Consider the following 60,948-nt stretch of genomic DNA (forward strand, 5'->3'; position numbering starts at 1 on the left):
ATTGCAATTTGTAAGGAACTTGTTACTGCGTGGAGAGGGCAACGCAGAACAGTTGCCTGACCTGCATTGGATAGTGACATAAGTGAGAAATAAACCTTTGTTGGGTTAGACCGCTTAGAGTTTGGGGTTTCTTTATTACCACAGTATAGCTTATTGTACTCTAATATAAATTTCTTACTCATAGAGATACTGGTACCTCTAAGTAGGGCACTGCTCTAACAGCTTAATGGTCTGGTGGTATGCTGAGCGGAAAACTAATGTTGGAGACTGGAAATATCTCACTGCTTTATTTATTTATTTTTAATATCTGTCTATCTAGCTATCTGTCTATCTAGCTGTCTATCTATCCTTCTGGCTGCACCAGGTCTTAGTTGTGGCAGGTGGGATCTTTGTTGCCACGTGCAGGACCTTCGTTGCAGCATGTGAGATCTTTAGTTGTGGCATGTGGGATCCTTTTTTTGGTTGCAGCATATGGGATCTTTAGTTGCAGCACGCGGGATCTTTAGTTGCGGCATGTGAACTCTTAGGTGCGGCATGTGGGATCTAGTTCCCTGACTAGGGATCGAATCCTGGCCCCCTGCATTGGGAGCGCGGAGTCTTAGCCACTGGACAACCAGGGAAGTCCCTCTCACTGCTTTAATGCTGAAACATCAATAATTGGTCTAGGGATTTCCCCGACGGTCCAGTGGTTAAGACTCTGCCTTCCAATGAGGGAGGTGCAGCTTCAATCCCTGGTCAAGGAGCTAAGATCCCACGTGCTGTGGGGTGTGGCCAAAAATTAAAATAAATAAATAAATAAAAATTGAAGGAAATCTTAAAAAAAAATTCGCTCTAACTTGGGAGGCAGAATCCATGTTTATTTATATGACATTTCTAGGAGAAGAGATTGAAAAACAGAACATTAGTAATGTGTGTTGACTACTGTTGGCTGCAGTTGTCAAGGTATTACAAGAAAAAAGATGAGCTCAGAATAGAATTGGCCAGAGACTGGCAGAATGAATAAAAATCAAACAAACAGACAAACTAACAAACATCCATGACTCAACTATATGCTGTCTACAAGAGACACATGTTAGATTCAAAGACAGAAATAGATTGAAAGTAAAAGGATGGAAAAAGATATACCATGCAAATAGTAACCAAAAGAAAGCTGGAATGGCTATATTATTATCAAAGTACTCTTTAAGACAAAAATTGTTACTAGAAACAAAGAAGAACATTTTAATTCTTTTATTGTTATAAAAGAATCAATCCAACAAGCAGTTATAAAATGATAAATCTCTGCATCTTACAAAAGAGCCCCAAAATACATGAAGTGAAAAATGAGAATTGAAGAGAGAAATAGAGTTTTACAATAATAGTTGGAGACTTCAGTACCTTACTTTCAATAATGGATAGAACAGACAGATAATAAAGGATAGACAGATAATCAACAAGGAAGTAGAGACTTGAACAACAATATAAACAGACTAGACCTAACAGAGAAATAGAACTCTGCACTCAACAACAGCAGAATATACATTCTTCTCAAGTACACATGGAACATTCTCTAGGATGGACCATATGTCAAGCCATAAAACAAATCTCAATAAATTTTAAAAGTTTGTAATAATGTATGTTCCCCAACCACAGCAGAACGACATTTGAAAGCCATAACAGAAGGAAATTCACAAACATGTTGAAATTAAACATATTTCTTCTGAATAATCAATGGATCAAAGAAGAAATCCCAAGGGAAATTAGAAAATACTCTGAGATGAATGAAAATGAAAAAAATGGGGACTTCCCTGGTGGTCCAGTGGTTAAGACTCTGCGCTTCCACTGCAGGGGCAAGGGTTCGATCCCTGGTTGGGGAACTAAGATCTCACATGCCGTACCGCATAGCCAAAAAAAAAAAAAAAAAAAAGAAAGAAAGAAAATACTGGGCAAAGAATCTGATCAACATTTCTCCACATAAGATATACAAACGGCCAATAAACACATGAAAAGATGTTCAACATCATTAGTCATTAGGGAAATGCAAAGTAAACTATGAGATACAACTGCCCACCCACTAAGCTGGCTATAGTCAAATAGAGACACTGACAAGTGATGGTGAGAATATGGAGAAATTGAAACCCTCATACGTTGCTGGTGAGAACGTCATATGGGATGGCCTTTCTGGAAAAGAGTTTGACAGTTCCTCAAAATCTTGAACGTAGAGTTCTTATATGACCCACAAATTCCACCCCTAGATATCTATCCGAGAGAAATGAAAACATACATCCACGCAAATACTTGTACACAAGTGTTCTTGGCAGCGTTATTCATAATAGCTCCAAAGTAGAAACAGTCCACATGTTCATAAACAGATGAATAAACAAAATACAGTAAGTCCCCTACGTATGAACAAGTTCCATTCTGAGAGCACATTCGTAAGTCCAAGTTGTTTGTAAGTCCAACAAAGTTAGCCTAGGTACCCAACTAACACAATCAACTATATAGTACTGTAATGTAATAGTTTTATAATACTTTTCACACAAATAATACATAAAAAACAAACAAACACAAAAAATAAAGAAAACATTTTTAATCTTACAGTACAGTACCTTGAAAAGTACACTAGTACAGTACAACAGCTGGCATACAGGGGCACATTGAGTGAACAGGCAAGAAGAGTTACTGACTGGAGGAGGGAGATGGTAGAGCTGAAGGATCGTTAGCAATAGGAGATGGAGGGCAAGCTGCAGTTTCACTCATGCCTGACGGTGATGGCACAGGTTCTGGTTCCTTGCTGGAACCAGATGCGTGTTCACATCTTTGAAAGTTTGCAACGTGAAGGTTCATATGTAGGGGACTTACTGTATAGTGTATCTACACAATGGAATATTATTCCGCCATAAAAAGAAATGAAGTACTGATTCATATTACAGTGTGGATGAACCTTGAAAACATTATGCTAAGTGAAAGAAACCAGACACAAAAGACCACATATTCCATTTATCTGAAATACCTAGAATAAGCAGATCTATAGAGTCAGAAAACAGATGAATCTAGGGGATAGAGGGAATGGGAAATGGGGAGTGACTGCTAATGGTTACAAGGTTTCTTTTTGGGTGATGAAAATATTCTGAAATTAGACAGTGGGAATGGTTGCACAGCTTTGTAAGTATAGCAAAAAACACTGGATTGTACATCTTAAAAGGGTGAGTATTATGGTCGCAATTATATCTCAACTTAAAATAAAAAAGCATAGGATTGGCTGTTTTGCCAATTAAATTAAACGGAATAGACAAAGTCCAGAATATTGAGGCCTGCAGAGTTAGAAAAGCCGACTGCTTCTAGTTCCCAGATAGAAAGAGATGGGAATTTAAAAGGCTTTGCGTGGCAAAGGCCCAAGGAAATATCTCAGCTGGTTAAAGTGAATCATGGAAAATACCTGATTAAAGGTGTGTTCCGGGCTTCCCTGGTGGAGCAGTGGTTGAGAATCCGCCTGCCGATGCAGGGGACATGGGTTCGTGCCCCGGTCCAGGAAGATCCCGCATGCCGCGGAGTGGCTAGGCCTGTGAGCCATGGCCGCTGAGCCTGCGCGTCCGGAGCCTGTGCTTCGCAGCGGGAGAGACCACAACAGTGAGAGGCCCGTGTACTGCAAAAAGAAAGAAAAAAAGGTGTGTTCCTTTGTTCCAGCTAGCTTCAACGAAATCACTCTCACATTGAAAGAGAGTATGCGGGGGCAAGAAGGCAAAAGAATAAAGCAAACTTGAAAACTGTATCTTAGAAAAGGAACACTGAGTGTGAGTATCGGCACATGGAATGGTCTGGATGCAAATAGGTTAGAAAGTTATTTTTGAGGAAACTGTATTGTTAAAGAAACCACAAGCCTGTGTAAAAAGTTTGAGTCCTTTAGTTAAGCCTTAAAACTGTGCAGGAAGTTGCACAGCCCCTAAGAAAACATTCTCTCCAGTGCCCTCTTCAGATGTGGCCAAAGAGAGTAAGGGTCCAAGAGGAAGCCTCTCAGATGGTGGTGCCTAGGATCACAAAGAACAGTGAAGGGCTGAATTCCTACCCCTGGCTAGGCAGCCGTTCTAATGTCTGCCCGTTGGTACTTCAGCATTGCAATACCCATGTATTCAGCCGTGTCATACCAGTGTAGCTGTGGAACAGTGACCCCTGTGGGTCTCTCAGTCTTCCCCTTTCCGAATGGGAGTGTTAAGTGAAGTTATCCTCTTCCTGTTCCATCACTGCACGTTTGTATGTTGGCATGGGTATGAGACAGACAACTTGCCCTTTTAGTTCACAGTCTAAAAGAAGTCACATTTGTTCCTGGCAGAGAGGACTGAGAAACGCAATGACAGATTGGATTTTGGATTGCTTTCCATGAAGAGCAGTAGAAGGTGTTCTATTTGTAGGAAGAAGGGAACAAAGGGATATTTAATGACCAGAAGAGGACACTGTGGTGGAGACTGTTATTTGTTTACCACATAGGCTTGCCATGTGCTCCTCTACATTTTTCAGCCTACAATGTTGGGCAGTAATTTTTCTTTCTTGTAAAGTATCTCTGATATCAAGGTATCAAGGTTTTGCAAGACTTACCAAATGAGTTTGAATGTTTCTCCTCTTCTATTCTCTGATGCATCTGTTTAGATCAGTATTATTTATACCTTAAATTTTTGTGACTCCATTTGGGCTTGCAGTTTTCTTTGTGGAAGAGTTTTAATGCCAGATTCAATTTCTTTGATAGCTATAAGACTATTGGCATTTTCTATTTCTTCTTGTGGCAGTTTTGGTAAATTGTACTTTTTTTTTTTAAATAAAGTTATTTATTTTATTTATTTATTTTTGGTTGCGTTGGGTCTTCGTTGCTGCACACGGGCTTTCTCTAGTTGCAGTGAGTGGGGGCTACTCTTTGTTGTGGTGCACGGACTTCTCACTGCAGTGGCTTCTCTTGTTGCAAAGCATGGGCTCTAGGCATGCAGGCTTCAGTAGTGGTAGCTCGCGGGCTCTAGAGCGCACGCAAGCTCAGTAGTTGTGGAGCATGGAGTTAGTTGCTCTGTGGCATGTGGGATCTTCCCGGACCAGGGCTTGAACTCGTGTCCCCTGCATTGGCAGGCGGATTCTTAACCACTGCACCACCAGGGAAGCCCAGTAAATTGTATTTTAACAAACTTGAATATTTCACCTAAAATTTCCAATTTATTGGCATAAATATGCACATATAGAACGCCAACTTATTGGTATCAAGTTGCTTATAATAGCCTCTCATTGTCCTTAAATGTATGCAAAGTCTGTAGTGATATCCCATTTTTTATACCTGATTTTGGTATTTGTATTCTCTCTCTCATTTTTTTTTCTCTCTAGATCTGCCTTGCCAGGCATTTATTAATTGTATTAGTCTATTCAAAGAATACACTTTTGACTGCTGATTTTCTCTATTGCATGTCTTTTTCTCTATTTCATTGATTTTTGCTCTATCTTTATTTTTCCCTTCTATTTGTTGGAGGGGTGTTTAATTTGCTGGGTTTTTTTCTAAAAGTTTTTGATTTGGACACTTAGATAACTGGTGTTAACTTTTCTTATGTTTTAATATATACATTTGAAAAATTAATTAATTAATTATATTTATTTTTGGCTGTGTGAGGTCTTCGTTGCTGCGCATGGGCTTTCTCTAGTTGCGGCGAGCGGGGGCTACTCTTTGTTGCGGTTCGTGGGCTTCTCGTTGCGGTGGCTTCTTTTGTTGTGGAGCACAGGCTCTAGGTGCACAGCCTTCAGTAGCTGTGGCACGCGGGCTTCAGTAGTTGTGGCAAACGGGCTCAGTAGTTGTGGCTTGCGGGCTCTAGAGCACAGGCTCAGTAGTTGTGACACACAGGCCTAGTTGCTCTGCGGCATGTGGGATATTCCCAGATGAGGGCTCGAACCTGTGTCCCCTGCATTGGCAGGCGGATTCTTAACCACTGCGCCACCAGGGAAGTTCCTTAATATATACATTTAATGGTATAGGTTTCTTCTAGCTACAGCTTCAGTAGTGTTATTGACCACACTACCTCCCTTCTCCCACTGATCAAGTAGTGAAAGACTCTTAGATGGTGAAAGTGCAGGATGGAAACTGTGAATTTCTGAGTCACTGTTTGGAGGAAAGCCATGCGGGAGAGCTGCCTGACCTGCGTTGGCTTGTGATATGAGCAAGAAACATAACTTTAATGTGTTGAACTACTGAGTTTTGTTTGTTTGTTTTGAATAGGTTGCCATAACCTAACTTATCGTGGCTAATACAAGAGGCCCTGTCTTACATCAGCTCCTGTATTGGTCCATATTGCAGAAGACCTCTTCTCCTTTATTTACTCAAATATCAATATTATGAGATTGTTGTTATAAGAGGTTTTTACTGAATATGTGGGGGTAATGGAGGGGTATTACAGCACAGCACACAATAGGAAACAACTTTACATTGAATATGCCTTCCTCTTCATCGCACAGGAAATTTTTCTTTATTTCTCTTTTTGGTTTGGCCCTGCCCCATAACCAGGTTTTTGAGTTCTCTTCTCTATTTAAGCTTTTCCCTCACAGTTCGTATTCTCTTCCCATCCTTCCTATTCTAAGGCACCTCAAAACTCTCCAGTTTTTACATATAGCGTTTCCTTACTTAGGATAAAATCAAATTCCTAGTCATGGTGTCTTCTCTACTGACCAAAGCACACCCAGAGGTCTGGGGCAGAAATGGGGCTGTGGGCAGCCTGTTGGAGAATCAGGGTGGGCCTTCCAAGCTAAGAGGTTTTTTCCCAGAACCTAGAGTTGTATTTAAAAAAAATTTCCTGCCACTTTTTTTTGCTATGCTTGGGTTTTTATTTATTTTATTTCACTTCTTTTATTTTTCACATAGTTGAAATCATGCTTTGCGTTGTACTTTTATAACTTAGTGTTCTATCATAAGCATTTACTACATTACTATATGATTTTGGTAAGCATCTTTTTACATTTGCATTTTTTTCCTATTTAAAAACACAATGATCAATCCCACGGTGTAAAGAAGGACAAATTAACTGAAGTTAACTTGTCCCCCCGAAATCCCATCCACTGGACAGAGAGCATTTTACACAGTGGGCTGCATGACTTCAGCTTCTGACAGTTGAACAGAAAGAAAAATATTCGGAAAGTCTGTGAGTGACTGCTTGGACAGAGCTATCCCTCATCAAACTGTAACCGAGCCATGGCCCTGGTGGGACAGCCTGGTGTGCTGGGAATCAGGACTGCCAGCTTAGATGCATCTGTGTGTCTGGAGCAGTTGTGGGGAGGGGGTGGGGCAGCAGTCTGCTCTCAGAAGGATCTAGGAACCTGTTGGGAGAGGGCCAAGCCTGTGCACATTGCTCGTGTTGCCCTGACCATCCTCAGAGGGAGGGGCTATAATGGAAAGTGAATAGAAACAGGGCTGCTTCACTGATTTCTGTGGGAGTTTTGGGCCGCCTTGCTTTGTGTTCTTTGTAATAGTGACCCATGGAGGACAGGGAGGGGATGGTGGGAGGGATCCTTCCTTCTCATGGTAGATAATCCTGGAAATGGATTGGATACAGCTGCCTGAGCCATGAGGGGACCGAACTATGTTGGTCTGGAAAAGGAGGGTTGCAAGACCACCACAACAGGCTGCCACAAAAATTGGCCATGACTTCAATGTTCAGCCTGATTGGGTACCAGTCACCAACTAACATAGAGGCCAGAGGTCAGAGGGCTAATGTGGTGACTCTTAGCACTGTTCTCAGATCCTCAACTGAGGAAGAGAGAGAAGCTACAGGGACAGGTGGACTCAGCCAGGTGCCTGCAGCCACTGGGTTCATAGGGAGGCCTGTGGGCCAGGTTAGAGACAGGAAAACCTTGTGCTGAAGAGTAACCTCTGCATGGGGCTTAGGGAGGGGTCTGGAGATGTAGGCTAGAGCTGCAAGGAGAAAGGCCTACCAGGACCAAAGGGCCAGGTAATATGAGACAAGTAAGATGACTGGGAATCTAGCTTTATTGGAAGCCTGCCATGGAATCAGTGCAGATGCTCTTTCGCCTTCCCTCTTCAGGCCCAGGGAGGGTGACACCCTGATGCTACCAGCCCTTGAGTATCATACAAATCCTCATGGTTCCCTACACCCTTGCCACATCTTTGTAAATAGTCCCTCTATTAAATTATCTATTAAATCAATTATCCTAATATGAAGGTAGCATCTGTTTGCTTCTGGGACCCTACTGATATAGAAGCCATTCTGTTGCTGGCTCTGGGGAGGCCCTCTGGACCAGCTCTGGAGATGGAGTATGGGGACAGGGCTTTAAATAGTAGATGCCTGCGGGAGGGGAAAGGACAAAAGATAAGGACAGAGAGTGTAACTTCATTGACATACTCCAGAGATCCCTGGTAGGAATGGAATTTGGCAATGCATTTATGCCTAACTCATCGGGATGGGTAGACTTCAGACACATCTGATTTGAAGCAGTGGGTGGGGTGGTGGTATTAGGAAGCAGGACCATTAATATCACCCAGATCTTATTCCACTTGCTCTCTGGAGAAGGGCTGAGCAGCAGTCTAGACCGTGGAGGGGGGAATGAGTGATTAAAGCTAGAGCCCACTGAAGCAGGAGTAGGGTGGGAGGGGTGGGACCTGGCCCTGGAGTCCCGGCACAGGGTCGGGCCCCTCTACAGCTTTGGCAGAAGGAACAAAGATGCTCACAAAACAGTATGGGAGGACATTCTTCCCCACTGACTTCCAGGATATACTCACATGGAAGGAATGTTTGAGAGAGACAGAACTGGAAACATCCAGAAAACATGAAGTGTTGGGGAGGGTGGGCATGAGGAATTTAAAAACAGGTTTATTATAAACTTAATAAATGCTGGAAAAGTGACAGAATTTGGAAAAGTTAATTTGAAAACATCACCACCCTGGAGCACTAAATCTGGTTTTATTTACCCAGGCCATGTGATATTTCCTTTAGTAAAATAAGAGATTTATACACATTGGAAATGGAGCTTTTATTGTGTAATCTTTACAGACTTTCCAATCATGAATATGTGACAGAAATAAAATGTGGGAAAATGACTCAGGTATTATTCCCCTAAATTCTCCCAGGGCCTTTGCATATGCTGTTTCCAAGGTGTGGAACCTGGAAGGAGGTCAGTTTTTCTTGTTATGCTCTGTTACAGCTCTTGTACTTTTCTTTCCAGCACTATCACTGTTGAAGTTATGTGTTCAGGCGGTCATTTGATTAATGTCCTGTCTTGCTAAATAGCTGTAACCTCCATGAAGGCAAGAAGTGTTCTGCTGACCATTGTTGCTCTAGGACCTAGAGCCTGACACCTGCTAGATACTCAGTAGATATTTCATGGATGACTGCCCAAAGGACTTTTAGAGCATGTCAAGACTGGCTTCCCAAGTAAGAGCAGGTGAACCAATAAAGACGCAGACGTAGAGAATGGACATGAGGACGCGGGGAGGGGGAGGGGTAAGCTGGGACGAAGTGAGAGAGTAGCATTGACATATATACACTACCAAAAGTAAAACAGATAGCTAGTGGGAAGCAGCTGCATAGCACAGGGAGATCAGCTCGGTGTTTTGTGACCGCCTAGAGGGGTGGGATAGGGAGTGTGGGAGGGAGACGCAAGAGGGAGGAGATATGGGGATATATGTATACGTATAGCTGATTCACTTTGTTATAAAGCAGAAACTAACACACCATTGTAAAGCAATTATACTCCAATAAAGATGTTAAAAAAAAAAGAGCAGGTGAACCACAGTGTATAGTTCTGCTAACCTTGGGCCTATATCCCCTGCATTGCTCTGTGAAAAGACCTTTTTCTGACACCACACTAGCAGGGTGGGAGCATGTAACGCCATATACCAGCATGGTAACTGCTGACGTTAGGACTTCACGTGGAAGGGTAGTCAGATAGAATCCTTCAGTCAGATAGAGTCCTGCCCTCACAGCATGAAAGACAACTCCTTTGATTTCCCTGAAATTGCCAAAAGGTTTATCCTTAACTTAGATCCTTGGATCTTGGAGTGGTTGCTATGATTATGCAAATATCATGGTGCACTGACACCAGCTTGGAGAAGTTCTAAGGTGGCAAGGATATCTAAACTGCATAGTGTTGTATTTTTCCCTGCTTTCTCTGATGTGAGATTTTAGGCCTGGTGTAATCAAGTTAATCACAGAATCTATGGGAGTTATATTTGGATGTTACAGAACTGCTCAGTGTGGCCAATGCAAGATAAGTGGAAATATGATACGGTGGCTTCATTACAAGACATTTGGGACCTACTGTATAGCACAGGGCACTATATTCAATATCTTGTAATAATCTATAATGGAAAAGAATCATATAAGTGGAATCGATGCAGTAATTGGCATATTTCACTTAGCATCATGTCCTAAGATTCATCCATGTTGTCACATATTGCAGGATTTCTTTCTTTCTTAAGGCTGAATATTCTTTATTGTATGGACATACCACATTCTCTTTGTCCATTCATCCATCAATGGACATTTAGGTTGCATTTTCATCTTGGCTATTGTGAATAGTGCTGCAGTGAATGTGGAATGCTAATATCTCTTTGAGATCCTGATTTCAATTCTTTTGGATAACTATGCAGAAGTGGGGTTGCTGGATCATATGGTAATACAACTCAATAGCAGAAAAACTAATAACCCAATTTAAAAATGGGCCAAACACTTGAATCAACATTTCTTTGAAGAAGACAGACAGATGGCCAACAGGTAAATGAAAATATGCTCAACCTCATTAACCATCAGGGAAATGCAAATAAAAACCACAATGAGATAGTACTTCCTACCTGTTAGGATAGCTATTATCAAGAAAACAGAAGACAATGGGTGTTGTAAGGATGTGGAGAAATTAGAACCCTTGCATACACTGTTGGTGGTAATGCAAAATGGTGCATTTGCTGTAAGAATAGTATGGAGGTTCCTCAAAAGATGAAAAATAGAACCACTATATGGTCCTTCCTCCCTCTTGCTTCATGAAACATGGAAGTAATGGCTGAAGATCTATCTGTAGGCTTTTCTTAGCAAAGGAAGGGGGACTGCTAATTCCCACAAGGATGAGACCACACTTGAGGGCAGGTAGAGTGGTGGCTGGAAAGAGTCAGAGGATTTGTGAAGTGCCCATAATTCCCAACTCTGGACTATTTACAGGAAGAAAGAGAAAAAAATATTTCTCTTATTTATCTCATTGTTATTTTAGGTCGCTATTATCCTCAGCTGAATCTAATTCCAAATAATACATTTGAGAATACTCAATTATTGATAAACCACAAGCTTTTGCAATGTTTATTTAGAAAGGATCTGAACTTTGCCATATGTCACTGGAAATTGATCCGGCTCAAGTGGGGATTGTCTGGAATGTGACTGTAGACAGGAACTATGCAGATGGGTCAAGGACTGGGGCTTACCTTTTGGGAACATTTGACAGGTGATAGATATCAGTGACTTCCAACTGCTTCGTTTCTCTTTCTCAGAGACTCACCCTTTAGACAAATCATGAGGCATAGGGACTTTTGCCCACCCCGAACTGTTTGGGGTTCGTCCAGTGTTCTCTCCAAGATTTCTGAGGATTTCTGGGTGGAGCTTCTGCTGCATAGTGACCTTTGGGTTCTCATTCCTTGTTATGTGCAGATCCCCTCTCCCCTGACAGCCACTCTCCTTTCTTTCCTGGGTCTTTCCAGCATGGAACATAACTCTTCCTTCTTTGTTCCCTCAGGGCACCTCTGAAACCACTTTGCCTGAAGGTTTGGGGATAGTCGGATAGTCGATAAAGAGCCATTTGCCCTGGGTCTTTTCACAGTTAATGGTGCAGAGAAACAGTGGAGTTGTGAAATAACAGTTTTTTAAAAAATTCATTATTTTTGGTTCTTTTAACAATGTTTTATTGTAGTAAAACATATAGAACATAACATTTGCTATTGTAACATGAACAATTCTACGTGTACAATTCAGTGGCATCAATTACATTCACAATGTTGTGCAATCATCACAATTTTCTGATTTCCCAAATCAAAATCTTATGCAGAGTCCTCCTCCCTCACCCAGAGGTGTCATTATTCTCAGTGAGATCATAGTTAGGCTCATTCTTAAATAATAGAAATTCAGGAACTGGAAAAATGCCTGTGCTTCTCTTGGATACAATTTAAGCTGCTCCCATTCCTCCAGATGTCCCTGGTAGAATCCACAGAGCTGAGGATGGATTGGGTGTTGATGGTACTGTCACACTGATGGTGGTCAGCCTTCTGGAGTCTGATACTCAACTGGGAAGCAGACAGTGTCTGCAGCCAGGAGGGATCTTAGGAATGAGTATGGCCTAAGGGGAATGTGTGTGTGCCTGTGTGTGTGTGTGTGTGTGTGTGTGTGTGTGTGTGTGTGTGTGTGTGTGTGTGTGTGTGTAGGTGGCAATGGGGGAAGACTGCATCTCCAGGAGACAGAGGTCACTGCCTCATGTGAGGCTGTACTCTACCCACCTCCTTCTCCCCCTTCCCAAGTAATTCTGGAGGGCTATATTCATGCTAGAAATTGACACCTGAATTTCAAAGTATAGAGGGAGAGATGAAGGGAGTTTGGGGCAGGTGATTTGGGGTGTTCAGACAATGAGTTAAACGTGCAAGTTGTTTGAGGCTGTGATTCCCATCTGTAGGAGTCCAACCACAGAGTCTCACCAGATGGTATAATGATTAGGCTGATGGTAGAGTTCAGAGAATATGAAAACCACACAAATTCAAGTTCTGGGAATGAGCTGGGGGTGGAGCTGGAGCTACAGCCAAGCATTATCTTGTGCAGAGTCCTGAAGGGAAGGCAGAGACAACAGGCCATTCTTAGATGGGGAAGGGGGTTGCTAATTCCCAGACTTCAATTTAAATACAGAGACCGTGTGCCCACAAGCAGACAGGTGTGTCCTGGGGAACATCCCCCTGCCTACTGAGAGGGTGTTCTGTGGTCATGTGCTGTGGGCCCCAAGCCTCAAATCCCCACTTATTGACCCTCTTCACTCCAGTCCAGAGAGGAGTGACTGGGGGACTCTAAGCCCAAGATCTCCAGGCACCCCAAGACTCCACACTAGCCCCACTCCGGGCCCGGGCATGGGGACAAGACATCTCCCCACTTCCTGTCACAACAGCTCCATTTCCAATCCTGAGTGCACGTGCTCTGGGTCTAGGGGCTAGCTCACACGCTAACTTTCAAGGTGCTCGGGTTTGTCTCTCTCCTTTCTAGAAACCCATTTCAGAAAGAAGGAACCGGCTGTTAACTGTAAGGGGACATGCTGTCAGACTCCAGCTTGCTTAGGGATGATTGACCACACAGGAGTTCAAAACTGTAGGGGAGGAGGGAGTTCCCTGGTGGCCTAATGGTTAGGATTCCAGGCTTTCACTGCCACGGCCCCGGTTCAATCTCTGGTCAGGGAACTGACATCCGGCGTGCGTTGTGCCAAAAAAAAAAGAATTCCTGGGGGGGTGGTGGTGGAATTGAACCTCCAGCTGGAGTGGGGAGGCAGATGGGGCGAAGGCTGTATGCTACAGCACCAGTGGGGGCCACAATGCCCTTCCATGCCCGGAGCACTCATTTTCCAGCCACTACATACTCCTGATGGACCTATTTCTGCCCCGTTTCCAGACCATATGCTATGATTTCAGTTCACTCAATTAGTAGAAGGCCCGGGGGCACTTTGGTTTGAAAATTGAATGTATTTGCTGAGACTCTGCTAAAGCACTCTCAGAAGCAGAACCCCCTTCTTATCGTCTCCTGGGTGAGATTTTTTGCGTCTGTAGTTCAGGAGACAGTAAAAGGAGACAGATGAATTGGTTATTTGGAGGCTGCCATGCCCATCTTGGACGTGCGTGTGTGCATTGTGGAACAACTACCCAGAGGACGGTGTTAGTAGGGGTTGGGGGGATGAAGCGCAGACCCCTGGGCTTCCAAAAATGCTCAGATAATCCCCATCTGCCAGTGTCAGAGCACCCTTGGAGGTAACCCACAGCTCGGGGCCCAGTGCTCTCCAAAGCGTTCGGGTCTGAATGATTGGAGGGAAGGGCAGATTGGAGGAGAGGAGGAGAAAGGACTCAGGATGTCTGCCCCTGGTGGCAGAAGAATGGAGAAGAGGACTGATGGTGCTGCTGGGGGATGGAGGTGGGGCGGGGGACGGTTGTGTTGGTTGCTACTAGTTGGTGTTCTCACCGACTTGCTCGATGCAAGGTTGCCGCAAACCTTCAACTTGTCAAAAACACAATATTTGCTAAGTGCAATAAAGCGAAGCACAATAAAATGAGGTATGTTTTTTGTATTTATGTTTTAGTGTAAAAATAAATTTAGCAATATTTACTGTATGGATTAAGTCACCCTTACTCGACATTTTTGTCAGGTGTCCATGTCATGTGTCATAGAAGAAGTGTCCTCAGGGAAGAGGGAATTCTACTACATAGGGGAGGGGTGACAGTGGCACCCTCACTGTTCCAGTTACTTTCAAGTGGATCGCAAGGTATTACGAATTACTTGTAGCCCAGGTGGTAGATAGATTATATCATCTAACTAGCATTTAACTAATTCTCACAAAAGGGACAAGTAGCTTGAAACGATTCCTGCAAAGAAATCCATAGATTGAAAATACAGTTGGCCCTCTGTATCCATGGGTTCTGCATCTGCACATTCAACCAACTGAGGATGGAAAATATATATATTTTGAAATTCCAGAACGTTCCAAAAAGCAGAACTTGAATTTGCAGTGTGCCTGGCAACTATTTACATAGTATTTATTTATATATTGTATTAGGTATTATAAGTAATCTAGAGATGATTTAAAGTATACGGGAGGATGTACATAGGTTATATGCAAATACTATGCCATTTTATATAAGGGACTTGAGTATCCATGGATTTTAGTATCTGCAGGGGTCTTGGAAGGGACACTGTCATATGGATAGTGCAAGCAAAAGCAAACTCAGAAAAACGGCAGAGCTAACAATTTCCTGCTATTCATATGAGATCCATTATGATGATATCTCTGATATGGAAGTCTATCAGAAAAAAGTTCAAATGTATAAAAAAAGACCTCTCAAAATACGGATTTACATCACTATAGTTAACAACCAGCCTAGGGGGATATTGCACGTTGAGGTATTAGCTAATAATTATATAAATATGCCATCATGATCAGCAAGATATGTACATTCTATACACCCAGAGCATGAAGACAAATCTCTATGATTTTTTTTCCAAGTCATGCGATACTTAGTCGTGTATTTTTGTGAACTATTATTAAATGTAATAAACATGTTTAGAAATCTCTTTTGAGTAAAATCTCTTTTATTTAATAGTAAAAGGCAAAATGTCAGTCAATATATTGGAAAAAACCCACTGTTCTATTTGCCATGATTAAAGTGACTGAATTGGTACAGAGAGAAGATGGCAACACATAAAAATGCATTCTGTTGAAAGACACACAGAAAACGTCGTCGAAGATTTGGAAAAACGGTTTAGAACATATTATGTGTTGTGGAAGTTGGATTATGGTTGGATGCCAGTTGCTAATATGTTTTACTTTAAGTCTTTTCAGTGATGGCATTCATAAAGAAATACTTCTTGTGATCTACTAAAGAAAAGATGTGTTTATAATGTGAATGATATATCTAGTATAACATGCTGTGGTTTTTATGTGTAAGAGTAAACATCAAAGCAGTGGCTGCCCAGACTGGAATACAAAACTGGGGCTGGGCAGGGAGGGACTCCCTGTGAGTCACACAAGGTATCCCTTCAGGTATAGGTGATATTTTAGCAATGAATGTAACTGTGCTTTAAAATAATCATGTTATGGGGAAAGCACTTTGAAAATTGATGCTGTAACTGTTTCCATTATCATGTGATTTTAATGCCAAAATGAAGTGTGTCAGTTTCAACTATATAGACTGTCATAGCCACTGTCTTCAAAATTAAGAAATACACTTTTTAAACCTATATTACATTCTTCCAAATAAAGAGTTTCTGGAGTTTAAAAAAATCCCATTGTTAAAAATATCTGCAGGAACAACTGATGAAAATGAAACAGCTCATAAAACACTGAGCAGCTTAAACTGGTTTTGCCTCCCTAAATAGGTTGATTAATCAAACCTTGAGTTATTTTACAGAAACAGCAGTGCAAGATGGGAAGCCATCTCTTCAGGATGACCCCCAACTGAGAATCTTCAGTCTACAACACTCAAAGAATCAAAAGGTTGCCACTGGAACTCTTAACAAAGCAAAGGGAGTCCTTCAATAAGGAACATCTTCCAGTAGCACGAGTAGTTTATATGTTCTGATTCAAGACTAGCCAGTCAGCTTCCAAGTTTGAAGTTCCCCTAACCTCTTAAATTTCACCCCAACCCTGGATCAAGGAGACAGATTTGAGAACTTTGCCTCCTGTCTCCTTGCTGGTCAACCTCGCAATAAGGCTTCTTCTCCCTCAAAACCAGTGCCATATTATTGGCTCCTATGCACATCAGGCAGTGAACCTTTGCTTGATAACAAAAACATCATTGGGAATGTGGGCTTCATGGACAAAGAAGAGTTTCCTGGGGGAATTTCACATTTGCAAAATTGGTAGATGGGATTTAAGCAGTGAGAATTGTGATTTAATAAGTGTAGTGAAAGAACTTTTTTTTTTTTTGATGTGGATCATTTTTAAAGTCTTTATTGAATTTGTTACAACATTGCTTCTGTTTTATGTTTTGGTTTTTTGGCCTGGAGGCATGTGGGATCTTAGCTCCCATACCTGGGATGGAACCCACACCCCCCTGCATTGGAAGGCGAAGTCTTCACCACTGGGCCGCCAGGGAAGACCCAGAACTTTTTTATTTGTGTGTATTTATCTTTGTGAGGTTTTTGGCTTTGTTTTGCAATTAACAGCCATTAGGACTAAGTATTGACATTAACTGAACTTAAAAGCATACTTTCTAGTCTCATAAAATATTAAACTAAGATTGATTGAAATCATTTTTAATCATGTTGCTCTCAAACAGATTTTTGCTAATAACTTTAAAGTGAAGGGAAAAAGGTATAATGTACCATTCATTAAAATTGAAATAATTTAAGATTATTGTTTCATCTTTACCAAATCCTGTAATGACTTTTAGCATGCCTTGTAATACATAATGTATTTATATAGTTACATGTGCATATAACTTACAAATAAATTGTAAATATCAGGCTAGGACATAGAAGGAATAAAACTTGGTGCACAAATGAGACAACGTGAAAGCAGTTAGCACCATCAGGACACTAATGAATAGTTTCACTTCCCCCTTGGTGACTAACCGGTGTGAGATATGAAAGGGAGAAAGAGTCGAGGATAGCTCTCAAGAGTGGCTTGGGGGAGCGGGTGGTGGTGCTGTCACCCAGAAGGCTGGAAATGATATCTAATGAAATTTGGGTCCACTTGACAAACTACTGACACTGGGTTGTGGTGAAGGAAACTGCAGCATTTGCTGCAAGGCCAAGCAAGGAGTACTGGCGGGTAAAGCTCAAAAGACTCCTCGATGGATTTCAGGGAAGGGTTTTTAAAGACAGGGAGAGGGCAACAGGGTAGGTGATCAGATCCTGGACATTCTTCTGATGGGTGGTGAGATAATTGGGAGGCAACATCATCAACCTTCTGGTTCTAATTGGGGTCTATGTGCTTGTTGATCAGCATGCAGTTAATGCCTTCCACCTGGTGGAGGTTTCAGTATCTGCAAAACAGCTCAAGCATATGGCTCAGAATATTATCTATAGCCCTCGAAGAGGAACTAAAGGTCCTTGACTTTGTTTTATAGCTAAACTATTATTATTTTTGTCTTACTTGACTGTTTTCCTTTGCTTCTGCATTTTCTCACTTCTCTGATTAAATTTGGAACTCAGGAAAGGCCTAGGATGCTAAAGTTTTTCTACAAACAAGAGGCAGGTGGAGGACAGGGAGGGTGGGAGGAGTCTGTCCCTAGAAGGCCTTATAGGGTCCTGCTTGGTTACAGAAACACAGGAACAGGAGTAGGTTGTGGCACGTTCCTGGAAGGAAATTAGGAGTTTGAGTTTGGACACGTTTCCTCCAGTCTAGGAACCTCTAGTGGAGATGTGTCCAGTTGGTTGGATATGCCATCTGCAGCTCTGGAGCATTCTGGGCTGGAGAGGAGGTTTCCAGAGTCATTAGCAGGCAGGAGGTTTTAACATGGGAGTGGGTGAGATCCCCAGAAGGGGCAGGCAGCCGAGCAGTGGAACCCCAGAGACCACCACCACAATGAAAAGCCAGGCCCTGGAGGCTGAGAAGCTGCAGTCATTAAGGTGTGTAGAAAATCTGGAGAGAGAGAGGGGTGGTGGTTGCAGGCGCCGACTCCGGAAACTGTACTCCAAGGGGGTTGCAGGAAGGAAGGTGTGCTCAGCAGGTTCAAAGGCTGGGGAGAAGCGACTAGGGGAGGCTATAAAGCACCCACTGGCTTTGGCAACTAGAGGTCAATCCGGACTTAGAGGGGCGGGTGTGTAAGCCAGAGCATAGGGTTGGAGGAGAGAGTGTGTCAGTTCAGCTCCAGGGAGTAAGTCACCTGCTTGGGGGCGCTGACCCCAGAATCTCTCCTTGGGACAAGTCCCGGCAGGGGAGGAGGTCTGGGAAGATCCGAACATCGTGAGGAACGCTTTGGGGCCCGGGGGTGACCGCGGAGGCGAGCCGGGTTGGACCTGACCCCGGGCTGCGGCGGGCGCTTTTCCGGCCGAGGGACAGGGCGGAGGCCGCCGCGCCCCGGGCTCTCAAGTTTCCTTTCCTGTTGGCCGCGCGGCCCTGCGCTTCAGGTAGCAGCGGCCCGGCCAGGTGGGCGGGCGGGCGGCGGACAGGGCAGACCTCCGCGGCGGCGGCTCGGCCCGCGCCCCTCTGCCGCCGGCTCCTCGCCTCTCCTCTGCTCCGCGCCCAGGTAGGTCACCGGCTGGGGCGGCGCGAGACCCCCGGGATTCTCCCCTGCGGAAGCGGCCCTTTTCCTCCCGCCCGGCGGCCCGGGAGCTCCGGGCTGGCGCGGCGCAGCACCGCGCCCCGGGACCGCCGGCCCCTGTCCCTGCCGCGGGGCGCACCGCCGGCTCCCGCCCAGCGCCCGCCGTGGGGCGAGGCCCGGCCCGGGCTCCGCGGGTCGGCGGCAGGGCGGGGCAGCCCTTCTGCGGTGCTCGCTGTTCGCCCTGACCCGCGCCGCCACCTGCTCTCCAGACTGCGAGCCGCCCCCTTCGGCCCACTGCATGACCCTGTCCCCGGAAGCCCGTGAGTGCGCGCGACGCTGCGCTACTGACCTTGAACCCACGGCTCGCGGCCCCCGGCGGCCCACAGTGGGAGTCGGAGCGCCCCCGGGTCGGAATCTCGGCCCTGGGCTTCCCTGCCCGCTAAGGCGGCGTCTCCGATCCCGAGCTCATCGCCTGCCTGGGCCCTGGGCTGTGCTCCTGTCCCAGTTCCTATGGTGGCCTGGGCTCCAGAGGCCTCAGGTGAGCCCGCCATACCTCAGCTCCCTGGCGACCGACATTGGATTCGAAAGGTTTAGAGAAATCATGGGACCCGGGACTTGCCGCCACCTAAGAGCCTGGACCACTTTCTAGTGCTTGAGGACTGGCCAGATACCGAGGGCTGAGGATTTCCACCTGGAGGCAGGGGGATGGGCAGGATGGCAGAGTGATGGGGTCATTGGAGGCCTTCATCCTTACCTCTTTGGCTCGTTCCTGGCAAGGGAGGTAGGTGTACTGCATCTGGCAGTCTGCTTTGTGCCCTTGAACTTCCTGGTAGCTGCTATGCCAGTGGAACTGCTTGCCTTGGCTGGCAGAGGCCTCTGGGGTGAGTTTTGAGAGGCCCTGGAGTAGGAGACGCTTGCTAACTAGAGTGTCACTTACACTAACTGTTGGGTCCTTGTAGTGGCTGGAAGCTTGGTCATGACAAATTAGCAAAGGAGCTGAGTGAAGACAGCTGGAAGCACTAGTAGGAATTTCAGCATGGTCCCGAGCCCTTGTTGGCTATCCCCCTGGATGTGGTGACCAACATTTGGCCATCTTTAGGGAGGAGTTGGCTGCAGCTGGAACCCTCATGGGAGAAATTCCTCCCCTGGCTGTGAAGCATCAGTGTTGAGTGGTAGTCAAGCCATAGGGCCAGGCAGACAGAGCCCCTGTCAGCACTCACCTTCTGGAATGTTAACAGGTTTGGAGTAGTTAGCCTGACCTGGCTGCAAGTCTGGTGGCAGCTCTGAGGGACCGGCTTACTCTGAAGATGCCGGTTCGGGGCTGCGCTAAGAATCATGGGACTTACGTGGGTGGTTTGCTGGGAGACTCTGGGACCTCTGAGCCCCACCCTGAGCCCAACCTTGGCTCTTTGGAGAGCCTCAATAAGGCTCTCAGCAAGGTCAGGAAGCTCTTGGAGAGATGAGGCCTGCTTTCCTTGTCCTCACACTAGGTGAATCACTCTTCAAATGGCTTTGAAATCAATCCCTGGTTTTGAAAATATCATGGGCAGATAATATGTAGCCTTAGGGTTAAGCAGGGAGAAGATCTTCTCTCCCCGAAAGCTACTCATTGGCCTCCCTGGTTCTTCCCCCCAAATATTAATCCTTTATTTCTTCTGTGTGCTGCTGCATATCTAGGACAGGAGATCATGGCTTTGGGCTCTGATCTAGGAGGGGCTAGGGCCCAAGAGGATGGGCTCAAGGCTGGGGTGCTGGCCATGCAAAGTCAGCAAGAAGTATCACTCATAGAGGAGAAGGCTCTTTTTCCTGATATGGTTTCACATTTGAACATGGTTGCCTTCTCCTTGCACCCAAATAGGAGTTGAGAGAGTACTTGTCACATAATAGCGTTCAGTAAATAATGTTGAGTGAAAGGATTCGGTGTCTACATGAAAGGTCATGTTCATTTTCCCAGCTGGACTTTCTCGTACCTGGTATCAGGATGATAATGAGTCGAGATAATACTTATAAAGCACATATTATGTGCCAGGTACTATTCTATGCACTTCACACATGCTAACTAATTTAATTGTCATGGCAACCTATGAGGTTGGCACTGTTATTATCCCCATTTTAGAGGGAATAAAACTGAGCCAGAGAAATTAGCAACTTGCCCAAGGTCATGCAACTTAGTGGTGGGACAGGAGTCCAACCTGGGTAGTCTGGCTTGAATCCATCTTCTTAACCACACACCGAGCTGACTCTTGACACTGGCATAGATAGATTCACCACTTAGCTCATTGACTCATTCATTACGTTATGCGTTCATTCATTCAACAAGTATTTCTTGATACCTGCTATATTCCAGGCATGGGGATACAATAGTGAATGAGGTGGGCGAGGTCTGTCATGGAGGTGATATATAGTGGGCAAAGCCCCTTTGCCCAACGCCTCTCTGAGTCATGCACACCTCAGAAATGAGAAGGAAGATGGGCCCCTATAGGCAACCCCACAGCATCCTTTTGGGGAGGGGAGAGTCGTATCTTTTTGGATGAGTCATAATTTGATTCCAGCCTTTCCTGTTTGTTGGGGTTTTGTAAGGGACACTTAAGTGATAACAGTGAATGCAGTCTGATTTGGCACAATAACTTTATGTCCTTGAACCTAATAAATACTGTAGGTCTTTATCTCATGGCAATGAAAAAAAAAAGTGAATGCAGTCTGGTCTCCTGGGAGGGAGGTGCAGGCCTGGGTCTGGTTATCATAGATTGTCTTTTTTTTTTTAAGTCTATTTAAAAAAATTGAGATATAGTTGATGTATAATATTATATAAGTTACAGGTATGCAATATAGTGATTCATAATTTTTAAAGGTTATACTCCATTTATAGTTATTATAAGTTATTGGCTGTATTCCCTGTGTTGTACCATATGTCCTTGTAGCTTATTTATTTTATACATAATAGTTTGTACCTCTAAATCCCCTACCCCTATCTTGCCCCTCCCACTTCCCTCTCCCTACTGGTATCCACTAGTTTGTCCTATATATCTGTGAGTCTGTTCCCTTTTTGTTATATTCATTCGTATTTTTTAGATTCCACATATAAATAATATACAGTATTTGTCTTTTTCTGATTTATTTCACTTAGCATAATGCTCTCCAAGTCCATCCATGTTGTTGCAAATTTCATTTTTTCTTATGGCTGAGTAGTATTCCATTGTATATATGTGCCACATCTTCTCTATCCATTCATCTGTTGACGGACACTTGGGTTGCTTCCATATCTTGGCAATTGTAAATAATGCTGCTGTGAACATCGGGGTGCATGTATCTTTTCAAATTAGTGTTTTCATTTTTTCAGATACATACCCAGGAGTGGAATTGCTGGGTCATATGGTAGTTCTGTGTTTAGCTTTATGAGAAACCTCCATACCGTTTTCCACAGTGGCTGCACAAATTTACATTCCCACCAACAGTGCACGAGGGTTCCCTTTTCTCCACATCCTCGCCAGCATTTGTTATTTGTGGTGGTCTTTTTGATGACAGCTGTTCTGACAGGTGTGAGGTGATATCTCATTGTGATTTTTTTTGTTTGTTTGTTTTTAATTTTTTTATATTTTATTTTTGGCTGCCTTGGGTCTTACTTGCAGCGCGCGGGCTTCTCATTGCGGTGGCTTCTCTGGTTGTGGAGCATGGGCTCTAGGCGCGCGGGCTTCAGTAGTTGTGGCTCGTGGGCTCTAGAGCGCAGGCTCAGTAGTTGTGGCACACGGGCTTAGTTGCTCCGCAGCATGTGGGATCTTCCCGGACCCGGGCTCGAACCCGTGTCCCCTGCATTGGCAAGCGGATTCTTAACCACGGTGCCACCAGGGAAGTCCTGTTTTTTGGTTTTTTTTTGGCGGTACACGGGCCACTCACTGTTGTGGCCTCTCCCGTTGTGGAGCACAGGCTCTGGACATGCAGGCTCAGCAGCCATGGCTTACGGGCCCAGCGGCTCCACGGCATGTGGGATCTTCCTGGACCGGGGCACGAACCCGTGTCCCCTGCATCGTCAGGCTGACTCTCAACCACTGTGCCACCAGGGAAGCCCTCTCATTGTGATTTTAATTTGCATTTCTCTGATTAATGATACTGAGCATCTTTTCATGTGCCTGTTGGCCATCTGTATGTGTTCTTTGTAAAAATGTCTATTCAGGTCTTCTGGCCATTTTTTAATCAGGTGGTTTGTGTTTTTGATGTTGAGTTTATAAGCTGTTTATATTGATATTTTGGATATTAGCCCCTTATCGGTTATATCATTAGCAATATTTTCTTCCATTCGGTAGTATCATAGATTGTCTTAACGTTCCTTCAAAAGGGAAAAGGCTTTGCGTTTGGGACCAGTGTTCCTCCATCCAGGGGGACTTCTGGGCCACGGGGAGCAGAGACAGGTTAGGCTCAAGGTGGAATTGTTAGGTCCTGAGCAAAGGTTGCCCTCCCAAAACAGAGCCACAGTTTCCTCCTAAACTGTTCTGGAGGGTCTTGTATCCCTACAGCGGGGCCCTTGGCCATTGTCCCAACCTGTGTCATCTTAGTGGGTCTGCTGCCCATCTCTGTATGGACATGATGGAGTAGATCTCACACTGGTCACTGGGGCCCAGGAAGGCAGCTTTCTCTAGGTTGGAAAATGAAGGCTCAAAGTGGAAGGCATTTTCCAAAGCCTATGCCCGGGATATTAATGGGTGTTTTTCCCTATGGTGGCAGTGGTGGGAGGGTCAAATAAGTGTGTTGGGTTAAAGAAAGTTAAGCAGCTTTCTTGACTGGAGGACTTCTCAGATGTTTAGGACCTACTAGTAGGAATTGCGTGTGAATCCCCATAAAGACTGTGGTACGCAGTCCTGTCCCAGCCTTCTGACATTTTTATGTTGTACACACTACACTTTGGAAAATGCTTGTTTAGACCAAGGGTATCCACGGTCTGGTTAAAGGTGCAGAATAAGACTCCTTGGATGTGCTGGGTCTAAGTCGGTTCTCAGATGCATGGGCTAGGATGCTCCCATGGCAGCCCCGTCCTACCCGCCCCCAACCTCGCCCCCCAAACACACTAGCAGAAGGAATCGTTTGCCTCTCCTCCCTCTGGCAGGATAGTACTAAGGGCTCGGATTTCTTTTTTCTTTTTTTTTTTTTTTCCGTTTTAAGGTCATTTAATTATTTAATGAATACACATTACCCTCCCTCTAGGTTGCTTGTAGCCTGCTGGTTGCACTGTTTATGAAACAGCTGTGAGGACGGGGGGTTCATAATCTCTTGGTAGCTAGAGCCCAGCAGCGGCCTGAGGATCGTGTGTCAACCCTTTAATCCTGCTCTGTACGCACAGGAGTTATTATGTGGGCTCAGGAAGGCACAACCTCATGATTGGACGTGAGGAGGTGACTCAGGCCCAGGTCAGGGCTGGAGCCAGCCTCCCGGTAAACAACTGGCCCCATCCTTTCTGGGCGCTTCTCCCCAGGATTTCGACAGCACCACAGAAATAGCCCTTTTGCTCATGGTTATTTCCCAGACCCACGCTGTTGGCCTGAGTCACGGGGAAGCTGTGTGTCTGTTGTGAGCTTCCCCACAGAGGACCATCCTTCTCCTAAACGGCAGATGAAGAGTGGAGCTTTGCGACCTGTGATGCTGTTGTGATCCACCCTGACTGCTCTGCGGGTCCCTTGAGGCAGGGAGAGCGGCAGCTGTGGTGGCTGGGTGGCCGCGTCCAGCCGGCGCTCAGGAGGCTCCTCCGAGCTGGAGGCCCACATGGGAGCCGGGAGCGGCAGTAAGAAGGGGAGGCTGGGGCAGGTGGGCTTGGGTGGGTCAGGCGGGAGGCGCCTCTTCCCTGGGTGTGGAGGGGTGGGCAGGCACGTGCGCTCTGGCAGAGCTGGTCAGGCTGCCCCGTCACCTGTGATGTGCAGCTCTTTTCAGGGAAGAAGGGAAGGAATGAGACAGGGCATGCCCGTCTTTCCATCCTTGCAGGCTCCTGCGCTGAGATGTCCCCTCCCCCTGAGTCTCTGTCCTTTCCAGTTCCTGGCCCTTCCCTCTTTTAGAGGGGGTGGGGAGAGGCTCATATTAGCAACTGGCCCGGAGCTCCCCCCACCAGCCCTGGGGTGCCCTCAGGACTGTTTGGGGGCCCTTTGGGGGGCCCTCTGAGGAGACCAGGGCAGGCTCTGTGTGTATAGACGACTTCCCTTGGTAAGATGAACCGGGTCCCAGGCCAAGCCCGAGGCGGGGTTCAAAACGGAAGCAGCACGGGTGATGGTATCGCGGTTAGTGCGCGGCTTTCAGGAGGGATCTGGACGTTGGAGGCTGTGGCTTATCGTCTGCGGTTTGTCAGGAAGGCTGAATGCACTATTGCATTGGACAGCAGTTGCTTTAGTTTCCTGCTCCGAAGGGGGCTGTGAACCGGGCCAGGACGCTGCATTCCGGACACAGCAGCCATGATAACTAGCATTACCTGGGCCCCGTAGGACTCTTGGAAATTTTCCGCTTCCATTTCATGTTCACGGAAGAATTTCCAGCCCAGACTTTTCCTGCTCTTACTGAGGGCTGCTCACAGATATGCAAAGCAGAGACCTCCCACCCCAGCAGCAGACAGAACCGAGCTAGCTGCACTTACACTGACTCAGCTCAGCCTCCCCGGCAGCACGCAGCCCTTGGCCCAAGTGCGTCACCTGGGTGGCATCCTCAGAATCGGCCATGGAGACTCCAGTGCCAGGCTCAGGTCTGTGTCGTGGGTTCTAACTGTGGGAGTCTGGCAAGAGCAAGAAACGGCATCATTTGTATAAGGAGGGGATTTAAGAGGCACTGTGCTCCCTTTCTGGAGGGGTCGTGGTGCTATGAAAACGTTCCTGTTTGTTGAAATTGGTGGATTCTTAAGCACTGCGCCACCAGGGAAGTCCTCACAAGGTATTTTTTATGTGATTGCACTGTCCTCATAGTTATAATTTTGGTTGCTTAATGTTTTTTTTCAAGCGAGTATGCTCTCATTTGGACATTTTAAAGCTATTTATATAAAGAGTGAAGGTAAACATGTTTGTACTTTTTCCTTCCTTCAGATTCTTTTCTTAGAAGCAATTTCTAGAAGTGGGTTTACTCTGTCAGATGCTTGAATGGTTTATGGCATTTGCTGCCTCTTGCCTGGGGCCCTTTGGAGGCCTGCTTCTGAGATAGATGTGAGGTTTTGGAATGCTGCACTTGCCCAGGGCCTTAGAGTGGAGGGCTGGGGCTTTGTTCTCCCCTAACAGCTCCTCCCGGGTCTTAGCTGTTTGTCTTTCTCTCCATTTCTTTCTTCTGTCACCTTCTCTGGCCTCTGCTCTGATAGTTTCCAGCTTCCCCTTCTCTCTGCTATCAGGATGTGGAAATCTCCACAGTCAGCTGTTCATCTCTGCAGGATAGGTGTTTGCAGTCCTGGTCTCTGCTGCCACGGACCAGCAGTTGCGTGCTGGGCTGCCTCTCACCTCCCAGCTCCCTCCCACTCAAGCCCCTGAGGGTGAAGGAGGCCCAGGAAAGGCCTGGCCCTGGGGGCGGGGTGGGGGGGAAGGAGGAAATTGGTTTTACAGTCTAGGGGCCCACAGGGGTACCGTGCCTGTCCGTTACCAGCCTGCTTGCTTCACTCCTGTCTGTGTCATGAATTAGACCCCTGTGCCGCAGAGAAGACCAGAGCAGCAAGGCTCCCCAGGCACCAGAAACCTCCCTGGTACCTAGAACTGAGAGGGCCTTGGAGATCACTTAGTCTAATCCCCTTATCTCACAGGTGAGAACACTGTGAGGTGAGAGAATGACTGCCCCAGGGTTGTTCAGTGAGTCCCTCCTCCCTTGTAATTGCTTCCTCTCCCTGCTAGGCAGCAACTGGGCCCTGTCTCACCTTCGTCCTCCTCTGTCGGGCTGACAAAGCCACGTCTCTCTTCAAAACCCTCCTTAAAGAAACTGGATGGACAGGAAACGCCTCTTCCAGAGCCGCTCCTGGTGAAGGTGGCTTGTGGAGAGGAGGCCGTATTGGTCTGTTCCATAAGTGTGAGGGACAGTGTGGACACTTGCCCTGACCCCCAAATAGGCAGAGAGAAGCAGCACAGCGTAGTGGTTTAGAGGACAGATGCAGGAGCCAGGTGCCCGCATTCAAATCCCTCAGCAGAGGCTTAGCGAGGAAAGGGACAGGCGAGCCAGAGACAGAACAGCTCAGGTCTCTGCCCACTTATGAGAGGTGTGACCCTGGGCAAGTTAGCTCTCTGTGCCTTCCTTCTCTCATCTGTAAAACGGGAATAAACTGAGCTCGTAAATGTATAGGGCTTCGCAGAGTGTACTTACTATGGGCTATGTAAGTGTTGAAAGACAGGCAGAAAGACAGTAAAGAAAGGAGCCAACCAGGTGATTTAGACCAGCTACTGACAGGAGCCCAGTGTGCAGAGGAGGATAAGGGCAAGCTTCTTTGAGGGAGTGAGTTTTCAGTGGGGTTGTGAGAGGTAAAGAGTCTCCCTGTCCCCAAACCTTTATTTTATTTGCTGTCTTGTTAGAAGTTCCAGAGGGTTTGGGAGATGGTGGAATTATGATTTCATTTCAGCAGAAGGCCTCATTTTATGTGGTGAGGAATGTAGCTGTGGATCTCCTGGGACCTTATGCTAATCATTAACCCCTTAGGTCTTTGGTCTTCCCCTATGTGCAGTGGGAAGTAAGTCTGGACGTTGTAGTACGTGGCACGGCCTCCTCATAGCCTGCAGGAAGGGGCTTCTGAACTCTCCTCTTCCTGCTCTGTCATGGAAACCAAGGCGGGAAGGACGGGGCCGCCCACGCGCTAAGGATTCCCTGGGTTCAGGAAAACAGAAGTAGACTTGGTTGGACAGTTCATTCTTTCACTTCTGAACGTTTGCGTTCTCGTGAGATGTAACTGGACCTACACCCTTCACATCCAGTCACTTATGGAGCTAGTTTTAAAAATTGGCCTGCAGGGTTTGGTCTGGGGAGTTCCTAAGTAGACAGCTGACCACAAGCACCGGGGCACCTGGCCCTTTTTCCGGTGTCTTCTCCTGCCACTCACCAGTGACTCAGGTGGTCCAGTAATTCTTATAGGCTCACGCTGGTTCTTTTTCTGCCAGTCGAGATGCCGCGCCAGTTCCCCAAGCTGAACATCTCCGAGGTGGACGAGCAAGTCCGGCTCCTGGCCGAGAAGGTGTTCGCTAAAGTGCTCCGAGAGGAGGACAGCAAAGATGTCCTGTCCCTCTTCACCGTCCCCGAGGACTGCCCCATCGGGCAGAAGGAGGCCAAGGAGAGGGAGCTGCAGAAGGAGCTGGCGGAGCAGAAGTCTGTGGAGACTGCGAAAAGGTTTGTCCCCCTGACTTGTGTGGGGCTGTTCAGACCCAGGCGGGCTGTGGGCGTGTGTCCTGGATGAGACGCGTTGTGTGAACTCGGCTGTCCTGGGAACTGAGGTTATTTCTTAACCAAGACTACTGAACTCACCACTTATTCACTGAAGTGTGTCTTGGTGCCTTTGTTTGGTTGAAAAGATCAAAAACCACTTTCTCTCCTGATGTTTTAATAACAAATCATGTGCACAAGTACACACCATTTCCAAATGACATTTCCATTTTCTTTCTGAAAACTCGAGGATTTCTTGGGAAACATGTTTTACTTCTTTTCATGGCTAATTAACAATGTATATGTACTTTGCACTGTTAATTAACTCAGCTCACTATTTGCCAGGTGCTGTGCTGGGCACTGGGGATGCATTAGTGAACAAGATAGGTATAGTCCCTTCTCTGTAGAGCTTACAGTCAGCCTAGACAGTAATTAAGTGACTGGACCACTTAATTGAAAAATGACAGGTTATGATAAGTGCTGTGTTAGTCAGGGTCTAACCAGAAAAGCAGAAACTACTTGAGTAATGGAAATAGGATTTTCATGCAGGGAATTGGTTACAGGGGGTAGAGAACCGAGGAGGCAAGCAGTGGGGAGAGAGGCAGCCCGGAGATTAGACACAGTAGGAAGCAGCCACTACCCCAGGCAGAGAGACAGTGGAGAGAGGTGGTGTTGCTGGAGCCTGGGGTAGAGAAGTTGGAACTGTGGTGGCCTTGTCAGTGGAAAATGTAGCCTAGGGGGTGAGGCAACAGCTGCAGAGATGCCTCCCAAGGCAGAGATGGAGGCAGGGATACCTGGCTTTAATCCTTCTGGCATGTTCCAGTTTCCCCCACCGGTTGCCACTGGCCAAACCTAGCCAGCAGCCAGCTGACGCATGGAGAGGGAGAGTCCTTTTTCAGACTGGGTTCTTAGGGAAGGTCTTTCCTAGGAGGTGACGTTGTAGCTGATGCAAGGGCATAAAGGAGCCAGCTCTGGGTAGAGCTGGGTGAGAGTCTTACAGGTGGAGCAGCCAGGACAGAGGCCCTCAGGGATCTTCAAGGAGGCCCATGCTGGGCAGAGGTGTGGTTAAGGGGGAAGAGCCATGACCTCCGGCTGGAGGGGTAGGCAGGGCCCAGATCAGAGTGGTCTGTGCTCCCTGGTAAGTATCGGGCTGGCTAAGAAGTTTGTTCAGGTTTGTCTGTGAGATGTTACGGAAAAACCCGAATACACTTTTTATCCAACCCAATAGTTTGGATCTTTGTCCAAGTGCATTGGGAAGCCCTCGCCCTTTTAGCGTATCTCACCTGGGAGAGCAGAATTAGAGAATAAAAAGCTTTGAGAACGTGTCTGGCAGGGCCGTAGCTGGGTGCCTGGCTGGCTGGCGTACTGCAGACCCCAACGGCTAACGTCGTAGAACTTGGGCTTTCTCTGCCACCTAGTCCATCATCAGGTCCTTCCTAAGGTACCGCCTTATTTTAAAAGGCAAGTCCTTTCCTTTCTTGGTAGGACAGAATTTCAGTATTTCCTTAACTTTTTTTGGAAAGTAGTAACATGTCAAGTACTTGTATGAAGGTAAGAACAGAGGTTCATCATCCAAAAAATAAGTGTTTTCCTTCCTCCGAGGGGCTGTGAAGTGAAGGGGTCGTTGGTGCCATTGGCCAGCTCTGAGTGCCAGCCTTGTGCTGAGTGAGGCGGGGACAGGTCATCCCTGGAGGGTAAAGAAGAGGCTGATGGGGGAGACCCTGGTCCACACTACACTGACTGAACAGAGGGCTAACTTCATGAACTGAATGGTCTGCCGGCGTTCTGTGTCTTAAGAATTGAGCATTTTGGACCCTTAATAATGAGAAGGAGTCCTGGCATTTCGTATTACTAGAAATAGGTTTCTGAGGCCAGTTTCCGTTACAGAGTGACACTGGGCCTGACGTCTTCAAAAGAGAGTCTTCTCTTCTTATCGATGCCCAGGCTAATGGCAAAATGGAAGCCTTCTTACTCTAAGTCTAAACGATGCTCCGTGGTTTCCAGAAATTCCTCTACAAGCTCATCTCCAGAAATTTTGCTCCTTCCCTACTTGTTAGGTTGTGATGGTCTTGGTTTGCATCTGTCTGCCCCCCCCCCTTTTTTTTTTTTTGTGGTACGCGGGCCTCTCACTGTTGTGGCCTCTCCTGTTGCGGAGCACAGGCTCTGGACGCGCAGGCTCAGCGGCCATGGCTCACGGGCCCAGCCACTCCGCGGCATGTGGGATCTTCCCGGACCGGGGCACGAACCCGTGTCCCCTGCATCGGCAGGCGGACGCTCAACCACTGCGCCACCAGGGAAGCCCTGTCTGCCCCTTTTGACTGGAAGCTCCTTGAGGACTTTATCTGGCTCCCACTGGATCCCCAGGATCTAGCCCAGGACTCGGCCTGTGTTGGTGAGCAGTGGATGACGTGTGGCAGAAGAAAGACATCCTGTTTCTCCACTGCCACCACAGATGCTACCTCGGGGTGGCCACGGCTCTCTGGGCCACTGTGTTCTACCACTCCCTGGTACGCTCTGTGACCTTGGGCCCATTAGGAAACCTTTCTGTGCCCCAGTTTTTCATCATCTGTAAAGTAGATATGGTAAAGAGCTACTTTCTTGGGGTGTTGTGAGGAATGAGGGAATTAACATACACAAAAGGCTTAGGGCAGTGCCTGGATCACAGGAAGCCCCAGGGAGATGTTAACTATCTGTCCAGCTTCCTGTGGCAGAGATGGGCAGCAACAGCAGCTACTGCTTCCTGTGGGCTAAGTGCTGCCCTGTGCAGTTTACTTTCATTCTTTAAGCCCCACATGAAGCTTATCAAGTGGATATTCTTATCTCGATTTTGCTGATTAGGACACATTGCCAGTAAGTGACAGGGCAGAGACTCAAATCCACGTCTGTCGAAGGTAGGACCCCACACTTTAACCACGAGGCTGTCCCATCTCCAGTCAGGGCTGGGGTCCTTGCTTCCACGAGAAGACACTGGAATGACACTGGGGGCTGCTCCCCAGGGTATAATTGCCAGCTTCTGAATGAAATGGAGGGAAAAGCTGGACCGTAGTTCCCTGCTGCCCGCTGGCTTCTTTTCTGCCAGAGGACAGCTTGGTCCCTAGACTGCCTGTCAGATGTCCCAGCATCCTCTGGAGCTGTGCACCCCCAGCTTTATCTTTCAGCCTCGCTGTTCAGTAGAGGCACCGTTATGCAAATACTCAGATGTGAATCTTTCGGAGGAGGAACCCTCTCTGCAGCTTCCTCTTTGTCTCTGGGTGCCCCCTGACATTCTGGAGCCTAAATGCTCATGTGGAGCCTTCCCGCCAGAGCCAGGCGCTGTGCCGGGCTTTGAGGATGGAGGGCGCTACATACAAGAATCAGAGGGCGACCCCTGCCCGGTAGCCAGCGAGGAGCCTGGGCCTCAGTCTAGGCCCACATGGAGATGAATTCTGCCAACCACCTGCATGAGCTCGGAAGTGGATTCTTTCCCAGGGTCTCCAGCTAAGAGCCCAGTGTGGCCAGCCTGGGTTTGGCCTTCCAATACCCCGGACGTAGAGCCCAGCCGAGCCCACGCCGACGTTTCACCTACAGAGCTGCGAGCCAGCAAGTGGGCCCTCTCCTTGGGCTCCATTTAGCTTTTCCGGTTTTCTTAGAGACGAGCTTTAGTGGTTAGCTCTGGTTATTCCAAGCCCTGGCCCATGGCGTGTGGGCCCTAAGGAGCTGCCCCATCTGTTGTTAAACCTGTCCCTTATCCCTGTGGAGTCCGAGCTCCCAGCCCATGTTCACGTGTGACAGTCTGGGGCTCACCTGAAGACCAAGGTTGGAGCCGTAATGGATGGGTTCTGGCTTCCTCCCTGGGGCAGAGGAATATGGACGTTCCTTGCACAAGTCTGGTGGGCTTTGGCTCAGACAGCTTTCTGATTGTGGTTTTTTTTTTTTTTAAGCTTTCTTACCTGTTTCTCACCTTAGATGTCACCTTGCTTTTCCTTAGCAGGACTGGTCATCAGGCGGCATTGGCTGAGGCCTGCAGGGGTATAGTTGGCATAGGGATAAAAACAGTGACCTGGCAGATGTGTGGGTGACACAGAAGCCAGAGTCTCCCAGGGTCTGGCTGACCCTGTCAGAACAGGAGAGGGAGCCCAAAGTAACGGCTCTTCCTCTAGGTGCGAACATCCAAAAGATGCCAAAGTGGGAACCTCATTGCTCAAGGTGAGTCTGCCTCTGAGGAATGATTGACAGACATGAGTTGGTATCTTCCTTGGAATGGGATGCTTGACTCAGCTCCGTGTGATGGATGGATGGTGGGCTGGGGAAAGCCTAGGCTGGAGGTTTCTGGAGTCCAGCCTGGGTTTCCTGAACAACTCAGTGCATCTGTTATGTAGGGTTGGGGTCAGGGCAAAGACAGACTTCTGAAAAAGGGCCGCCCGCCTCCACTTTCCAGGTCTAAACAGTCTTGTCCCCAAAGAGGGGATAACGCATGTGGGCAGATAAGGACCAGAGAGCCATGGCAAGCAGTGGGTGTATAGACAGGGCAGGGAAAGATTGGTGGTTCCTGAAAAATCAGCCGTGGGTCTGTGAGAAGAGACCCGGCCAAGAGCCAGGAGGAAGACAGCTGCCTCCGGGTGAGTCATAAGGTCGGTTTGGAGATCAGCTGATTTCTCCACACCCTGTAGATGTCGCTGGGTCCTGGAGAAAAGGAGGGGTTCTAGGGGCTCTGGTGGGTCACGGTTGTCACTGAGTCCTTCGCTGGTGGCTGTAGGCCCTGGTTGTGCTGGGATAGTACCCAGGAGGCTGCTGGGCCCTGTGACACAGGAGGGCAAGTAGTCAGCTGGTTGCTGGCGTTGGACATCACTGGGTGGCAGTGCTGGGGAGAGACGTGGGAGAGGGGAGTGCTGATGGCCTCACCTCCCTGCTGCTTAACTCTATGCCTGGAGATCCTAGGACTTGGGGTGGTGTCATTTGAAACATTACTGATTAGTTAATGAGGAAGGTGAGGGTTCACAAATCAGCATTGCAAATAAGCACGAGCTTGTGGCGTTTTAAACCAACCTTGTGCTTACTTCCCCAAGAGTTTGTGAGATCGTCTTTTGGTGCCGAGGTGACAGGTCCAGAGAGACCTGAAATTGATGCTGATCAGTCCCTTTCCCATAACAAAGCTACAGACCTGTGCCTGCCCCAGCAGCGGCCAGGAGGGCACATGCCAGGCTAGTGGAGGGAGCAGCTGGGGTGACAGGGTACCAGGGAGGTGGGAAGCTAAGGGCTGGCTGCACCTTGCCGTGACTTCGTATAAGCCATTTCCCATCTCTGGTCCCCTGACTCTTCCTTTATGAAAACAGGAGGTGGGACTGCTTGACTGTCACAATCTCTTCTGGCTCCAATGCCCCAAATTGTTAACTTTGTGAAGTGCACTGTGATTGAGACTGTTCGTATGCTGGGACCCAGAGTTTGGTTTATCTGAAGACAGCACGGTGATTGATTCGACATCGTGCTCACCTCACTTGCCCTTGGTGTTAGACCCCTGCGGGGTGGTCTGCCCTCTGTCTCCTGAGACATTTGCCTACTTGCATGTTCCACGCGCCCTGCAAACGCAGGCCACAGCAGTTCTTAGTGGCCGCAGGGAGATATTGCATGCAGAGAGACGAGTGTGAGAGGACGGCACGAACGATTAGAAACTTCTTCACGGTAGGACCAGCACCGCTGATTAATCAGAGCCAAATTCTCCTGCCATGTCCACAACAGAGACTCTTCATCACTCGCCCCAGTTCGCTGCTTTCTTTCACTTTTCCTTGTCCTCGACTTTTAGAAAGAAAAGTTTTAAGATGATTCGGTCCCAGTCCCTGTCTCTGCAAATGCCGACGCAGCAAGATTGGAAGGGCCCCCCGACAGCCTGCCCAGCCGTGTCTGCCGCAGCTCCTGTGCTCCCCGGAGCCCCTCCCCAGCCCGCACCTGCGCCCTACGCCATGCCTGAGTACCAGCGGGTCACCATCAGCGGAGACTACTGTGCTGGGGTAAGGCGTCTCTGCGGGGGCTCTGTGAGTGTTGTGTGTGCCTTGTGCCAAAGCTGGGGTCCCGTGGGGTCACGCCCAGCCCTGAAGCCTGGCCTGGTCTGTGGGTGTCTGGGAGGTGGCAGGCAGGAGGCACAGGAGCCTGGAGAGAAGGAGGGTTCTAGGCGAGGTAGCGGGTGTGTGTCTAGGGCGCTGCTCTCCCTGTGAGGAGGGCCTAGGGCTGCAGGTTGGTACACCGTGTGGCCCGTAGGTTCCATATGTGCTGTGGGCCCAGAAACACTGCCCTCTGTCCCTGTAGCCCATGGGGGACGGTTCCAGCTTGGGCTCTTTAGTGTTCCCAGATGTTGAATGGATTAAGTCCTGGTATTGATTGGTTTGTGCGAAATCAGTTATTGCTGAATCAGCTCTTCCTCTGTGCTTGGACTCATGTCCTTAAATACAGGCTAGACCAGCCAGGCAGGACGAGCAGGTCTTGACAAGAAAGTAAACAAGCTTGGTTTGCACCAAGTCGGTTAACTCAGTCACTGAAAATGTGCTCCTTTCACCTGGTTGGATGATGCCTTTTTATTGCTTGTTTCTTGAAGAGAAGTATCACTTAGTGCCAGGTTTGGTTCCATCTCCCTGGCCCTCAACCTACTACCCTCAGTTGGCCTTGTTATTCTGTCTCTCTCCTTTTTTAACAGTAGTTTTAGAATATATAGTGTATCTGAGAAAGCAAAGTGACTTATTACTCTTCTATACGTTTTCTTCTAGCTTAAAAAAATTTATTTTTTGAGCAATAGAAAATCCTTGCACATGGCTTAAAATTTAAAAGGTACAAAAATTATATCAGTCCTCTAGCCACCCGATTCCCCTCCTCAGAGGCAATCCTTGGTTTTGGTTTCTGGTGTGTTCTCACGTAGATGGCCTGTGTACCTACAGTTTACTGTGCCCGTGTAGTTGATTTATTTATTTTTACACAAATGGTAGTTACTATACATTATACTGAGCCTGGGTTTTTCATGTAACAGTACGTCTTGGAGATAATGCCATATCAATATATCAAGAACTTCCTTGTTATTTCTTTTTTACAAGTGCATAGTATTCCACGGTGTGGATGAACCATACTTTATTTAAATTCCTTTCTATGCGTGGGAATTTTGGTTGGATTGGAAACAACACAGCCCTTGCCTGGAGATACAGCATCCTGACCAGGAGTCCGTGGTGTCCGCCCAGCCTCTGGCATGTGGGCAGAACAGTGGAAGGGGAGACTAGAGGTGGGCTGACAGCCAGCTGAAGTTGGGGGGAGGACGTTGGCCTGGTGTATTAACTAGCTCCTTTCAGTCAGTCTCCTGCTTGGCACATTGTAGGGCATTGAGCCCCTGAACTGGTGAGTGGTCCCCAGAGAGCCACCAGTCTATGAGAGGCAGGCTGACCTTGCAGGTCGCCTTGGCCCCCAGTGGGTCAGCCGCCAGGCCTGAGGCCTGCAGTGCTTACAGGTTGGCTGGTCTGCTGGGACTCTGAGCACGTCTCTGATACCTCCAGCCGTGGCCTGAGCCCCTTGCCCTGCTGAGTCCCTCAGTCCTGCAGACAGTATTTGGCTTTATTGTTGGCAGGGACATATTTGTGTCTACGGTGTTGTCCGCTCACCTATTCCTGTTGCTCTCCTAAGCCATCAGAAAGTGTAAAATGGAATTAACACCCCCTCATGGGGACACCTGGAGTCAGGAAAGGAGAAGCTCCTTCCTTAACAAGAAGCAAGGGAAAAAAAAAAGTGTAAAAACGTGCATGGGAAAGATGTATACCAACTTCCTTCCTCTGAGGATGGAGTGGGTGGAGGAGGGCAGAGTTTTAGCTGTTATCTGAGATGATTTATTTATGTAAACATATAAGACATCTGAAACAACAATAAAAAATATTAAAATTGTTAGCTCTGGAAGGTAGATACATGGGTGTCTGTCATATTATCTTCAGTGCTTGTCTGTATGTTTACAACATTTCAAAGCTAAAAATGATTTTTTTTACTAAAGCAGAGGGGTCATGGTCCAGGCCCCAGCCTTCCGGCTCTGTGCTCCCTCTTGTACCTCCCTCTGCCGCATCTCATATCCTCTCTTATGAATGACTGTCTCCCCCAGCACGTTCAGATTTCTTCCACACCTGTCCTTCCCCAGAGACAAAGATTAACGAGCCCACTGGAAGGTGGGAATTTATCTCATTTATCTCTGAGCGTGAGGCAGCTCTGGGAAAGCAGAGCATACTTGGGCTTTGGGACTCGGTCAGATCAGGGTCTGAAGTTTGACTTCGTGACTTCCTGTGACTTATCCTCTCTGAGTCTCTGTTTCCCCAGTTGTAAAATGGGTTGCAGTGAGGACCAAAATGAAATCTACGAAAAGGGCCTGTCCCATAACACACAAGTGCTTGTTGACGGGGTGAACGGGGGTGATTACCAGATGAATCAGAAGCCTGGGGTTGGCAAAGCAGCAGACTGAGCACACAGAAGTTTTTATCTTTACCTCCGAAGAAACCATGTATTTTCTCAACTGAAAATGATGGTGCTAACCCTGATCGGGGATATGGTCCAGGCTGTGCCTCTTCTTGGGCCGGGGGCAGCGGCAGCTGGCTTGTGGTTTAATCAGCCTCACTGAGGCTGGCCTGCAGTGTGCAGGCTGGGGTACCTGACTCTCTCCAACAGCCCCAAATCTCCGGCTGTGTTAGGGGACCCCCAAGACCCCTGCTGGGTTCAGTGATTTGCCAGGAGGACTCCTAGGACTCAGCGCAGAGCTGTACTCAGGACTAGGATTTATTACAGGGAAAGACTGCAGAGCAAAGTCAGCAAAGGGAAGAGGTACGTGGGGCAGAGTCTGGAAGAGGCCAGCAGCAAGCTTCCCAGCAGCCCCACCCAGTGGAGTCACCAGAACGCACTTAATCCATTCAGCATTGAATTGTGACAGCATGTGTGAAGTGTCATCTACCACGGAGGCTCGTTAGAGACTCAGCAGCCACGGTTTTCACTGGGGCTGTGGCCACACATCTGCAGAGCACATCCCTCGGTTCCAGACTCCCAGCAGGAACTTGGGTGTCTGGCATTAACCATGGTATTTGTACAAACCGTTCAAGCACAGGGAACCACTGGGCCCACAGTGGTGGGAATGCTCCCCAAACCCAAGTTGCCTGCTGCTAGTCAAGGGCTAACCTTGCGGTAGGTCTTGCTAGGTCAGTGGTCTCAGGCCTGCTGTGTGAACCCTTTTCTGCAGATCACCGTGGAGGACTATGAACAGGCCGCCAAGAGCCTGGCCAAGGCCCTGGTGATCCGGGAGAAGTACGCCCGGCTCGCCTACCACCGCTTCCCACGCACCACGGCCCAGTACCTGGGTCACTGGCGGGCAGACGCTGCACCTCTGGAAGAGGGCCTCCCAGGTACGGCGCTGTGGCTGCAGGTGGGCTTTCAAGCAGGGCATGGCCCGAGGGTTGGTCAGGAGGTTTTACTGGTTGGATGTATCTCCCCCAGATGGTGTTTTAAGGGCAGAGCCCTGGTGTTGGCTTCTCCTACACTGATTTTTTTTGCTGGTTTCCCCAAGGATTGATTCCACGTGCACTGTGTGCCTTGCCCTTGGTTGAGCTGTACAAGTTGAGAGAGACAAGGCAGGGGAGGGGGCGAAAGACAGTCCCTGATCTTCGGGGTCCTCCAGGGAGACAGGCAGCCTCATGCTGGATATTTAAACACAATCAGACAGTAAATGCCAAATTGGTGGTGAGGTGGGTGGCGTGTGGGTAAGTAGAGAGGGTGTGTTCCCAGGGCAGGGAAGTTGGCTCTGGAATCCAACCCACCTGCATTCCGATCTAAGCTCCACCACTGTCTTGGGCAAGGAAGGTATTTCTCCAAACCTCAGTTTCTCAGTCTATAAAATGGGAATACTAATATCTATCCCTTGGGCCAGTTGTGAGGATGAAACGAGAGAATGCACGTGAAGTGGTTAGTGCAGTTCTGGCATCTGGGGAGTGATTGGTAAATAGGAGTTACGTTGATGCTGTGGAGTTTGGGGAGGGAGGGATCAGAGAAGGCAGGATCGTTTCTGGTGGAGTCTGTTTGGCCTGTGAAAGACCCAGGAGCAGTAGAGGCTGCAAGTTAACTAATATGAATGAAGACAACAGGAAACCTCGATCTTGAAAGTTGGTGGTGGGGGATCGGATGAGGGCCTGGTGGTCTTGTGCCAGCACCCAGGACCCTGGCTGCCCCCTCGGGGGGGAGTTGGTGCCAAGATGTCTCCTGTCTCTTGCTTTCCTTGAAGCTCTGAGACCTCGACTTTGGGCATCTGTTACTACCTGGGGCCCTGGGTAAGTCTCAGCCCTCCCAAACCCGTTTCCCTGTCTGTCTGAGGGAAGTTGATCCCACCTGCTCCAGTGTTGGCAAGGGCAGGCAGGACTGACTGTCGAAGGTGTACTTTATACAGAACAGAGTCCCCGGGGGCCCGGGTGTGAGTGTGGTGACGTGGAGGCAGTGGTCCCCCCAGGCCTTTGGACTGCGTGTGTCTCACAGGCACTGGCACACGTCAGGGACTCCTGAGCTGGCCTGTGGCCGTGCCTGAAGTGTGTGTGGGGGGGCATCAGTTCCCTGCCCCCCTGCTGCTTCAGCCCCTGTGATGCCTCACATCTGCTCTAGGGCAGTCTGTTCCGAGCACTGATGGGGGTCGCCCGGGCAGCTATTCCGCCTTCGTTCCTTCCATTGATGAAGATTCCAGGGTTTCCTCCTGCCTGGGGTGGCAGCCAGGCAGCTGGACCCTGTGCGGGGTTGGCTGATGTGCAGAGCTGAAGCCCCCAGTTCTACTGCTGCTCAGCATAACCTGTTCCTTGGCCAGAACAGAGCTTATCGAGAGCCAGGAAAACCCACTATGAGAGTGATGAGAATAATGCCTTACGATGTATTACTGTTTACAAAGCATTTTCCTCTACCTGCTAGCGCAGCCCTCACAACAGCCCATTAAGGCAGGGTGTCATCCTCAGGTGAGCAGACAGGTTCAGGAGGTAACGTCGTTTGCTCCAAGTCGTAGCTGGGAAATAGCCAAGAGGCCTTTTCTGGCTCCTGTGGGCTAACAGCCCGCAGCCGTAGGGACAGACAGCTCTGTCTCTGGGGGGGACGCGTTCCCTATTCTGTGCTGATTTGTGGAGGGGATGGCTTCTAGCCCCTTAGCCTCCCTGGGCTCAGGAAGATGTGGAAGGGCAGGGACAGTTTTTCCCACCGGGCAGTGCCAGCTTCTGTCTGTTCTCTTATTAGGAGACACAGCTGCCCTTTTCCATAAGCCTCGTGTCCCTGAAGTTCCCAGGAGGCTGAAGCTCATTTCAGTTAAAACAGTGAAGGGCCAGCCGCGTGCCAGGGCCCGTTCTAGGGAATGCGGACACAGCAGTGAACAAAATGAACATATACTGCCCAAGATAAAGAAAAGAAATTATTTTACATAGTGGCAAGTGCTGAGGAGACAAAATAAAGCAGGGAAGGGGATATGAGATGTCGGGGGCAGTGGGAGTGGTTAGGTTTTAGATCAGACAACCAGGGCAGGCCTCGGTGGGAACATGACTTTTTTTTTTTTGCGGTACGCGGGCCTCTCACTGCTGTGGCCTCTCCCGTTGTGGAGCACAGGCTCCGGACGCGCAGGCTCAGCGGCCACGGCTCACGGGCCCAGCCGCCCCGCGGCATGTGGGATCTTCCCGGACCGGGTCACGAACCCGTGTCCCCTGCATCGGCAGGCGGACTCTCAACCACTGCGCCACCAGGGAAGCCCGGAATGCGACTTTTGGGCCCCTGTGAGCTCCTGAGGTGAAGGGCACTTGGCCATCACTCAATCCTGTTTTGCAGACTTCCACCCTCCCCCACTGCCCCAGGAAGACCCTTACTGCCTGGATGATGCTCCCCGAAACCTGGGCTTCCTGGTCCGCATGCAGGGGGGCATCCTCTACGTGTACGATAACACAAAGATGCTGGAATGCCAGGAGCCCCACAGCCTGCCCTACCCGGACCTGGAGACCTACACGGTGGACATGAGCCACATCCTGGCTCTCATCACCCATGGCCCCACGTAAGCCCCCCGAGTCTGCCTCTCCTTGCAGGGGTGCTATCCTGTAGGAAGGGACCGGGAGAGGCCTCTTGCTGTGGGCTTCTCCTCAGCTAAACCACCCCCGGAAAGAGAGTGGTTTCCCCTTTCCCCAGTGCTTTGTGGGTTTCTGCCACAATCTTCCTTCACAGGCTGGCATATTCTTAAAGTCGCCACTACCTGTCCCTTCTGCACGCGCAGGTGTGGGGCATCTGCTTGCCGCTGGCCACCTGTGCACCTTAAAATGGCGGCCACTCCTCCCCCCAGGCAGGACGGCAGCCTTGCAGAGAGTTACCAGCCTAGGGCATTACTGCAGGTGGGGGAGTGATGAAGACTGTTGCTTCCTCTGTTGGCTTTTCTGTGTTTCTGGAGGGGAGAGTGCAGGGAGCCTGGGAACTTAGCCACGACCCCCGTGTCGCCTGTAGGCTTGGCTCGAGCTAACCTGGCAGGGAGCTGTCTTCCTGGGCCCTCGCTCCTTGGTGAGCACTTGAGCGAATCGGCAGTGGAGGCTCAGCCTGCCCGGGCCCCGAGCCCCTCTGACAGCGGCTGTGCTGTGAATACCAAGCCAGGACTGGGGGTCCGGGGGAGGGGGAGGAGGCTGGTCACGGCGGAGGGACTTATCTCTTGCCCTGCCTTTTGGGGTTCGCTGGAAATGGGGTGATGCCGTGTCTGAGGTGGGAGGGTGGGCCCCGAAGGGATGGACAGAGTGGGTCTTGGTCCTCGGTGATCTGAGGGCAGATGTAAGAGCCGGGAGGGGAAAGGGTAGCTCCCGGGAGCTTGCCTCAGCCAGGAAGAGCAGGAGCTTTGAGGGGAAGCTTTGGGGAGGATGGGACCGCTCCCCACGCGTGTGAGCAGGGGCTGTCGTCAGGGCGAGTCCCGCTGGGGAAGGGACTGGGTGATATGGCCTTGGGAATCCCGTCCGACCCAGACTGTCCCGTGCTTGGCTCTGGGGCTCATGCAGCTGATGGTGCTGGTGCGGGGCCGGCGGCTGCTCTTCACGCACGTCTCAGTGACGGGGCGCCAGAGTGTGTGTTTGGGGGCCACAGGGAAGCAGGGTGGCCTGGCTCGTGATTGAAGGTTCCGCGTGGCTGTGGGCACAGGCAGTTAGCTGAGAATAGGGAGTGCTCCCACCTGCAGTGGCCTTTGCCAGTCGGTGGGGACATCAGTCCTTATAGAGATGGTAACAACACCCCTACGTTTCTAGTCTGCCCATGATGCAGAACATCCTCCCCTCATCCTGAAGCCTCAGCGTTGAGAAGTCTTCAGGTCTCAGGGTTTGGGGGATGTCATTTGGCCACAGGGTGGTTCTCTGCTGCCAAGGTGGGGAGGTCACGCCTTAAGGTTTGACTGTATTATCAATCTTTTTCACTCTTTTCAAGGAGTGAAAGGTGGCTGAGGATAGATGGGAGGAAGGAAAGACGGAAGGGCTGAAGGAGGGAGATCTTCCTTGAGTGTCCACTCTGCTGAGTTGGGCCCTTCACACACATAAGCCAGTTTAACCCTCATTTCAGTCTTGGGCATTGCTGGCTCCATACCTGTTCATGAGAGACAGCAGCTTGGGATGAATTGCCTAAGCCCGTAAGGCTAGAAGTTAAGGAACCCGTGTGAGGTTGCAGTCAGCTCTCTACTGCCCCCATCGACTCACATGGCTGTGGTTCCACACTTCAGCTGGGTCTGCAGAAAGCGGGCCCCTCCGTACCCCTCCCTGCTCCGTCCTGACCTTCCGCCCAGGGGTCGGTCGCCGCAGACACTGGAGGTCTCCAGACTAGAGAGCTTGCTGTGCCTTCTCCTCAACTGTGGTTTCTCCCCCTTCCCAATCTGCAGGAAAACGTATTGTCACCGGCGACTGAACTTTCTGGAATCCAAGTTCAGCCTTCACGAGATGCTAAATGAAATGGCCGAGTTCAAAGAGTTGAAGAGCAACCCTCACCGAGACTTCTATAACGTGAGAAAGGTGCGTGAGCCGGCCGGTGTTCAGAGCCGGTGCCCTAGCCCGTCCGGGCTCGGCCCCCTGCGTAGCCTTCCTATGTACAGAGGGAAGACTGGCCAGTTGCCTTCCGTGCGGCAGGCCACGCCTCAGGTGGTACTTGGTATGACATGGTGGAAACCTTTGTCCGTGTTGTGTATCTGTTGGAACGTGCCCTCCTCCTTGAGAAATAGGGCATGGCCTATTAAGTGGTTATAAGAGTGGAGACCAGCCTACTTTTACAGCAGAGAATGTATTAAATTTATCATGGATCAAGAAAAGCTATAAAGGCCTCTTTGGACTTGGGAGTTTGTGGCCCTGCTTCCTTCTGCATGGGGCGTATTTAAGGAAGAGCATCCGATGTGCCCCCCTCTCTGGCCTTCCCCTAGAGTGGAGAGCCTGCAGGGGCCGCAGTCGGGGCCGACGTGCAGGTTAAATGATCACGGACTTCCGCTTTGCCATTTTATTCCGTGTGACTAATATACAGCGAGCATGGGATCAGTGCCAAGCGTGGGGCCTTTGCTGCCTAATGAGAGGACTTCCTGTCCACAAGCAGCTCCCAGCCTGTTACTGTTAGTGTGATAGGTGTGTGACCGGGGTGTCTTTCAGGGAGAGGCCAGGACTGAGGTGGCTTTGAGTAGGAGTTTGCCAGGCAGAGGGCAGGGCAGGGGGTGGAAGTGATGGCCCAGCAGGTAGAGGGAGCTGTGGCTACAAGCAGCAGCAGGGGGAGAGTGGCCTGAGACAGGAGGGAGCGCGAGGGTGCTGGTACAGCTGCAAGGGGTGCAGTGTGGCTGGAGCTCAGGGGTGGGGCAGAGGCTCGTGGCGGGCTGTGGGGAGTGAGCCTGCAGGTGTGGGTGAGGTTCTGGATCACGCAAGGGCCCACAGGTTTGTCAGAGGCAGCAGGGAGGCGGGCGGAGGTGTGGCGCTGCTCTGGGACAGAAGCTCCGGGAGAAGGGTGGGGTAAGGCTATGCCTGGAGGAGGGGTGGCCACATCTGAACTGAGTCACAGCAGGGTTGTCATGGCCACAGGGGCCTCTGTCCCAGTGCCACCCTCTCCCTGGGGTCAGCTTTGACAAGGGAGGGTAGGCCAGAGGAGGTTGTGTCTCCTCTGGGGAGCCCAGCTCAGGCCTCCCTGACCCCCTGCCTGGGAGCACTCAGCAGTACTACGTGGACGGCCTTCTCCAGCGAGGCCCCGAGATCACCTCTGCTAAGCTGCATCCCACTTGGATGGGATCAAGAGCCCCCAGGGTGCAAGTTAGGCTTCTGCTCCTGGGCTCTGAGGCTCATGGAAGAGTCTCGGGGATTTCCAGGCAGAGGTGAAAGGATGTGTGTTAGACACCACCTCCGTGGCATATTCACCTTCAAGCACCATCTGTTTCTTCTGTGTGATCCTCAGGTGCTCAGACAGCTGGGTGCCTCAGTCATTAGGTCAGCTCCTCTCTGCCCTGCCCGAAGGAACCCTACAACGCCCAGATGGGTGTCCAAGAAAACTCCTTGCCCAGCCCTGCGCAGCCCTGCCCTCTGCCCACGTGCGCGCTCTGGGCCTGACTGCTTCCTGCTGCCTGCGCCTGACTGCACTGGCTCTGACACTGTCTGCTTCTAAGGCGGGGCCCCAGTGGGTGTTTGCGCTCTCTGGCCACCATGAGGGCGAGAGTCCTAGGGGGCAGGGGGCGAAGGGGCTGTGGTTACATACCAGAGCCCATCCTCGCGTTCCCTGTCAGTCTGGGGGTTCATGTGCTCTCTGGACAGAGGTGGCCTTGAGCCCCGTGCTCTGACACAGTGGGCTGTTCTCTGGCACCACAGCTATCCGTAAACGCACGTCCAGGTCAGGCTGTGCCTGCCCCTCCCTGCCTCCTGAGTGCTGGCTGCTTCATCTTACCCTGGAAGCCTGTGCTAGGGGAGGAGAGCTGACTTGCTGAAGTTCAGGCCGGGCTGGGAGGTGGCCTCCATACTTCCAAGTGGCTGTCAGTGTCACGGGGGCAGGCCAGGGTCCTGCTCTGAGGCAGGAGCTGTGCCTGGCTGTGGGTCAGTGTGGGCGGTACTTGTGAAATTACCTGCAACGTCACATCAGGTCATGGGTTATGGCACCGTGAGGCCAAACCAGCAGGACTGTGTCACTGAGATGACTGTTTTCTGCTCAGAGCTGAGAATGAGGGGCTGAGTGTGTTCGCTGCTTGGGAGTTGGGTAAGATTAGGCCTTACCCACTTCGGTTTAAATGTCATATCAGGGATAGCAGATAGGTTTCGTCTTCTGTGCCAAACTTGACCAACGGGGAGCGGCTGCCTGAGGCTACTCCCGAAGCGTAGTGAAGAGTGCTGTAATTGATCACCGATGTTTGCCACAGGGGTGGAAATAGTCAGCGTTGGCTTAGGGGCCGGGTATTGGCCAGCCCTGCTTAGAAACTCTACTGTTCGTTTAGACCCAGGTCTTAGATGAAAGCAAGGAATGCTCTTGGGTCTTCTGGTGAGTTGAAAATGCTGACCTCCAATGACAGGCTCTTTTACTTGTTCCTAAAATAATCACCTTGGTAAGTTTGAAGTTTGGATCAGATGCTTCCTGGATTATCCAGTTGTTTTCCTCCCTCATCTAGTGACTCCTGGGGATGAGGACAGGCTGCACCCCCTGCAGTGTGTCATTGCTATGCTAGAGGACAGCAAGAAAGCCCAGAATGTGCTAAGTCATGCTGAGGTAGTTGAGCCCAGCTGTGTCCAGATGAGATTACTCCGGCTGACCTCCGCTTGTGTGTCCCACATGAGCCCAGCCCATCCGTGTTGTGCCTGAGCCTGTGTACTGCGCTTTGGATGACGTTTTAACTTTTGGTGCTTCCTTTCTCTGATGCCTAGTGGTCTGTCTTTCTGGTAGGAGTGGCAGGATTAAGGGCAGGAAGGGCTCTGATGAGTGAGTGATGTTGGTCAGTGATATGGGCTGGCTGATTAAAAAGCTCACAGAGGTTCAATGGATCGGATGTCTGGTTTGGCATGACTTGGAGATGCCTGGCCAGCTGTGAACAGCATTCTTTGGCCTGAGGTCAGCCGCCTCCTCACCCCAGCCCTGGCAGAGTGCCCAGTCAGCTGCAGCAGGGACTGCAGAGTGTGGGCTGGCAGCTGGCAGCACCCTGGTCAGTGAGGCTGCTGCCACCCTCCTGGGGGAACCTCCCTCAGGCCCCTTGGGCTCATGGAAGGGGGTCAGGATGTTCACTGTGACTTCAGGCCATCTCTCAGCTTAGCCAGGCCTCCGTTTCTTTAGGGCTAGTGGCTGAGGGGAATGCTCTGAGGGCTCCAGAGAGGTCAATGGCAAGTGTGGGATTTTGTGGGGCATTAGGTGGGTCCTCAGGTTTCTATGAGGTTGTGGATATCATCGAAACTATTGGAACCTCCCACACCTGTTCATTGGTCCATTCATCCATCCATTGATTCAACATCATACCAGGCTCTGGGGTAGGCGCTGGAGGCTTAGATGCATCAGACATGGTCCCTGTCCTTGAGGACTGAGCTCCCAGTCTAGTGATGAAGTAGACAGAAAATTATTAGATCAGACTGGAGGACATAAACAGTGACGGGAGTGTCTGTGCTAGAGTCCCAGGTTGGGCAAGGGAAAAAATGATCCGCTGTGCTTGGGGGATCAGGACAGGCTGCCACGTGGAGGAAGTCGTGGGAAATTTCTTGGTGGATGGATCGGTGGGGAGGAGGGAAGGCATGCCAGGCTGAGGACACGTGGTGTGGAATAGCATGGCACCTCGGGCACCTGTAAGTGGGGGTGTCCTGGCTGGAGCAGAGGGCAGGGCAGTGGCAAGGTGAGACTTAAGGCTTGAAGTAAGCCTTGAATCTCAGGCTAAGGAGCTTGGGCTTTATCTTGAACACTTGGGGGCACTGATGATTTGTTAACAGGGATAGTGGCTGGATCTGACCTACATTTAAAAAAGATCTCTTGGTGCTGTAAGGAGGGGGACTGGGCAGCAAGGCTAGACGGAGGAAGACCAGTTCCAAAGTCTACAGGAGAAATGGGGCGGGGGATCTGGCGTCAGTGCAGGTGCTGAGGCTCTGTGCTCCACACCGAAGCCTGGATGTCCTGGCTCCTGTTGCCGGGGGGAGGTGGCCCAGCTCACGTGCTGGGGGCCACTGTGTTGCAGGTGGACACGCACATCCACGCAGCTGCCTGCATGAACCAGAAGCACCTGCTGCGCTTCATCAAGCATACGTACCAGACGGAGCCCGACCGGACAGTTGCCGAGAAGTGGGGCCGGAAGATCACCCTGCGGCAGGTGTTCGACAGCCTGCACATGGACCCGTACGACCTCACCGTGGACTCGCTGGATGTCCATGCGGTGAGTGAGCTCGGCCAAAGGGCCTCGTGCAGTCCTGGCAGGGGACTCAGCCCCCTGGAAAGGAGCCAGGATTGGACTTGGAGAGAGGCTGGCCATGTAGGCATCTCTTTCTCTTCTAGCCGTGGATGATACGGAACAGGGTTCTTGGCCTTTCTGATCAATAGAAATTGACTAGAGGCTAGACAAGAAATTTAGGCAAGGCTTTATTGGGGACCCTGCTGCAGCGGGGGGAGCGAGGACAAACAGGTTCCCTTGCGTGCTTGCTCCCTGCGTGGGGAGTGAGCTTGTACCTTATATGGGGTAAGGGTAGGGATGTGTCCCGGGGTTGGGCGGGAGCGGTGGCTTAGGTGGTTTGCCCACCCCTCTGGTGGTGTTGAGTGCAGGGGGCATGCTCAGTACCCTGCTTTTGCTTCCAACACCCCGTTTTTGCTCCAGGCTCTTCAGAAGTGGCAGTTGGGTTTTTTGGTCTCTTTGTATCTTTTTTTTTTTTTTTTTTGCGGTACGCGGGCCTCCCACCGCTGTGGCCTCTCCCGTTGCGGAGCACAGGCTCTGGACGCGCAGGCTCAGCGGCCATGGCTCCTGGGACCAGCCGCTCCGCGGCATGTGGGATCTTCCCGGACTGGGGCACGAACCCGTGTCCCCTGCATCGGCAGGCGGACTCTCAACCACTGCGCCACCAGGGAAGCCCTCTTTGTATCTTTTGTCCATAATTTGCCCCAACTGTGCATGCACACAGTTATTTTTAGTCCTATATAGTTTCTTTGCATTTTGCTGCTTGAGGAGACGTTTGTCCAGGTGCAAGTACTGTAGCACTGCAGCAAGGAGTCCCAGGTCCCAGCCTGTCTCATGGGGACTGTGAGAGGTAGTTTGTCCTCAGAGAGTAACAGGGCTGGGACAGGGGAAAAGAGTGTGTGACTTGGTCAGAGAGGTCCCTGTTCTAATTCCATTTAGGAGTTGTGTGCCCTTAAGCAACTCATTTAAGCTTTTATTTCCTTGCTTATAAAATGGTGACTGCCACGTGCCTTATTGACATTACAAAGTTATTAAAATACTAACTGATGTTGCAGCTGCTATAGAAAACAGTATGGCAGTTCCTCAGAAAGTTAAATATAGAATTACCATACATTCTAGCCATTCCACTCCTAGGTATGTACCCAAAAGAATTGAAAGCAGGGACTAAAACTGTTACTTGCACATTAATGCTTATAGCAGCATTATTCACAGTGGCCAAAAAGTGGAAGCAAACCAAGTGTCCATCAACAGATGAATGGATAAATAAAATGCACACACACACACTGGAATACTATTCAGTCCTAAAAAGGAATAAAGTACTGATATCTGCTACATCCATGGATGAAGCTTGAAAACATTATGATAAGTCAAAGAAGCCAGACACAAAAGGACAAATACTGTATGATTCCACTTGTATGAGGCATCTAGAATAGGCAAACTCAGAGACAGAAAGGATGGTGGTTACCAGGGTCTGGGGGAGCTATTGTTTAGTGGGTACAGAGTTTCAGTTTTACAACATGAAAGGAGTTATGGGGATGGATGGTGGTGATAGTTGCATGGCAACGTGAATGTATTTTATACCACTGAACTGTATACTTAAAAATGGTTAAGAAGGTAAATTTTGTGTTATGTACATTTCACCACAATAAAAAAATCTTAAACCAGACACTGAATGAGGCAATGTGGAGAAAAGTGCCTTATGAAGTCTAAGCGGTAATAGGACACACATTATCACTGATGGTTCAGTATTTTCGGCTCACTCAGCCAGCCCTGCTCCTGGAGGCATGAGGCCCTCGATCCCCCTTTACAGAGGGCCTTGCAAAAGGACCCCAGTGCTGGCTGAGTGAGGATGCATGATCCTGGCCCTGGGACTTTCCAGGTTTTCATGCAAGAACTGACACAGAAGGTATCTTTCAGTGTGGCTCACAGAGGCCACCTTGTAAAGGCCTGAAGGGGTCATGTGTGTGGTGGCTGCATGGTGATCTGGCTGGTGTCCCTTCTCCCCAGGGTCGGCAGACGTTCCACCGCTTTGACAAGTTCAACTCCAAATACAACCCTGTGGGGGCCAGTGAGCTCCGAGACCTGTATTTGAAAACTGAAAACTACCTGGGAGGAGAGTACTTTGCTCGGATGGTCAAGGTGGGTGAGCCCTGGACCTCTCCAAGCCCTCCTCGGATTCCTGACAGCATCTGCGTTCATGGGGTGGGGGCCCCGCAGGGCCTCCTGTCCTCTTCCCCTTCGTGAATCCCCGTCCATCCACCATCCAGCTCAGGCGAGGTGCAGGTGCCTGGGTGCCAAGTGCTGTGGCCCTGGCCGCTGGCTCCCGAGTGCGCAGGCTGTGCTGTGTGTGGACTGTGCTGACTGCAGGCAAGAGGAGGGGGAGGGTGTCCACCGCTGGCCCAGCTCTCGGCATCCAGGCTTGCTGCTGTGTGTTTGCAGCCTGCACCGGGTATAGGTTAGCCCCATTTGGAGATGCTTCTGCTGTCTGGCCTGGTCATGTGTGTGACTGTGCAGGTCCAAGGCCTTCTTCCCTAGGAAGGTGGAGTTAGTGCTGACGGGGCAGCAAGGGGATGTAGATCAGGCCTTCTGAGCCCAGGAGCAGGTGGCTGAGGGAGCTGCAGGATCTAGCAGCTGGGGTGCTCTGGGCTGACCTGAGCTCTTCTTGGTGCCAGGAGGTGGCCCAGGAGCTGGAGGAGAGCAAGTACCAGTACTCAGAGCCACGGCTCTCCATCTACGGCTGCAGTCCTGAGGAGTGGTCCAACCTGGCCCGCTGGTTCATCCAGCACAAGGTCTACTCACCCAACATGCGCTGGATCATCCAGGTGCCCCGGATCTAGTAAGTGAGGCAGCTGCTGTCTACCTGCGTCCTCTGGGGTGGCCAGCCTGTCCCACAGGAGCTGCTGAGTCTGTGCTGCTGAGGGACAGGGCCTGTTCCAGTGCCAGCCTAGGCCTCTCTGCCCCAGGGATTTTCCTACAGGGCGGGGTGGTTGGCAAAGACGTCCTTGTGACACTTCAACTCTGTTCTTTGAAGAACATACACGTGCAGAGGCCCGGTGGGAACTACTGCCCATCTGCTTGTCACTGTGGTTTGAGGATGGGCTATCCTTTTGGGTGAGGCCCAGGGTCTGAATGACCTGATGGGGGCCTACACTGCTGGCCCTCTCCCTGGATATGACTCAGACCACCACTGTCCTCTCCAGTCTGGCCAATGTGGCCCCTGGATGGGCCTGGGACACGTGGTTTAGGGGAACTGAGCTGAGGGGGGAGAGTTGGATCAGCCTGAATCCCAGCGCCCCACTCCCAGATTGGCCTCTAGCTGGAGAAAGCTCTCTGATGGGTATGGGTAGGTGTTGAGTGTGCCACCAATGCCTAGTGTTGCAGAACTTGGCGAGGAGGGGAGGATCTGTATTGGAGCCCTACCTCTGAATCTACCCTGGATGTTTAAATGGGGATCTGTGCTGCCTGAGGGAAGGGACTGGGGAGGCTGGTCTCTGATGGGCCAAGGGAGCTGTTGGGTCCACCTTAATCAGCAAGTCTCCGCTTTCCCCCAGTGACATATTTAGGTCAAAGAAGCTGCTGCCAAGCTTTGGGAAGATGCTGGAGAACATCTTCCTGCCCCTTTTTGAGGCCACCATTAATCCTCAGGATCACCGAGAGCTTCACCTCTTCCTCAGATATGTAAGTGTGGGTGGGGCCCAGGCAGTGTGCCCAGTGAGGGAGGGACGAGAAGAATCCCGGGGGGGGGGGGGGGGGGGGGGGTTGGGTCAGCCTTCCCTTCTAAGATCCTGTCACTGGTGTGCCCCAGGCATGAGGTGGCCAGCCCAAGAAGCTGAATTTCTAGAATAATGAGCCTGCTCCTCTGGGGCAGGCCTGAGGGCATGGGTGGGGTGCTGGGAAGGCAGCCGTGAGGGAGAAAGACTGAGGAGTTAGTTCCTGACCAGGTGGGGCTGGAAGGACTGGCCTCTGTCCCAGCTGTAGCCTCAGGTTGTTACAAATGCAGACACTTCAGGCTTGGTCCTCCCACCTTGTTTGGTTAAGCACACAAGCCCCACAAAATATATTTATCTGGTTAGTTGTGGGAGAGGGTGAGAAGGGTGGAAGAGAGACTTAACCAGAAAGGGCATCAGGCAGGCAGGAGCTGGTCCCGCCCCCTGGGTGCCCAGAATAGAGTTGGCTGCAGGTGGTGAGAAGCAAGTTCAGTGCCTGGTAGAGTTTATGGGGATGGTTTCTGACAGTGAGGGAGGTGGGGAAGATACCAGAGGGCTGGGAGTGGGGGAGGGAGGGATGACTGAGTGAGTGTGAGTGTGTGTGTGTGAGTGTGTGTGTGTGTAGTAGGGGTTGGGGGAGTTGGGGGGTTGCCAGGAAAGTTTGAAGGGGCTGAGGGACGGCACTGAATTTATGTCTTAGACAAACACCATGCAGGCTGTTGCGTGAAGAAAGGCCTGGAACAGAAGGAGCTGGAGGTGGGGGGCAAGGGGGCAAGGTGAGAGTCAGGGGCCTGCTCCAGCAATGCAGGCGTGCGGGGGCCTTGAACGCAGCTCACACTGATTATTCGCTCCCTGCTCTGGTGGTCCACGCCATGACGAGATCTTGCTTCTGCCTCACGGTTGCCCCCCTTGACATCATTTTGTAGGTGTGAATAGTAAGCAGCATGATTATGTGTTGCTGTGTGTTAGACACTGTGGATTATCTCACTTAATCCTCACGACCGTCCTGTGAAGCTACTAGCTCCGAGTTACACATGAAGTGAAAACTGAGAGATCACAGAGCTTAAAAAGGGGCAGAAGTGGAATTCGTACCCAGGTCCCTGGCCCAGGTGTTGTCATCCCCACATTAAGGAAAGTGAGACGTATACAGACGGTGGGCGGGGCCCCTGGGCGGGCATGGGCACGGGTGGAGAATGGATGGGGCCTGGGCACACCCTGAAGGTGAGCAAGGGGAAAGAGTCACGGGGGGCCTCCTGGTGCCTGGATTCGTTGGGGAGCAGATGGTGTGCCTTTCAGAGGACACTGCCAACTATGGGGGGACAGCAGGCTTGGGGAGGAGGAGTTGGGGTTTGGACATGTTTTGTGCTTGAGGCTATGGGAGGCCCAGTTTGGGGCCCTGCATTAGCAGAGCCCAGGAGAGGGGCTGACACTGCCCCCATGCTGGGCCCCCAGAGTTCAGGTGCAGCATGGAGCTAGTGAGCGCAGAGCAGAGCGGAACTCGAGGTCCGCCCTGGCACCCAGACCTGTCCAGGCCGTGCTGAGAGCTGCAGTGGGACCCTGTCATTTCCTTTGACACATAATGACTGTGACAGGGAAGATTCTGCCAAGTCCCTGGTGGTCGCTTGCTCCTCTGGGCCCCTACTGCCATTTCGGAACAGGCAGACTCAGCCGGTCCTTCAGGGGCCCCTTCCCAAAGCACAGCTGTGGCTGAGGGACAGGAGCAAAACTGCCCTGCATGCTGGCTGAGAGCTGGGTCCTTGCAGGTACATCCTCCATCAGGGCCTGACCTCTGGGAGCAGGTGACGGGAAGCCTGTGACTCGTGTGGGGCCCTGGAGGTGCAGTGTGGGCCCCAGCTGAGGTGTAAGTGCAGAGGGAGGGTGGGCATCTCCTGAGCTGCTCTGACCCCAAGAGCCACGGCTCAGCCTGCCAAGGGGCCCTCTTGGATGGCGCACACCTTGGCCTGTTTGAGAGGCATCCCAGCTGGCCACACCTGGGACATCATGGCCACTCTAGGGCATCCTCCACCTACAGCCCCAAACAGTGCAGACCCTGAGCCCGTTTAGGCTCAGAGCTGGTCGTCTCACGTGGGAAAGCTCCTTAACTGGCCCTGCTTTGCTGTCAGCCAAGCCCTCCCTCACAGGGTCACTTGAGTATTAAGTTAGCTGATGTGTGGTAAGTGCTTCAAGCAGGGCCTGACATACAGTAGGTGCAGGGGAAATGCCTGTCCCCTTCCCCCTCACAGCTGTTGTCACCGCTGCTGTTGGCACAGCCTAAGGATGGGAGGTGAGTATAGCTGCCTCACCGTTCACCTGGCCTGGCCTGAGCTTCCCTTCACTGTTGCCACCACACAGGGGCTTGGCACTCTCCAGACTGACTTCCCGGGTACCTCTGGAAGCCCCGGAGGGACAGACTGGGGCGCTGCGCCCACTCACTATCCCTGGAAAGAATGGGGCTCAGGCAGGCCACGGGGTCCCCAGCTGAGGTTTCACAGCTGAGAGGCCTGGGCTCCCACGCCTTTAGCAGGCTCACCTCAGCTGCACATATACCAAGGCCTTAGGCAGCTCGTCTGCCCTGGCTTGACGCAGGACCCCTCCTCCTGCCCAGGTGACGGGGTTTGACAGCGTGGATGATGAGTCCAAGCACAGCGATCATATGTTCTCAGACAAGAGCCCCAGCCCGGACGTCTGGACCAGCGAGCAGAACCCGCCCTACAGCTACTACCTGTACTACATGTATGCCAACATCATGGTGCTCAACAACCTCCGCAGGTGGGTGAGCTGGCCCCTGTGCACACCTCAAACCAGGGGATGCTCCTGGGCCCACCCCACAGGGCACGTACCCACAGGGCACGTACCCACAGGGCTACACACACATGCAGGCGTGCCTGCTGCCACAGATACGACCACACATACAAGGCAGCCAGACCCCATGCCTGGACACATGTCCATACACACACTCACCAACACCTACATGTGTGCACGTCTGTCCCTGATATGATAGAGACACAGGACCTGCTGATACACGTTCACTAACCTCCACGCCAGTGGTGTTCACACGTGCGTCTATCCATTCAGTGAATCACAGCACCTGCCATGTTAAGGCACCATCCTGGGCACGGGACACATAATAGGGAACAAAACAGATTGCGTCCACGTGCTCATGGAGCTTCCATCTAGTGGTCTCACGCCCAGGCTCCCCACAGCGCACACATGGAGGCGAGGCCCACGAGGCAGGATGCTGAGCCAGTCCCTCCCCACATGTCTAGCGTCCTCCCACCCTTGCTGGGCCACGGGGCCTCAGAGCTCAGCCTCAGCCAGCGCTAGTTTGTGGGTGTGGAAGTTTTGAGGGGGACCATGATTGAAGGGAGACGGCCAGGGTTGGAGCCCTCGGCTGAGCTCTCCGAGGTAGGGGCTCTAGTTCTAGCTCTGCTGTTGCCCTGCTCGGTGGCTTCTGACATCTGGGTTTACCCCCTTTTTATAACAAGGAGGCTGGACTCCACAGTTTCTCGTGGGCTTTCCTGCTCTGAAGGTCTATGAATCTGGGCTACCAGGCCCTGGGGAAGGGGAGGAGAGGATGGAGGACTAGGCCCTCTCTTCCCAGAGATGAGGTCTCTTGGTTCTGAGGAGCTCTGGGCCTGGGCCTCAGCACCTGGGGAGAGGTTGTTTCCAGGGTGCCCTGCCTCAGCGGTGCGGACCCTGCCATGGCGGACTGTCTCCCCTGGAGTGGGCCCTGAGCTAGCAGTGCAGGCCTGTGGGGCCCGGGGCAGGTGGACCAGGGGTTCTTTCTCACCACAAGCCTCACGTCTGCAGGGAACGGGGCCTGAGCACGTTCCTGTTCCGGCCTCACTGCGGGGAGTCTGGCTCCATCACTCACTTGGTATCTGCTTTCCTGACTGCCGACAACATTTCCCATGGGCTGCTCCTCAAGAAGGTAACCGGGCCCCTGACAGATGGCTGCCCTGCAGTGACAGTCCCGCCCGGGGCTGCCCTGGGGAGGAGTGGGACCACCTGGGCTCCTGCCTGCGCCCTGGGAGGCTCTGGCCAGTGATGCAGGAAGGCCGGGCCTTTTTCTGGGCTGTGCCGTCTGTAGTCTCTTGGCTTCATATTTAATTATGAAAAAACATAGCCAAATACATCACAATTTAGATTTTCAAAAAAAATGGAGAAATGGAGAGAAGTCCTTATTGCTATTACTTTAATAGAAACAGCATTATTAGCTTTTTAGTATTTCCAATTCCCATCTTTTTCCAGAACATATTTCTAATATGCTTATTATCATAAAGAACACAGATTTTTGGTTCCTTCTTCATCCCTTATCATCACAAGCGTTTTTCTGCGCTGCTCATTCTAAAGGCTGCTGAAAGGACGGCTGCCACTTGCTTGGGCTGTGCCTGATTCAGCCAGGCTCCAGCTGTTGCACAGAATCCACCCGACTTTTTGCTCGTGTAAATCATGCTACCATGAACTCTATGCATTGTCTTCTCCGTATTTTGGCTCACTTCCATAGGAAGGATATTTGTTCAAACTCCTCTCCTTCCCTGGTCCTGGGGAGGTCGAACCGTGTTTCACATTTCTGTGTGGGGTGGGTGCTACATCAGAGAACCACTCTAGCCCGGTCAGGTCCGCCCCTTCCTACCTCCGAGGAGCTGCAGTGTTTACAGTCTCAACCTGAATGTTTGTGGTCAGAGCGCAAAGCAACAAAAGTGGGCATCTCCAGGACTGACCTATTGGGGTCAGCTCCTGGGGGAGGGCAGCTGAGGACATAGGTTGGGGTCAGCCCGGGGCCTTGTAGGTGCCCTTCCCTTCCTGCCCTGAGCTGTGCCTCCAGTCTGGAGCCAAGAGGGAGCGCTTAGTGGGCAGGAGAGCAGTCCCAGGGAGGGATGGGCCCTGATGCAGTAGTGAGGTAAATGTGGAGGGTGGGCCTGGGGGTCCTGGCGTTGTGGAGCTTGGGGTGACTGGGGGCTCCCGCAGACACTGCCCAGACCCCTGGTTTCCCCTGGTGAATGCTTCTCCCATCCCTCCCTCCCCTCGCTGGCTCTTGTTTCCTGAGTTTGGTGGTTCTTTTGCAGAGTCCGGTGTTGCAGTATCTCTACTACCTTGCTCAGATCCCCATTGCCATGTCTCCTCTTAGCAACAACAGTCTGTTCCTCGAATATTCCAAAAACCCTCTGAGGGAATTCCTGCATAAGGGACTGCATGTTTCTCTCTCCACCGATGACCCCATGCAGTTCCACTACACGAAGGTGAGGACTTTAGGGGAAGATAAGGACTGTAGGGCCTCCCACTGCCGGCACCTGAGCACATGGCTCAGCTCTGCCTTTGGGGTGGCATTGGTGGCCCACTGAAGACAAGAGGTAACTTTCTGGTGAGCGAAGTGCTCCTTCCAGGAGCCCTCGGGGTTCTTGAATCTTTGAGGATTTTTCTTTGCCTTTCATTTTCCGTCTTTGATATTCACTAGCTCTGTGATGTTGGTAGAGCTACTTACTTGACCTCTCTGTATTTTATCCTTCTTCATGTGTAAAATAGGGATAAAACTGTTCCTATGTCCACCTCTACCTTATTCTAAGGATTCATTAAGATAATGAATCAGTGTCTAATGTAGTGTCTGCGTACAGCATGTATTAAAGATGTTAGCTACCATTTTTGTTACCACTATTATTACTAGCACACTGTGGATCTCTGGGAAACTGAAGAGGAAGGGAAAGGCGATGCCATGCATCACTTAGTGTACAAGCACGTTTGGGTGGTACTGATTAAGACCAGCCACGGATTAGTAAAAATAGAGGTGCCTGGGTCTTCTAGGACAGGCTCCAAGCTCCAAGCTTCTGGTCTCAGGACCCCTTTATATTATGAAGAACTGAGGCCCTCAGAGAGCTGTGGTTGACATGCCTTGTATCTAGTGATACTTAACTGTGTGAAATTGAAAAATATTAACTCATGTAAAATAACACTAATAAATCATTAAATGTTAACAAACTTAGCAATTTTTATGAGAATAACCATATTTCTGCAAACTACAATAACAAAATACTGAGAATGGCAAGAATGGCGTTTTGAAAATCTCTTTAATGTCTAGTTTGATAGAGGACAGCTGGATTCTCATCTCTGTTTCTTCAGTTAATCTGCTGTGATAAATTACTTTTATCAAAGTGTATGAAGAAAATCTTGCCTCACAAAATGCATAGTTGGAAAAGTGAGGACCTTCCAGAGGCCTTGGGGACCCTCAGGAATGCTGGGACCATGTTTTCAGAACCACTGCTCTACAATACAGAGGCAATGATGTGGCAAAGAGGTGACGGAAGGGCTTGTGATAAATGTCAGACGTTTCACATCCCAGAGGACAAAGTATAAGCACAGCTCAAACCCAAATGCTTCTGGGCTAACACTATCTCACTACTGATCCTTGATCGCTTCTCATTCCTATTTAATGTTCCATCTCTGTTCTTTACTCAGATTAACTTTTATTTTGGATGATCTTAAGAAAATGTGTTAAATACAAAGCAAGACTATAGGATGGGTACTAAAAGTGTGCACGACAGGGAGACAGGCACAGGAGAGCAGGCTGGCATCCCCAGTCATGGGCACAGGGCTTGGAACATGTGTTGGTCAACAGATAAATCTGTAGGTGTTCTTTGATATATCTGGCTTTGGCAACCTGAGCTTTCACACAAAGATCTCCGGAGTTTGTAATTTAAAGGTGGGGGGATATTGTTTTATTATTCGGGTGCCAGTCCTTAAAGAAAAATGAAATCTGCAATGTCAGTCTGATGTTTCTAGCTTGGGAAATATGTGAAGCATTGAAATGGATAGTCTCCCATCTAACACATTTACTTTGGGGAATCTAGGAAGCACTTATGGAAGAATACGCAATTGCGGCTCAAGTGTGGAAGCTGAGCACGTGTGACCTGTGTGAGATCGCCAGGAACAGTGTGCTGCAGAGCGGCCTCTCGCATCAGGTACGCCGTGTGATTGCACCACCCCCTCCCTCCTGTCCTTTCAACACACGTGTACATCGGATGCCTGCTGTGTGCCAGGCACTTTCTTGGCCCTGGGACTGAGGATGAACAGAACAAGCAGGGTCTCTGTCACACTGAAAACTCATATTCTAGGGGAGAACGCTGTGGAGACTCCTGAATTTTCATGGATGCTCTGTCACCTTTTTCAGACCTCTGCTCAAATGTCACCTCCTCAGAGAGGCCTCCCCTGATTACCCATTCTACAATAGCCACACACTTGCCCTCATTCTCCATCATAACATTTATTACTATATGACATTGCCATATGTAGTCATGTGTTTTTCTGTCTTGCCTTCTAGAATGTAAGTTCAGCATTATAGCCCTGGGGCCTAGAATAGACCCTGGCACATAGTGGGCACTCAATACTTCTTCAATAGATGAATAGTACCTAGATTGAATAGAAAACTCTAGGGATGGGACCCAGACATCAGTAATTACAAAAAAATTTTTTATAGCTCCCCAGGTGATTCTGACATGGAGCCAGGGTTGAGAACCATTGCTCCAGATGGTGTCTTAGGTCCCTGGGTACCTCCACTGGGTGGTGTCACTGGTACAGGGAGAGGGCTGCATCTTGCTGCTCTTGTTGGATGCTGATGCAGACAAGAGTTAAGGCTCAAGATTCATTTTGTGGGGACATGATTCCTTGGACTGGCTGTCCCCAGACACACCTGTGCTCTTGTCAGCTCCTGGGAGAGCCTTGCTAGAGTCTTCACGCCTTCATCTTGCCTTCTTCATTGCCAGCAGCTCTTGTAGTTCTTTGCCTTTCTGATCAAGGAAAGCACAGTTGGAAATGAAGGGAATGAATGTGGTTGTCAGGGTGACAAGCTCGAGGAGAGGGAGGCCAGGAGGAATGTTGTAAGAGCTCTGTGGGGAAAGATGTCTTGATGGAGGACCTGCTTTGGAGGACTAGCCTGATTTGGTGTGGTTAATGTCAGAGCTGCCATGTGGATATAGAAAGTGATTCTAAGGTATATTGTTTCATTTGTATTTCTCTTGGTCCATAGGAAAAGCAAAAATTTCTGGGACAAAATTATTATAAAGAGGGACCTGAAGGAAATGATATTCGAAAGACAAATGTTGCTCAGATCCGGATGGCGTTCCGATATGAGACCTTATGCAATGAGCTCAGCTTCCTGTCTGACGCCATGAAATCAGAAGAGATCACAGCCCTGACCAAGTAGTCGAGTACTGGACATGCATTTTAACTTTCTGGTTTAATTTCAAATCTGCTGTGATTAACAGTGTTCAAGATACCAAACTATCCTCCACGGAGAGGATGCCTGTGAAGAACTTTCAAACTAGTGAGTTTTGGTTGCACTGTTCACTTTAAGGTCCAACATGCCCACTTCTGTTAATATTTTTGAGTAATAGATGGTGAATCCTCCTTGGGGATCTGGGAGCTAGACACTTGTCTGTATTCATTCCTAATTTTCCAGATGTTTCTCTTGAAAGTGCTAATGCTTGCATTGTTGGGACCAGGATCTTACATGGTCCAGTGCCCACTGATATATGAGGGCTGTGTGGTTTTCTGCCACAGTCCTCTCTGTAGGCCCTGCAGACTAGTTGGTATTTGTTCATTTCAGCCTCTGATGGGCTGGCTGCCTTAAAGTCTGTTTCAAAGCTCCCTTTCATAAAGGAGCTACTTCGAGAGAATTAGAAAACTTCCTTTGTTGTGTTTTTTTTTAATGAGTTTTTAAAACTTTTATTTAGCCTCCCTCCCTTTCTATTTAGGAAACCAGATATTCACATCACAACCATCACTCCTATTTTGGGTCTTGGTTTCCTCATCTGAAAGGTGAGAGTTTGCACTAGATGAGTGATTTTCAGGTGGTGGTCTGTGAGTTCACCTCCTGGACCACTTCAAGGCAGGGGTGGGCAGGGGGGAATGAGGTTCTGGGGTGCTGCTTTTACTTCTTCAAGGTGACTCTGCTTTCATCAGTTTTACATTGGGACTTCTGTGTATTTACATTTGAACTAAGGACTTTGAAAAGCACAGGACTAGATGACCTCTGTTCCTTTTGGCTTTAATATTCTATGATTGTAGCCCAATTATCATTTTACTTATGAAGAGTTAGGGCCACAGAAGTAAAGTTTGCTTAAGGTCACACAGCTCTAATAAGTAATAGGACTAGAACTAGGTTTCACTAATCCTAATCCAGTCCTTTCCCCACTATTCCATCAGACCTCACAAATGTAGATTTTTTTTGTCACTGTAACCTGGTGCATTCCCCCCCCAGGTGAAATCTCACCTTTACCTAATATGCAGACTTCTTCAGCAGATATAAGTGGTCCCTGGGGCCAGGTAGAAAGCATTTTTAAAGACTAGTCTGAATTTAAGCTTTACCAATGTATTCTTCATCTGTGTTACTAGTGCCTGGTACATAGTAGGTGCTCAATAAATGTATATTAAATAAATGAATGAATTTCCTCTTTTGGCAACTTTTTAAGGATGTGTGCTTCTGGTACTCACCAAGCTGCTCAAGGACCTTCCTGTCTATCTCTGTGGGCAAATGCAGACTACAGGAAGCCCTTCTGAATTATTACAGAGTTAGAAGAACCCGATTTTTGCCTGTGAAAATGCTTACCTGACTTTAGATTGTTTTGTCCTGTTACTTTATAATGCTTATCACCTCTACTGGTCAACTTAGTACAAACAATAAATGTAGTCTTTTTACTAGGCAGACATGTGCTATCTTACAGCTAATCATGAAATTGAATGAAAACCGAGTATTTGTGTTAGGCATCCACTATTTTTTGAAAAGCCATTTGTATACTTTTGCCCTAACATAGCAAGTATTGTACAGTTTTTCATTGTCATTTTATCTGTATCAAGTATTTGTTTTTATTATTAAAGTCTGTTAGGACTGTGGCTAACTAGTAGTTTTAAACTATTTAAGACATATCTTTAAGTTTTTAAGAAAGATGGGCATCATGAAAAGCTATCAATAATAATTACTAATTTATCTGTTTACTAAGGTTCAGGTATGGATGATATTCACTAGGAAAACTCAGAAATTTTGAACTGAAGCTTGCAAAGTAAGCTTTACAAAGCAAAACCCAGAAGGTAAAACTTTGCTTTTTTTTCTCTAACTTCTGCTGTAACAGTTCATGACCAAAGCCTCACATGGTCATTTCCTTTTCCTTGGATATAACTTCAGTCTGTTCAGCCAACACCTGTTGGATTTTACCTGTCCTGCAAGCTTTTCAGATACCTTTTTCTATAGCACTGTGCACTGTTATTACATCATTGTACCTAATTGGCCTTTTTGGGTGGATCTCTACTTTCTTTTGTGATCAGAGCTGGACTCAAAACCAATTGTATACTAGCCCACATTTCTAAAAGAATGGTTTTTGAGGCATGTTATCCCTTGCTTACTCTAAAAGGCTCAAGTTCACATTATATGTTACTTCAAACTGCATTGCTGAAATGATCAATATTATTGTTCTTTGCCTCATAAAAACCAATCAAGCTCCTGGGATGGTATTTACCAAGGCCTGTCCTGGGCCTTTACTTTCTCTTACCTTGGATAAAGCTGAGTTGAAAGCACATCCCTATGGCTTTCTCTTTACTTGTTTGAGTGCTGTGTTGGTGAAACAATATTGACCTTT

At 49.5% G+C, this 60,948-nt stretch overlaps 1 protein-coding gene across 1 annotated transcript; it reads left to right on the plus strand.

Moving 5' to 3' along the window:
* Nucleotides 1-24,647: 24,647 nt before the first annotated feature.
* AMPD3 (adenosine monophosphate deaminase 3) lies at nucleotides 24,648-58,520 on the plus strand (the record flags this gene model as incomplete). Its single annotated transcript, XM_082844228.1, has 15 exons — nucleotides 24,648-24,698; nucleotides 28,009-28,234; nucleotides 34,047-34,251; nucleotides 37,482-37,644; nucleotides 40,079-40,298; nucleotides 42,138-42,267; nucleotides 46,410-46,604; nucleotides 48,624-48,755; nucleotides 49,289-49,452; nucleotides 50,168-50,294; nucleotides 52,929-53,092; nucleotides 54,134-54,254; nucleotides 55,393-55,566; nucleotides 57,169-57,279; nucleotides 58,344-58,520. The coding sequence occupies exons 1-15, from the start codon at nucleotides 24,680-24,682 to the stop codon at nucleotides 58,518-58,520; spliced, it is 2,328 nt and encodes a 775-aa protein (XP_082700354.1). The 5' UTR covers nucleotides 24,648-24,679.
* Nucleotides 58,521-60,948: the final 2,428 nt, after the last annotated feature.

The sequence above is a fragment of the Leucopleurus acutus genome (assembly GCF_964270905.1).
Source record: "Leucopleurus acutus genome assembly, chromosome: 8".
NCBI lineage: Eukaryota > Metazoa > Chordata > Mammalia > Artiodactyla > Delphinidae > Leucopleurus > Leucopleurus acutus.